Below are 72,089 nucleotides of genomic sequence, written 5' to 3' on the forward strand. Positions count from 1 at the left end.
CAAAACCAAAATGAAATAAAAAAAACAGAAGGGGATGTTGATGTTCTGATTGTGCAGTGTATTAATTGGTACTTTAGTTATAGGGAAAATCTTGCTGTAAATTTTAACCAACAGTTGATGGGAAAACAAATTTTACTTTTTTTCCTCTTAATATAATACATTATTATTTTTCAATGAGAGTAAATCCTGTTATTTTATATGTTTATTCGAAAAAATATACACTTTTGAATAAAGCGAATTATTATTATCATTAAGGTATGTCATTCATCTAAGGGTAATTTATAACGCCATCCCTGGAGAATGCCAATATTAGAGAGACACCCCCTCTCTTTCACCAAATTAGACTCAGACCTCCTGCCGTCAGTCACTGTTAAGGAATATACCTTATATGCTGATGTCAGCTACTATATTTTATTTTAAATACCAAAATACTCTTGATGTGAAGTACCTAAAATGCCCATGTAATAATTATCACCCCAAATCATCTACCCCTATAGTCATGTCACCACTGGCTTCTTCATCCAGCTCACATACCCTTAGGCAACCCACATTCGCCGCCTTCCAGGCGTACTCTCCACTATCACCGACAAGATCCACCATCTCCACACCACCCACACCCCTCACTTTCTCAGCCTATCCAATGCTTCTCTCTCTCTCCCCTCTGTTCGTCTCTGATGAAATACTAAATTATGTCTCTCCAATTCCAATGAATGGAGGTCGTAGTAGTTGCTTCTTTTCCAGTTGTTTTCTTCAACGGAGAACTTGGGATCGAGTTAGGTAATGTTGAGATCCATCCTTCCTTAGGTTTCAAGAAACTACAATCGATGATTTGTCAAATGATCGGAATCTCTCCTCATCAGGCCTCCACATCGTTAATCCATGAGAAGGTTTCAAGATTGTCAGATAAACGCTGCAGATTAGCAATTACGGAGAAGAACACCAAAAGCAATTGCATGCGTGTATGAGATTCATTAAGCTTACTCTTGTCTCTTTCTGAATCCCCACAAATGCATCTTTAGTTTCCTCTTTCGAGTCTCTTTCTAACCCCTTCACCTTCTTTGGCAGCTCTCTTTTAAGTTCCTATTTTCGATTATCCTTTTTCTTTGATGTATATCTTTGCTTTTAATTGAAAGAAGTGTTTCCTAAGTTGAATGAAAGCTATTGTGTTGTGTGCCTTCTTCATGGTTGATGAGTTGGTGGTATGTTTCGGATTCTGGTTTATTCTGGTTTATTCTGGTTTATTCTAATCTCTGTTGGACCTTGTTATCCTTTTTGTTTTGGACTTCGTAAAAATCAATTTTTGTGTCTGTGAGTTCATTGGATTTTTCTTAAAATTTTCCTTACTCCTCCCATTGTCTACTCCATCTCTGGGTTTTGGTTTTTGGAGTTCTCCATTAATATGCAACTCTGTTATTGTTTCAAGATCGTCGGATAAATGTCATTTCTTCTTGTCCTGTTGTTTTCTTCAACGAAAAACGTGAGATCGAGTTAGGTAATGTTGAGATCCATCATTCCTTAGGTTTCAAGAAACTGCAATCAGTGATTTGTGAGATGATCGGAATCTCTCCTCATCAGATCTCATCCTATCGTTGAAAAAATGGATATCCAAAGAAAATACTCCGATGGGATCCTGGGACTAAACCACCGCAATACGGATTGGTTTCGCCGTATTTCATTCAACTTCGGCAAGGCATCTCTCCTGATTCCCAAATTTCTGCTGCTACCACCTACTCAACCTCCTAACCGACCATGAAAGTGTTCGGCAATTCCCAGAGAGCAGGGGATTTCAGTGATTGTGCAGGCCCTCTTTGATTTCTCCATGAAGGTTTAGACAGGGAGAATGAGAATCCAAAGGTGAAGCTCCACTGCTTGTCACGATTTGGCTATGAAGACGATGGAGGTTCTTTTTCCGGCGCTGGGGTGGCTTGATATCCAAAGCATTGGGCGGTGGGTGGCGGATAATGAAAAAGAAGAAGTGTTTTACTCAAAAGGGATAAAGTGTCATTTCATAGCATCATTTAACAGACAATGACGACAGGGGTCCGAATCTAATTTGGTGAAAAAGAGGGGGTGCCCTCTAATATTGGCATTCTTCAGGGGGTGGCGTTGTAAATTACCCTCATCTTAATGTCAAAAAACATCTATTTTGCTAAGTGGAGAAAGGATAAGTTCATTCTCATCATTGATAGGAACAATAACATGGCTTAGATTAGTCAAATGTCAAATTTCAAGTCTAATTTAATTAAGGAAAAAGAAAGCCTGAAAGACAACGTGACCCCTAGCCTAGACATAGAAGAGGTAAAATGACCACCCTGCGCCCTTCATGAAAAGTGGAAATTTCTCCCCTATTGATGCTTCTACGTGTCCTCCCACCAGTGCGGGGCCACGCTACCTCCCATGTGGGAAGATTGGCCACAAATGGTGGTATTGAAACTGGGACATCGACTCATAACAGGGAGAACGGAATGTCACTTCGAGACCAGGTAACTATACTCTGCATATTTCATCCGTGTTCTATTTTTCTTTCAGTTTTCTTCTGTGTGTCTCTTAGCATTATTCTTTCCCGGTATCATTTTAGCCAATGCTACTTAAGAAGATAGTTCATACCTAGGTAGCTGTCATTCCTTTCTCCCTAGCACTTGGTCTTTAATTGGTTAATTTATGAGCTTCGGTTTTGGCGACCATTTCCTATGATACGTTCTTTTCTATGCATAGTTTGTTTGAATGCGGTTTTTTCTGTATAGAATTCATAAATTCTGAAGTCTGGTTGTACAATGTTTGTTTGGTTAACACTTATCCATCTTTCTATCTTTTCGGTCTCGTTTGTTTGTTCGTCTTTACAATGCTAATACTCAGCTGGAATGCTAGGGGGCTCCATTCATCTTTAACTAAGAAAACACTTTCTTCCCATCTCAAAAAGTATAAACCTGATATTGTATTTTTATGTGAAACCAAAGTGATGGACCACTCTTGTTTTTTACCTTTCTCAACGCCCCACTCTTACAACACATCTTTCTTTATTAATAGTATGGGTTCTTCTGGGAGAAAAGGCGGACTCTGGACCCTTATTTCCCATGATATTACAACACATTCGGTTGTCTATAGGTCATTTTTTATATTCATCCACTTTACCCCATTTTCTTCCTTTCCATTTTCTTGGGGTTTAGTATATTTATATGGCTCCCATCAAAGCATCACTCGAAGAGAAGGCTGGTATGAATTGTTCTCTTTTATCTTCCTTCTCCGATCCTATTTTGATGATGGGGAGACTTTAATGAGATTACTTCTCAGTCCCAAAAATCGGGAGGAATACCCTTTACACACTCACCCTCTTCCACTGTGTTCTCAGACTTTATCTCAACTTTTCACTTTGAGGAAATCCTTCTGTTTGGAAATCCATTCACTTGGTCTAACAAACAAAGACCATCGAACCTTGTCAAAGAATCCCTCGATCGGGCTTATGCCAATCCGGAATGGTTGTCAATGTGCCCCAATGCTCAATTGTCCAAATTACCATCTGTTGGCTCTGACCATAATCCAATCCTTCTTACCAATCATCCATCCATACGACGTTTCAAAAAACTCTTTCATTACCAGCATGCATGGTTGAATCATCCTGAGTTCATCCCTTTCTATTCCCAACTTTGGCCTTCACTCGACAATGCCTCTTTACCCACTAAATTAGCTGATTTCAGTAGAATGTTACTCAAATGGAATGTGGAGGTGTTCGGACGTATTAATCAACTCAAGGACCATATTTTATCAAGGCTTTTGGCTCTTGAAAACTCATACAGTGTTGAACCATCTGAGTTCTCAACTCTATCTTCTAGATTTCAATGGAACCTTGATGCTGAGGAATGCTTCTGGCTCCAAAAATCTCGACAGTCCTATTTCTCTGAAGAAGACAGAAATACGAGGTTCTTTCACACCATGACTAAAGTTTATCAACATCGAAGGAAAATTGATTCTGTCATCACACCTGCTGGAACTTGTTTAATGAACCCTCCTCTAATTGCAGCTGAATTTGCTTCTTTCTTATCTGAGCTCTTCACAACCTCTAATCCATTGGACCCATCTTTTATTGAATGCCTCTTCAACCCTCTCCCATCTCTTGACCCCTCTCCACTCACTGCTCCCCCATCTGACACTGAAATTAAAAATATTGTTTTCTCTTTTGGAGCCTTTAAGGCCCCTGACCCAGATGGTTTTTAGGCGGTCTTCTTTCAAAAGTTTTGGAATCTAGTTGGATCTGATGTTTGTCGCTTTGTACAACAATTCTTCTCTACAGGCCTCCTTCCATCTGGAACCAACCATACCCTTATTTTCCTGATCCCCAAGACTGAATCTGCCAGTAAGGTTACTGATTTTAGACCCATCAGCTTGTGCAATGTGTCCTATAAGATAATTGCAAAGATTCTTGCCTCAAGAATTAAACCTCTTTTGGACCATTTTATCTCCCCATGCTAGTCTGCATTTGTCCCAGGGCGACAGATTACTGATAATGTGTTCACTGCTCGGGAAATCTTTCACTTTCTTAAAAAGAAAAAAGATAAATCAGATTTTGTGGCTATTAAACTTGACATGGCCAAAGCTTATGATAAGCTAGAATGGAATTTCCTGTTGGCTATTTTTAACTTTTTAGGTTTAGGCCCAAGGTGGGAAAACCTCATAAAAACCCTCATTTCTTCGCCAACGTTTTCTATTAAACTCAATGGTTCTGTTTTTAATTTTTTTAAATCATCTAGGGGCATCAGGCAGGGTTGTCATTTGAGCCCTTTTTTGTTCATTGTTGCCATGGAAGGCCTATCTCGTTTGCTTTGTACTTTTAGGGATCTTAATCTCTTTAGAGGTATTAAGATTTCTAGACAGGCCCTTGAGATCTCTCATTTATTCTTTGCTGATGACACATTTATTTTTTGCAGAGCCACTCATGAGGATTTATCCACTATTAAGTGTATTCTTGATCTTTTTAATGACTTATCTGGTCTTTCGATAAATTTCTCGAAAAGTGGCTTGGCCTTTAGCGCTAATGTGTCACCAGCAGAAAAAAAGGTGTTGTGTCAATCTATGAGAATCCAGGAAATGCCTCTTGATACAGGTTATTTGGGTACACCCTTGTATCACCACAGGGCTAGATCGACCAATTTCAATAATTTGGTTCGTAGAGTGGAACAAAAACTGAGCACTTGGAAGGCTAAATTGTTAACCTTTGAGGGTAGATCCACTCTTATCCAATCAGTTTTATCTTCTACTCTATCATATTTAATGTCTTGCTTTGCACTACCTAAAGTTACTTGCAGGAAGCTTGATTCGATTTACTCACATTTTTGGAATGGTTCCCCTTCAAAAAAAGGGGCACACTTGATTGGGTGGAAGAAGATTTGCCTACCTAAAAGGATGGGAGGTTTGGGATTACGTGAAACTCAGAACAAATCCCTCCTTCTCAAACAAGGATAGCAACTTCTTACCAACCCTCAAAGTCTATAGGCCCGCATGCTCAAGGCTAAGTATTTCCACAACAGATCCATTTTTGACCCTCATACTCTTAAATCTAGGGGATCCACTTGTTGGAATGCCATTGTAAGTATTCTCCCTACCTTAAAGCACATGTTTTATCGAAAAGTGGGTAATGGGACTAATACTTTCGTATGGCATGATCCTTGGATTTTTAATTCTGAAACTAATCGTGTCTTAACTCTAACACACCAGGAAAATTCTTCTCAAATTGAAAATGTTAGTGCCTTGTTGGTAGGTCATCAATGGAATACATCCTTATTATCTTCTATTTTGCCTATCCATATAGCAAGGTTGATTTCCAAGCTTCCTATAACTCCTAATACTAATAAATGGTGGTGTCATGTATCAAAGAAAGGGGTACTAACTACAAAGATAGCTGCTCAATTCCTTACAAATTGTTTGCATACTAATACACATGGGTGTTCTAACAGGTGTTCTTGTTTGTCTCTATGCTCTCAATGGTGGCGATTTTTTTGGAAACTCAAGATTCACCCCAAATTTAAGCTATTCTTTTGGAGATTGGCTATGGAAAGACTCCCCTCTAAAGAGACTTTGCACAAATGGATGGATTTAGACACCACTTGTGACCTTTGTCATAGGGAACAGGAAAACACTCAACATGTTTTCCTTACCTGTGATCTCACGAAAAGGATCTGGGCAATGGGTCCCTTGGGTTTAAGAGTAGAGTTCTTCCGATTTTCATCTTTCAATGCTTTAATAATGTATCTATTTAATTCGGGTACAATTCCTAAGGCTGACTTAGTCAGGTTCTTTACCGGTTTTATCATAACTTGTTATTTTCTATGGAAGCATAGGAACATGGTTTTTATAACTTCAAAATCCACAGATCCTATTCTTGTAATAAACCAAGTACACAAATGGTTTTCTTTACATTTGGGACTGCCATCTACTGCCCATTCAATGATTATTAGGGAACCAATACCTCCCAATTAATCTCAACAATTTTTTTTAAATGAACATGTTCTGGTCGTAACTGCAATGTCAAACTGGTCTCTTAACATCTCAGGATGGGCAACTGCCCTTTGTACTCAAAATATTTGCTTATTTTTAATTGCAAATTTTACAATGACAGGAAAGGCTTTTGAGGGAGCAGCCCAGGGAGTACTACATGGCATAGGAGAATCTATAAAGCAAGGAAGAGACGTGGACAAAATTTGGACTGATCTGGAAGAACTTGAACATCTAATGAAGCCGAACCATTTTTTGAAGTGGCCATAGACCACATTATCGAGTAGAATTGAACTGGACAGTTACCTCTCTAAACCTACCTTTTGTGTAAAAAATGATAACCTTGTCCAACTTGTTAAGAGGTTTGCATATAAGGCTATGGATCGTAGAACTAGGATCTCATATGAGAACTTATCTATTAGCAGTTTGATTAATATGTAACGTTCTTGGTTTTCTTCGAATAAAAAAAAAAATCCCTCATTTTTTATTAACGCACATCCCGTGTATGTCCATATATTTGTACTGATACTCTAGACATTATTGTGCACTCCCCCAACTACTGAAGAACAGATGATTTAAATTTTAAAAGTTGTGAAAAATGAATAACTCTAATATATTGTAATTTTTTAAAACATCACCTTCAATTATTAGATGGATAATTATCATCATAATGACAAATAATTTTCCTAGTATTTAAAAAACCTTTTTTTTTTTTTTTTTTTAATATTTACATCAAAAAACTTTTGAAAATAAGACAAGAAGTAATCAAAATAAGGTTACAACTATTGACATGTATAAAATTACAAAATTAGAAGGAGGACTTCAGCATAAGAATGTCCTGGACAATACACAAGATAGAAGGGGGGGAGATGCCGAGCCATCGAGCATGGGACAGACCCATTTGAACTATTAAAACCTAACCCACCACCGCAGGAGCAAGGGCTAGGTGATCCGAAGTAATCAGCTTAAGATGACCATCAGAATCAAGAATGGTGCACCTGACACCAAGAGCCCTAGGCAGCACACTTGGTGCCACATTCGAGATGATGGAAAAAATGCTCATCAGGGGTGGAGGTGTAGTCTCACCCAGAGGGTCCGACTCTTCGTAGCCCTAGAAGAGGCATAGATAATCAAGGTAACCTCATCAACCGACCTCACTTCCCTATTTTGGTTACAACAAGATTCACCTTTAAAATTTTTATTTTGATAAATATATCTCTTATTAGCAATTAATGGGACTGTCATGCAAGTTTTCTAACAAAAAAAAAAAAAATTCATGCAAGTTTCTTTTAGACATTATTTGAAATATGATTTCCTTCCAATTGTTGGCCTTTTTTTTTAAAGTTTGTACTCTAATGCTATAATCAGAAGAAGGGAAAAATATCTCAACATGCATGAGAAAGAAGTGAGCCGTGAGCAACCAAATTTTTTATCTTGATTAATCTTATGATTCTAGAAGATATCTGCAGATTTGTTCCATTAATATTTTAAAGGGTAGGGGGCGGCCGAACTATATTTCATGTGACAAAATATATTTTTTTTGTACACATGTGACAAAATATTTGGTGTTCAAATTCTAGTTTCAGGTAGGCATAGTTCATTAACCCTTATATCATATACAGAAGAATGTTGGATATACCGCTAGTTTTCTCGGAGCTAGTGGTTCAGCCAATGGAGGGATAAGATGGAAAAAGTATGAGAGTCATTCGAAAGGGAGGGAGAGAGTGTGACACAAGTTGAACATCTTAGCAGTATGCCTAGTCTTTTTTTATATATATAAAATATTAGTCTAAATGAACTCTTCCATGTTAGGAGATCTTGGTGAAAATTGGATTAATAAGTTAAAATAAGATGGAATTAATTTTTGCAGTATAGTTAAAATAAGAAGGGGAAAAAAAAATCATAGTTCAATTATTTAAAAGGTGAAAGAACCCTATGGATATGGCACAGGAAATGCCAAATGTGCGGACCAATGAAGCACAAGCAAGAGCATCTTCAGTGTACACAGGGATGAAGGCAACGTGATCATTTCACACCTGCTATGTCTGAACATTTCTTGTGCCAGATTAATAAGATTCTTTTTCTCTTATTTGAAATATATATAAAATATCTAAGGAAAAATGGAGCTATGGCTAAATGACCAATTGCTTGTCAATTACAACTGGCCATGTAAACTACCCCAGCTGAATGAGGGTTTTTTGATACTTTAGCTATTTTAAAATAGAGAGAAATTATTACAAATACTTGAATAAATACATAATTAAATAATAATATCCTATATAATTAAATAATATCCAATATCACATGGTCGTTCTTATTAAAAGGCAATGGGACAACCTGTTTATCTCAATCGCAGAATTCTTCTTAGCTTTGCCGTGTGTTTGGTTGGCCATGTTACCAAACGTTGACTAATATTATTAGTTTAAAATTATTTATTTATTTTACACTGTTAGCTTACAAGAGTTTTGTTATGTACCAAGGAAGGAGGAACCACGGTTCCCATTAGGGTTGACTTTGTAGTCATTTGGCTCATGTGGTTAGTATTTGGGAATTCTATTTTTTATTTTATTTTTTTTTAGGGAAAATGGTATCTGTGGCCTGTGAGGAGTGGTCATGAACCTAGACAATTGTAGGGCGAAATGATAACTTGGCTTATATGAATGAAAAATGATATCTTTATTTGTTTTCTCATATGTTTTCATTAGTTCTCGCATAAACATAGGAACAAACAAGTTTTCCTTCACCTCTTTATTTTCATTTGATAATACTTTCACCTGTTCTCTATTCATTGTATTTCATTTTGGAAGTTCAACAAATTAAAAAGTGAATAATTATGATTGGACCAAGTTCTCCAACACTCATAGTCGAAAGACTGTTCGGATGGTATCCATAGGATATCGCACAATAGTGGAGTGGGGAGGAGCGAGGTAATATTTTCTAGCATTCGTAAATAAGCGGTAAAGAAGTCTAGTCCTTGGTGGTTGTTCAATGGTTCCTTGATAATGCAGTGAAGGAAAACTTGAGGAAAAGTTTTCTGTCATCGTGTGTGAAAGAAAAGTAAATGGCTGTACTTCTCTATCCCTTATAAACGAAATGTTGAAACTACTCTCCTACGTTGCATGATGCCCTATGGATGCCATTGGAACCCATCAGTCAAGAGATTGAATTTGGGTGTAGAAAAAATGGGTCAATAAAATTTGCACCATTCTCTTTCAAAGAAGTCAACTTTATACAAGTCTGTAACTTAAAAAAAAAGTTTTATAATCTACCTCAAGGCATTAAAAAAAAGTCAGGACTCATAATATCTCTCCATTAAAGCCTTGTAAACCTTGGGATACATTACAGCTTTCAGAGCTATTGATCTTCAGAACCATATTGTAGTAGTATATCCGACTTATTTTTTGTTTAATGAAATATAAATTACATAGAAAAACTACAACAAAGGAAAAATCCTAGAAACCACTAGCCTCTTCTCTCTCTCTCTCTCTCTCTTTCTTGTATCAATCACATAAACCTTATGTGGGCTTTTGAAATATTAAAAAAAGTGACCAGAGCAGATCTGCCAAAGGCTTCTTTTCTTTCCTTTGAAGCCTTCATTTTTTGGAAAGTTGAAAGTTGAGTTGCCCTAGGCAACTTCATTGTTCAGAAGTTAGAACCAAAGCAAACAAGATAGGGTTTATTCCTTCAGGCATGGATCGGCCCATGTGGCTCACCAAATCTGTCAACTGGATTGGCGTGTGGATCGGACCTGTTGGGTAGCCTACTTACTAGCCTATGTTTTTGTTTCACAAAAAAGAGAGTAGGGTAATTGATATTAGAGGTACTAATGGGCTTTTTCTTTTTAGTTCATCTTATTTTCCTGCTAACCTACAGCTAAGGGATATTCTCGACAAACTCAATCTACATTGTTTGGTTATAAAAGTCCAATCTGTTTCAAGTCAATTATGACATTTATTCTTACCAAGCATGAAAACCTTAAATATTCAATGGTATCCTATTGTGACATCGTGTGCATCTCTGAGTAGGGGTGTAAATGGATAGCTGAAAATTCGAATTTGATTTGTATTTCTATCTGTTTAGGGGTATTCAAATCCAAATTCAAATTGTCCAGAAAATAATTATCCGATCAAATTAGATAATCAATTAATAATTTTGAGGGTTCTTAAAGTTTAGACAGAGGATGAGGAAAAGAACTAAGACAACTTCGAAAGATGGATTGAGAAAAAGTTGTATTCATTGGGGGGAGGAGGAAGGTCCAGATTACACAAGTCAAAGATGTAAACAGATAGTAAAAAATCCAAATCTGATTCGTAAACATATTTGTGTAGAAGAATCCATATCCGATCAGGGAATATTTTGATCCATTTACATCCCTAACTCATGTTTAGAATCAAGAGGCTTTATGGTAAATAGAACGAAGATTGAATATTTGATGTGTCCCTTCAGCCAAACTGGTGGATGGGATGGAGTTGTGAAGCTTGGAGAACAAAAACTACCTTAGAGTGACTATTTTAAATAACCAGGATCCATCAATAGCAAAGAGAGTAATATAGAGGACGGTGTTGTCCACACAAAATTAAAGTGGGATGGACGAGATGGAGAGGTGCATTGGAAGTGTTATGTGACAAAAACGTGTCTATCAAACTCACGGGAAAATTCTTCCAGACAGTTATATGATCAGCTATGACCTATGGAGCGAAGTGTTGGGCAGTCAAGAAGAGTTATTTGAACAAACTGAGTGTAGCGGAGATGAGAATGATGAGGATGCTGTGCAAAAATACCAAAAGAGATAGAGTAAGGAATCATCACATTAGAAGCAATGTAAGAGTCGCCCCAATCCAAGTCAAGTTCCGTGAGAACTGGTTGAGGTGGTATGGTCATGTCCAACGGAGACCTATGGATGCCCCAATAAGGAAGAGTGACCAGATTCAATTGGATAGAGTTAGAAGAAGTAGGGGTAGGTTCAAAATGACTATTGATGAAGTGGTAAGAAAAGATATGCATATGGTAGGGTTAGATGTAGTATGACCACGGATAGAGTTTTGTGGAGGACAAAGATTCGAGTTGCCGACCCCTTGTAGGTAAGGATGTGAATTTGAAACTGAAACCGTTTACCAAAACCGAACCAATCCGTTTACACTGAAACCGCAAAACCGTTTAGTAAATGGTTTGATTCTGGTTTCAAGTTTAAAACCAATTAGTTTAATGGGCTCGGTTAATTTTAACCGTTTAAACCGTTGGTTTCAAACCGAATTAACACCGTGAAAATTGAACCGTTTAATCCGTCAAACCTGATTCGACTAACCCGTATAACAATTAAATATTTGGTTGTTTTAATAAAATATAATGGTTTAATTTAGGGAAAAATTAAGGACCATAGAGGTTGTCCAACATTATATTCAATAATTTACTCGTATTATGTAGTTATGTAGTTAAATTCTTGCGTGTTCAATGCCTCATTTAATTTGATACAAGATTGAAGTGTTTATCAACAAAAGCAAAATTTAGTAAACATGCGAATAAACTAGCAAACCGATTGCCAACCGTTTAGAAACTGTATGGAATAAATCGAGGTCAAAACCGTAAAATTGACACCATTTAGAAACCGTGGAACTGAAACCGTTTACTAAACGGTTGCTGTTTCAGAAAGTGCAACAGTTTAGTATATGGTGAGGTTTTGGTTTCAGCCAAATAAATGTGAACCAAATCGAACCGCACCATATGCATTGAAATCGAACCGATTAACACCCTTACTTGTAGAGGATGTTCCTATGATGCTTTTACTTTTTACGTCTACCTACTATGTACCTCATCTTATCTTACCTATGTTGTCTCTTTATATCCCTATTTCTATTTTGGATCCATGTAGCCAAATCAAAGAAGAGGTTGTTTCCAAATTTCGAACTTGTGATCAACAAGTTACAATAATGTAATTTAACAGTTACGCTACATGCTAGAGCGTAGAGAAAAAACTATTAAAATGAAAAAAATAAATAAATAAAAAGAGACAAAAATCAAGAAACAGGATTGAGATTACTTCATCATTTGACAACCAAGTGTGAAGACTGGAAGCTAATCAAGAGACTGCCTCTCATTGACATAAAATAGCTAAGGTATAGACACTTTAGAGAGATGATGAGGGAGAAGGTTTCTGCCTTTTGTTTGGAACCTGAGAAGAGAAAGAGAAGACCCGATCCATGGAAACCTCCCAATGTCTTCGGCTTCACATGTGATAGTGATTTCTATCTTTGCTGTCATTCGATCAACTAACTATGTATAACTCTCTTCCTTAATTTCTTCAATTCAGTTCCCATTGGTATACATATTATATGCTTCTAAATGTGTTCTTATTTTATCATCAATCTCATAATTATTCTCATTAATGGCTGATCCGTTCTCCGCTCCGGCCTTCTCGGCCTCGTTATATCTGATCTCAACTCTCAACTCTCAACTCGCAGCTCATCTCTGTGATCTCACCATCACCTACTAATATAATAATAAAAAAATAATTAAACTCTAGTCAAATGGGATCGACCCCACCATTCGAATTTCAGTTATGGTGGGACCAGAACTAGCCTGGAAGAGTTCCATAGAAGAGATACGTAATGGTTCATAACTCTTGACTCATGACTCATGACCATGAAGTGCGCCGCAAATGAGCTTTCAGCCTTTAGTTTCGTCGGCGTCGTTGAACTTCGAGTCTTCCAGACTTCCACCCTGTTCATCTCCATTTTTATTTTCATTTTTTAATAAATTAATTTCTCTCTTCTTTCTTCTCTCTTCTTTCTTCTCTCTTCTTGTAACTTATTTAAGGTTTCGTAAACTTTCTTTAAGCCGCGTCCAGTTTCAACCTCACCTTACTTTCCTTCTCGCCCACTTCACTCAGCTGGTTCTAAGGTTTCTGTATAAGTAAAAAGACTCCTTTTCTTCTTCTTAATTTGGGTCTTGAGAGAGACAGGCAATGGCGGCTCTGCATTTATTTCTGGGAGCTTTGGCTTGTTTCAGTGTTGTTCTTGTGAGAGCAGAAGATCCTTACAGATTCTTCACTTGGGAGGTTACCTATGGAACCATATCTCCTCTTGGCGTTTCTCAAGAGGTTGGTTAATTTCCATGACAACAAGTCTCAAACCCTTTTTTGATTTTGGAAACCCACTAATGGATTTTTTTTTTTTTTTAAATTTATGTTGCAGGGAATACTCATCAATGGGCAGTTTCCAGGTCCACAAATTGATTGTATCACTAATGATAACCTTGTCATTAACGTTTTTAACAAGCTTGATCAGCCTATCCTCTTTACGTGGTTTGATGTTTTGCAGCTCTTTCCATATTTTCTTTTCTTTTCTGGTTTTCACAATTCACAATTCTTTCAAACTAAATCATGGAGATGCATCCATTGATAGAAGATCTCCCTTACCGTTGAATGTTGATGATGGCTGCTGAATCCCAAGCATGTGCTTTACCAATGTGTATAGCTACCTAATTAGAACCTGAAAGAAGCATTCATGGAGTCTGGGTCCTTCCCACATGGGATTCTACTTGTCACTTGTCATGGGGTATCCTTTGTGCGAGACCCATTTTTGGGTGAGGATGATCCCCATGTGGGAATAAGATCCATATTCCAAAGCAATTGTGCATTAAATGCTCTAATTAGTTGTTTTCGTCTAGATAAAGTTAATTAAAACCTTAAAAGGCTCTCGGAATATTGGCCCTCTTTCTTGTGGTGGTTTTTTCACATGGGATTTCATCGTTCGTTCATGAGATATTAGATCAAAAGTCAATGAGTCAAGATTTTCTTCTCATGTACTTCTGGGCGGGGATGATCCCACTGGGGAGAGAATCTAGCTTCTAAGTCAATGGTGCATTTAATGCCCTTAATTAGTGACTTGGATAACCCTTAAGCAGGGAGTTCCACATCTGGAAGTAAGGGTTCGTTTGATATCGTTTCTGTTTTAGAAACATCATTTTATGTCAAAAACAAAAATTTCAGTTTCTATGTAAAAACACAGTTTTTAAACGAAAAAATTGTGTTTCAAAATTTCAGATTTTTATTGGAAATTTTTTTTTTTTGGTAAAATGGAACGAAACTGGGAAGACGGAACTCCATGTCCAATCTCATTTTTTCAGTTTTTTTTTTCACTTTTTGTTCCAAAAAAATAGAAACAGATCATAAGTGCACCAAACAGAAGATTCTGTTTTTTCGTTCCAATAGAACAAAAAAACTTCAGAAACGTTTTTTTAAAACGATACCAAACGGAGCCTAACTCCTCATGGGACTTGGCTTTGACTAGTGGTTTGGATACCCTTAAAATAATGGGATCCCACATGGGGAGATCACTCCTCTCGGGACTTGTAGTTATGGGCCTAAATAATATTAACTGAAGCCCAATAAAACATTACTACTTTTCCTCTCCCAATTTGTTTGAACTCACTGTGAATGATGTCTTAATTTGAAACTAGGCATGGAGTCAAGCAAAGGAAAAATTCATGGCAAGATGGAGTGCTTGGAACCAATTGCCCCATCCCTTCGAATTCGAACTTCACCTACCATTTCCAGGCAAAAGATCAGATTGGGACCTTCTCGTATTACCCATCAACTTTGATGCACAAAGCCGCCGGCGGCTTTGGGGGATTGAACATCTACAATAGGTCCGTGATAACAGTCCCATATCCCAACCCTGCTGCAGAGTATACTCTGCTTATAGGTGACTGGTACAATACCAGCCATAAGGTTAGTGATGCATATGATCACAATTTGGTTTCTCTTCTTTGTCCCTTGAATTCAAATGGGCTTGGTCTTGGGCTTGGGCTTGGGCTGGGGCTGGGCTGGGGGAAGCACATTTAGAGAAAAAAAAAAATTAGTATAAATTTGCCAGCCTAAATGTGGATCATTTTTATCATGCTCTGCAGGTGCTACAACAAACTTTAGACTCAGGGAAGACTCTTTCTCTTCCTAATGCTATTCTTATAAATGGTCAGAAGAGTTCTTCTTCCTTTACTGGTGATCAAGGTAAATAAGAAAGTGATTTGTAAAAATTAGTTTGAAAATGAAATGTTGTGATATGGTAAAAACATTTATGCATCTGCATTAAATTGATGTTTTTTCTTGATTTTGTTCAGGAAAGACTTACATGTTCAGGGTCTCAAATGTGGGTTTATCAACCTCATTCAACTTCAGGATTCAAGGCCATAAGTTGAAGTTGGTTGAATGTGAGAATTCTCATACTGCGCAAGAAATCTATGAATCTCTTGATGTGCATGTGGGGCAATCTGTGGCTGTCCTGGTAACCTTGGATCAGCCATCGAAGGACTATTTTATTGTCGCTTCATCCCGATTCACAAAGCCTATTTTTACTGCAACTGCAGTACTTCACTACTCTGACTCTAAGACTAAAGCTACAGGACCTTTGCCTGTTGGTCCTACTTATCATATTCACTGGTCTATGAAGCAAGCTAGGACTATTAGGTACATTATGTTAAGATTGCTACAAAACCAAACAGTTGCTTTTATCATCCTTTACCTCTAACTTTCATATTAGTAAGGTGGTCTAATTATTCTCTTCTTTTCATTCTTTAAAGGTGGAATTTGACAGCAAATGCAGCCAGGCCTAACCCTCAAGGATCATACCATTATGGAACAATCTCAATTTCAAGGACAATCATATTGGCAAACTCAGCAACTAAGTTGAATGGAAAGCTACGATATGCCGTAAACAGGGTGTCCTATGTTAACCCAGATACTCCTTTGAAGCTCGCTGACTATTACAACATTTCGGGTGTCTATGATTTGAATACCATCCAGGACAAACCTACATCTGGCCCTACATACTTTGGCACCTCTGTCATAGGAACAACTCTCCATGATTTTGCCGAAATCGTCTTCCAAAACAATGAGAATACCATCCAATCTTGGCATCTTGATGGTTATGACTTCTGGACAGTTGGGTAAGCCTTTCTACCTGTTTCTTCTTTCTTATTACTTTTCTTTTCCCTCTGTTTTTTGCTGGTACCATAACTAGTAACTACTCTGTATACATGTCAAGAAGTGTGTACAGCTAGGAAGTCTTGCTTATAATTCATCAAAGGAAGTTCAACATTACTAAAACATCCCTTTAGGATTTCTTTTAAGTCTTACTATCTTCCCCTGAATTATATAGCTTTGGGTCAAAGCAATGGACACCGGCCATGAGGAAACGCTACAATCTATATGATGCTGTGGCCAGATACACTGTTCAGGTAACTGAAAGGGACTATTTATATTGAGCTTATGAACATATTCTTCCAAGCCCTATGTGTTAAGCAGGGTTTACCTTTTGCATTTGTTGAGCAACATTGTACAATCTTACACAAATGTTTGTACAGTGATTACATTAGCTTGACTGATATCTGTATTTATTTTCCTATAGGTGTATCCAAATTCTTGGAGTGCAATTCTGGTGTCTTTGGATAACAAGGGTATGTGGAACTTAAGATCTCAAATTTGGGCTAGACAGTATCTTGGACAACAATTGTATATCAGAGTCTGGAACAATGAACAAAGCTATTATACAGAGTATGATATCCCTCAAAATGCAATCCTTTGCGGCAGAGCTACAGGTCGACGAATATAGAAAGCCCATCCTATGTAATTTGTGGGTTCCCCCCCCCCCCCCCCTTTTCAAAATTGAAATCTTTGTAGTTACATAGTCACGAGGGTGTGACTATTAGAAAAGAAATGAAGAGTAAGATCAGAGGAGATGCCTTTAGTTATCCATTGTATTGAGATTTCTTCTTAGTAGTAATCACAATAACCATTTTCATAATTGTTCTCTCCAATGGTTCTTCTGTAATCTACTTCAAACCTTAAAGGACTTCTGATAAGCACAGTCAGACAAGATAGTTTATATACACAAGCAATGCCAGTGTTTAGGCACTGAATGGCAGTGGGATATGAATGGGCTTTGGAGGTGCATCCTATACTAGATTTTGGGTCTTTCCTTAAGAAAATGTAGGTGATATTGAAGATGTAATTTGCTATTTGTTACCAAGAAATCACATTGTTCTATGTTACAAGGACAAGAAAAATGGGAGGTGCAACTCAGAACAGAGGAGGGAAAACAATATAAACAATGCCCCTACTAACTGGAAAAATGTTTTCTCTGCTCTTTTTCTGTTGCTTGATGCCTGGCATTGTACTATTGTTTCCTACATGCATACCCGTTAGCATTTCATTTGTGTTGAAAATAATCAATGTGTAATTTCATCTTTCTGAGCTGATACTTGATAAGAGGCAATGGTTCAATATGTGCATGGGCAAAGAGTGAGGGGAGGGTGCAACATGGGACCCAAAAATCTTGAGCCCGCCCAAAAAATTTTGGGCTTGACCTGGGTGTTTCAACCCGTGGGCTGGCTTGGGCTAGAAACACTAGCCTGGTCAGACTGGGCTGGTTTTCGGATTAAGGTCTCGAGCCAGGTATAGCCCCAACCTAGCCCAGCTTGACTCTAAGCTACACACACACACAAGCCCCTGTGAAATACAAAATACCTGCCCCTGTGCTAGTGCAGGGCCACGTGACCAGGTAGTATTCTTCTTCCCTATGTACAAATGCCAATGTAGCCCACGAGATGTATGAAATTGTACGAGATTGTTCTAATACGTGACCTATTGAGCCATATTGAGTGGTACTTTAGATAGATTTCTTATTTCCTTAAGTTAAATATAGGTTTTCCCTTGACTCTGGGTGAAGGAAAACCCGGTCCTTAAAATTATATAGGATGTTTCAGCTTTATTCAAAGCCCAAACCTGGTTCAGCCTGTCCCCCTTAATATTGGGCTGCAGACATTCAAGGATAAGTTACTTGGGCTGGGCTTGGGCCGTCAAAGCCTGGCCCAGTTGTACCCCTAGCATAAAGGGCTAGCTCTCTCTCTCTCTCTCTCTCTCTCTCTCTCTCTAAATCCATGTAGCTAATCAGGAGATAACACAAGTCTGGCTTAAAGCTCAAGTTAAGGTTGATACTAGACATCCTAAATCATAATGATATGGCTTTGGGTTCAACCTAAATATCATGAGCATTGCCTCCTAGAGTCCTAACAACCACCAAACATCAGTACCGTTTCCCAATCATTGGGCGTATAAAAGAATCTGAATTGCATTATTGAGACTATAGTGGTGCACTAAAAGCACTGGAAATCAATATATTTAACAAAAAACCCTTCACCCTAACATGCTTTTTCATTCCAATTATTGCATAAAAGGTGGGTGGTGGATCCAGGTCCCCTACGCCCCAGTGATGGCAACGTTGCTGTAAAGTGGGTTCACTTGGGGGACTTAGCAAATGGCTAGTGTTATCATGTGAGATCACCATTCAATCATTTTGACAACGTTGACAGATCGATCAAATATGCCCATGCACTTAAAGTGTGATTCAGAAAGCAGTGGGGCAGGTGATACTGACCCTTAATACTGGGGCATTTATGTCAAATCAGTGTTGGGATTCCCACTTATTAGGGTTTGGGTAAAACTCATCTTAAAAAAAATGTTAACCATTAAAGAGATAATGCCCAAATCCTTTTCAGCCTTGCATCGAGTTATTCATATTTGATGTGAAATTGATTATATTTTTCACAAAATCCAATAACCTATTGTGACTTGGATTGTATGAATCAAATGTATGGAGTATAAATAGTTGAACCTTAGCTATCTGTAGGTAGGGCAACTTGGTGGGTTGAACCTAGGCACTAGTTCATCTTACCCTGATTAATGAATGGGAGATGGTATGACCTTTATTGGTATGGTTCGAAGACTCACTGAAATTTCGATATTTTTGACATTTCACCGAAATAAAATTATAGGTGAAACATAAAACAGACTATTTCTGGCACCAAGATCCTTTCCAATGCATCCAAAGCCTCATCACACATCTGATGGTTGGGTAGACTTAGGGTGCATGTCTGGGTCTTCTCAGTCGTTCGATGCACACTAGGGCAACGTTGGAGAGGATCTATACTCCATTTTTGGTCTAAAAAATGCATTATTTAATTGAAATTTCAATCATTTTGTTTCGCTCATTTAGATCATTTCAGCCACCATCCCCCTAAAATGGCAAAGCGAAAAACATGAAAAAAAAAATACAAATGAAGCGAAAAAAATTTAATATTTCTATCATATTTTTTAATCAATCAAAACGACAAAACAAAATGAATTTTTGAACCTTGCTTATGAAACAAGGTCAGGCTGGGAGTTTGGAAAACCTGGCCCAGCTTTTAACTTTGGAAATCTATTGAGTTTCCATGCTTCATGCATGAACAAACAACTAAAGTATGGGTTTGGTTTTGGTACAACTCCACCTCTTTTGTTCTTTTGTTCATGTATCATCACAGAGTAGTCCAAGGACTGTTATTTGATTTATCCCCTCAACTAACAAAAGGGAAGTCTTACCATATAAAGTGACTAAAAGAGAGGGTGACCATATAAACCTCAGTTCTCAAGAAAATAAACATTATTTTCATTTCTGATAACCAAACAACAAATCTTTTAGTGGGCCAAAAAAAAAAGAAAAAAAGAGATTCTTATCTAAGATCTGCATACAAAGTTTCTCACTCTACATTTTTTTTATGCTGATCTCATTCCATATGTTGGTGGGAACAGGGAGGTACCTAATGCTCAAAAGTTAAAGAGAAATCTTACCATATAAAGTGACAAATAGAGGGACCATATAAGCTTCAGTTCTAAAGAAAATACACATTTCCTTTTTTCTGATAACCCAAACAACACATCTTTTAGTGGGCCAAAAAAGTGCTCCATATCTTAGATGTTCATACAAAGTTTCTCACTCTACAAGTTGGTGGGAACTGGGAAGTACCTAATACTCAAAAAAGTTAAAGTAGAAAGCACTAAAGCAACTCATAAAAAAAGAAAATCATTAAAAAGAATTATTAAAGCAAATTTTCCATTCTTATGATTCTGCTCCACCCCTCCCCCTCCCCACCCATAAAAAAAAAAAAAAAAAAAAAAAGAAATCCATTTCTTTTGCTGAATTCCATCATTTTAATGGATCCTTTGAACTTCTTGATCAAACAAATACCAATATTCAATTGTGTCTGATTTAAACTCAGCCCTGATCAAAATGAACCATCTTTGGAGGGTGTGAGGGTTTGTGTTCATGGTTTTAAGTATCGTTTTGATGTCATCCATATTGATATCGATTGATGCGTATCATCATCGGCCAACACTGTTTCCAATCCAATACTAGTTACTAATATAGTACAAAAATCCAGAAATACCCTTTGTCGAAAAGGGTATGCCAGTATGATATTGGCCTCTTTAAGGGCAAAATCGTCTAATACATCGATACCAAACCAAAAATGATACCTAAAATCACGGTTGTGTGAACTAATTCCCCCCCCCCCAACCCAACATTCATGGCTAGTAGTTTGGCTGGCAGATGGTATTCTAGTTTTAGAAAGACTGGCTCTAATCATGGACCAATCTCTCTCTCTCTCTCTCTCTGTCTCACTCTCTCACACATTCATGATGGAATTATTAACTGAACACCTTACTTCTTCCTCCTAGCAGGGGGGCAGTTATTAAAGTTAAATTAGTTGCATAATTGTTAGTTCATAAAATTGCACCACTGTCAGCAAACACTCTAAAATCTTAATTATGAGTGAGTGAATCTAACTGAATCATTTGGGTTTCTTTCCAGTTATATTACTGCAGTTGTTGCCATGGCCATGGAAGCAAAAATTCTATATTGGGTATTTGATGATTGTGAAAATGGTCCATGAGGAATGGACATCAGGCTTTTATATGATAATTTATTGTTACATTAATTATTCTTCTCTTTTCTCTTGTCTATATTTCGGCAATTTATCTGTATTATTGAGAATTATGATCAAAATTAAAATTTATTTAATTTATTACTATTTAGTATTCAATAAAATTAAAAAAAAAAATAATATTTTAAGGAGAGGGTAGTTGATTATTTTATTCACAGAATTCTTTGGATTCATTTTATCAGATGATGAGAATAAGATGAGAAGTCGTCGAGATATCCAATTACATAACGAGGTAAACAATTCCATATCCTCATCACCATCGTTCCTGTTTTTCCCCTCATCCCTTCTCTCTCTCTTCTGCGAAAACTACTGTTCTCAATAGAGAGAGTGAGAGAGATTTGGGATATTCATGCTGGTGTTTGGCTGCATTTGAAGATGAATGTGGTGAGCGTGAAGGGGTAGAAGCTCCCAAGGGGATCGGCAGCCTGATCAGTGATGTGGGAAGTGTTGAATGGGCTGTGATTTATGATTTATTGTCGAAGATGATTAGTGTTGGGAACGGAGAAGAAGGGGTTACATCTCCTCTCGAGTGGAAATTCTCTCAGGTTTTTGGAGAACGAGCGGCTGGGGAGGAAGTTCAGGAAGGTGCGTATGGGCATTTATCTTGTTTCCATGTGAATTGGCTAATTGGTTCTGTTTGTTAGCTAAACTTTGATGTTCAAGAAATGGGTTTTCGTTATTTTTGAGATTTAAGTGTTGCATCTTCTTTCATTTGATTAATCTGTTCCTTTGGGTTCGTTTTTATCCTCAGTGCTCAAGATATCTCTGAACTGAGCTTCTGCTTCCAGGCTTTTTTGTGTGTAATACCATATAATTCCCTACTGAAAATTCCTTTTTTTTTCCCCCATGGGTTGGAGAGAGGGGGAGGGGGGGGGTTAACTGGAGTTTTTGCGGCTTTTATTTATGTATATCTGATAGTTCATATAAGTTTCGAATTGCTGAATTATGCAGCCGAGGAGCTTCTTATCGGAGTCATTTATTTTTTTAATTGATTTCATATGGGAAGTGGGAACTATAGATTTCACTGTAAGTAGTCTTTTAATTTCAGGCAATCTTTAAAGTAAATCAGATCAGCAACTCTACTTCTTTAAATCGTGTCATTTTCTGAATCTTTAGATTGTCTAGTCATTTCTGAGAATTGTAGTTTTTTGCATTATCTCTGGCATCTGACAACTGGGAAGTTGCTCTAATAATGGAAGTTACTTTTGAATATTTCTTTCTTTCTGAGCTGGACTAAACATAAACATGATGAAGGATAGGGGTTAGGCAGCTTACAACTTGTACTAAGTGTTATCCCTTCCATCAGGGATTGGCTGTACAAATCTTATTCTGCCATTACTCTTTTTTTTGGAATTAAAATTTTCCTTTTGACACGTCCAATTTTGTTATCTGGTACTTCTCTTTGCCAATGCGTTTATTAGTTTTTTGTTGCACAATGTGAACATGAAAATATGCGTGTAAGAACTGGAAGTTTTGCTGAATCTTAAATTTCTCGCTACTGCTAAGAGCAAAAGAAGTGTACGATCTTTTAACTTATGGTAATGTTCAATGTCACTAGTGACTAAGATATGTAGAAAGGCGTAAAATCATGATAGGAACTATTTACATAACTTATTGTGTTATTTAAAGGTTTGTTCATCCTTATGATGGCCTACTTTGGTTTAAAATTTAGGTTAACGGGGAAATGTTACCTATATTAGTTATGCATTGCTGCTTTCTTGTATCTGAGGTCATTAATGCTATATGAGACTGCAGGCCACATTGATCAGTAGAGTTCTTCTGTTGACTTTCTATTCCATTTACAGTTGACATTATCTCTGCCATTGAATTTGACAAAAGTGGTGAACATCTTGCTACTGGTGACCGTGGAGGAAGGGTTGTGCTATTTGAAAGGATAGATGGGAAAGACGTAAGCATGTCCTCTCCTGTAACAACATATTCCCCATTACCATAGATAATGGTAACTGTTCATCGCTAAAAGTTTGCTACATGCAGCATACCTTGCGGAAGGATCGGGAGAAAATGGATTATCCTGCTTCCAGGCATCCTGAATTTCGCTACAAGACAGAATTCCAAAGTCACGAACCAGAGGTATTGCTATAATTTGATTATTATTAAAAGCAATGTCCATAACACTGTTGCATGTGGCCATGTACTGAACTTAAAATCACCTTTCTGTAGTTTGACTATCTAAAAAGCTTGGAAATAGAGGAGAAAATTAATAAAGTGCGATGGTGTCAGACAGCCAATGGTGCACTTTTCCTTCTATCAACCAATGATAAAACAGTGAAGTATTGGAAGGTGAGTGAACTCTTCATATGTATATCCTAAAGTAGTCTGTTTCATAAGAAAATATGTGCGTTCCCTAATATCTCTTAAATCAGAAAAGTTTCTGATTGTGGAATTTCGAAATTTCACACTTTTTTTTTTTTGGACTGGGATATCATCTGAAATTGAATTGTTAAGTTGCTGTAAATAAGATTTTTCTACTTTAATTTCTTATGAAATCCTGAAATTCATTGAGTTATTACTCTTAAGGTTAAACCTAGCTTCTTTATGTCCTCCTTACTAGCGGACAGCGTTATCTATTAAGACTAGAACTAGTTTATTTAATATATGGATTTATTAATTTTGCCCCAAATGACCCGTATCGACCCAGGGACTTGTTCTTCTACATGTAGCAGTCTATTTGATGGTTTGGTTTGAGACATCCTCATCCAATCAGTTTTGCTTCCCTATTTAGTCAACTGTCAATGAACTAAGAATAGGACTAAAAGAAATTTCCATGTATGTGAATTTGGGTTGGCACAAATAAGTGGCAGGATGAGAGAAAGTTGACTGCAAAGTTCAACAGGTATGGGCTGTTATGGTGAGAAAATACCTGTAAAATAAAAGACATAAGATATTGCTCCTGATAGTGTAGAATGGCAAACTCGTGTCGTTAACAACAGGACGTTTTGTTTGGTTGATTTGAACTAAATTTGTGTGCCTGGTCGGTTTGTTATTCTCAAACAATGAATGGCATAGTTTTCTGGAAAACTATTGCTTATGGAAGTATTTAAACCGTACTATATCATACCTTTCATAAATAGTATGTCAATCCTTGTGCTTGTAGAGAACATTGGCTTCTTGTATTTATTTAATTTTTTTTTGGTGGGTTATTTCAGAAACTTTTCAGTGTAGTTACGCTTGTGCATATTTATGGTACTAATCCTGCTTATGATACTTATCTTGTGCTTGTGCAATTGTTGGACAGGTCCAAGAGAAGAAAATAAAGAAGATATGTGACATGAATTTAGATTCTTCAGCGTCAGCAAGAAATGGAAAACTTTCTGGTCTGGTTGGAGCAGAAACTGACTTTGTATTCCCCCCTGGAGGGTGCCCGTCTCTTCATCTACCAGTGGTAGTTGTAATTAACACTGGCCTACTGATTTGGGAATTTTTTTTTCTCATTTTCCATTCTTTTGATCAAATCACAAATTTAGTATAAAGACTAAAAGAATTCAACCTCCAAAGAGGGAAATGATGGACAACACCACCCCCAGGACTACAGCATCAATACAATCTAGAAAACTAAGTAACTCAAAGTTACATTAAATATTATGTCTCATAATGGAATGCATCCTCAAAACAGATCCGAGGCATTGGATGCTTTACTAAATTTTTGCTGTCTCAAAGTTCATCCAGGATGCGATTGTTATAATTAGTCAAATGAGATGAGAAGCTTACAGTAGAGACAAACTATATGTTTATTAGTATTCAATCTTCTTAATATTATTCCTTCATGACCTATTTGATTCTGTATTCTTCTTCCTTTCAAAGTTGAATTGTCATTCTCCTTCCCAAGAAAAGCTTTTCCTTTTTTCTTTTTTCTCTTTTTTTTTTTTTTGGGGGGTAGGGGTGGGGGTTGGTTTGGGTGGGGGGGGGGGGCTTATCCTTCTCTAAATTTTCTGTGGACAACAAACTGAGTTTCAGGTTTTGCATAATTTATATATAAAAAGTTTCCTATTTTGGGAACAATAAGTTAGAGACTTTTTTCTTTCTAAAGGACAGGAAGATAAAAGATCCATTCAACATCCTTCCAAGCTTGAGAGGAGGCCCCAAAAGGAAAATGCAAATTGAAAACCAAACATAGTTTCGTAACTCCACCTCCAAAAACTAAAGAACAGAAGTACAAACATGGCCAGTTCCAGGATGCCCTAGTCCAGCAGCCCTGACACCTTGCCACTACTGGCAACAGGCTCAAAGAGCAGAACACCTACCGTCCACCTTATGCAGCATAAAGCAGCATAAAGTATGGCCCTCGGATGAAAAAAACACCAGTTACATGTTGGACAACCCTCAAATAGTTTGTAAAGTGAACTGCTCCTTCAAAAAGAAAAATAAAAGAAGAAAGAAAGAAAAAAATTTCAACATTTTGAGGGCAGCTAACCCGAAAATCTAGCCTTCAACCTCTAATTCCTGTCATGTAACTCCTGCTTGCATATTACATTTGTAAAGTGAACTGTTCCCTCTTCACCAGCACATGAATCTTCATTAGGGCTTGAACTCCAAACGGTTTGTTGGCTAATCGAGAAATGAGACTGCAGAAGTTGATGTGGTTCTGAATCATAAGTTGATAGGACACAGTTCTTGTTTATTCTGAATGATTTGTTGACTAAAATAGCGTCTAGAACTTGCTTATGCTCTCTCTATATTGTCTACTTTGTTAATGTACTTGATTTTTATTATAAATTTTATTGTAACCTGAAAGGCCATTAAGATATATTAATTTTTTTTTTGGGACTTTCCTTGGACCTAGATTTTTAAGTTTGTATGAAACAATGTTTGAGAAATAAATTGTTCCCTATGACATATTCCTGGACTAGTGTTTGTTTTATAATATGTCATTTGGCATCATACACAGTTTTAATTCTTTTGGTATCATCGCAGGCAATTTGCGTTTTCCTCCCATGAATTTATTTGAATTTTGAATTGTGAATTGTTTGTAAATCCTCCTTTCCTTCCTTCATTTTGATCTCTGTTCTGTCTATTGCTTGTTTAAGATTGTCTGAACTTTTGCCAAATTGCCAGTCTATCACTTTTTTTTCTTCTTCTTCTTCTTTTTTTTTTTTTTCGAGGTGGGGGGGGGGTGTGTTGGGGAGGGGGAGGGAATAAGAACTTTAAATTGTTCAGTTCATTGGACATACCCTTTGATGTAAGAGGAACTCGAAACTTAAAACCTAATTTTGCACTGTTTTCTTCTATGCAGATTGTTGGCCATGAGACAAACCTTGTTCCTAGATGTCGAAGAATATATGCTCATGCACATGACTACCACATTAACTCCATTTCAAATAACAGGTGTGATTGAGACTCTTTAAATATATATATATATATCATGGTGGTTTGACTTAATATTATTGCTTTTTTTTTTTTTTTTTGTGAATAATATTATTTACGTTTTCTATGTGCTTATCAGTGGTCTGAATGGGGATGCATGCCATTGTGAACATATATGCCTGGAATATAATAAGGACTAGTGCTGTTATATATCTTAGATAACAAATTATTATATTATTGCATTGTACTGTTTGAGGAACTATCCAGGTCTTCTCCTAGAATCGATGTTGTTGTTGGAGAGTATTTTGATAATTAAGGCTCTTGCTAAGAGCTATTCAGGTGGTGTTAGTGTATCTGCTTTCAAATCCAACTGGTCATCTGTTTTTTGATAACCAACTGGTTATCTGTTAGGGAAGAGTAGAATAATTGGGTACAGCTGGGTTATTGGTATACATGTAAATGACATATACCATCATGTGAGGGATGGAAATCAGTGTGTATTACTCAACAAATGTGATGAAATGAATTTGTTTTGGTTGCCAATGAAAAAAGGGAAAATAAAAAATTTAGTGGATTTTTATTAATGTGCAGATTAACTTTATCTTTAGAAATGGGGTCCTTCTAGGTGTCCTAACGCTTCACTGTTTGCCATTTGGCAGTACTTGGGTAGTCCATGCGATAGAGGACCCCCCGACTCCTATATCAGTGGCCAAATTTTGCCCAAAATAAGTAAGGAATGTGGCTCAAACTCTGATTGAAGGTTTTGGTAAGATTATGAAAATTCCATCGGATGGAAATGAATATAAAATATAGAATGGTATCTTTTGTAATTTTAGCCCATTCCTTCACTCATTTTAAGCTGAAATTATACGAATAAGATGCTTGCCTGGTCCTCACACACAAGGGCTTACCCATGAACTGCCGTGTGGCAAATAGTGAAGCTTATACTTCACTGGGCGTGGTAACATCTAGATTTTCCCATGGAAGTATAACCTCTTTTGATGTTGGTCAGTAACAATATACTTCTTTTTTTTTTTTTAAATATTCAATTTTTTTTTGTTGTCAATAATTTTATTTTGGATACGTAAGCAATCTTCAACTATACACCTATTCTTTCAATAAGTAAACAAGCATTTGTTATTCACAGATTCACTTTTAACTGACATTTTTAGATTTATTATTCTTTCAGTTACTTATGAAAAGGTTATGTTACCAGAAATCTAAAAGATGATGATTGATCCATGAACTTGATGATCTGAACTTAGTCCATGTGTTTATAGGAATTTAGTAAAGAAAATAAAACTACGAAAAGCAAACAGGCTAGCACAAGTAGAACTCATAAATTAATTTCCCCTCCATTGATTCTAAAGACTTGTTTTGATTGAAACAATTGTGAGATTCAGAGGTAGTGTCCTAGTCAACCTTGAAGACAGTTTTTATGCTGTTTTGTGATATCTAATGACTACTGGAGGGATACCACGTAGCAATGGATGATGATAAAACTGAGCCTCTGCTTTCTATTTCACATGGTATGATGTCGTAGGATACACACTGATATTTTAAGCTAGAGTTGTAATTTATTGGCTGATTTAGATTTCTATGCACTGGTAGACTGAGTGAGATTGATATGGATTAAGAAATCTGGTCACTCAACTCTACTAGGCCTTAACCTAATTATTTAAGGTATCTCTAATTCCTCTTTTTATCATACTGCTTTCCTTCAATAAGAATATGTATTGTTAAGATCCGAATTGATATTATGTTTATCTTATTGTATTATTTATTATTATTTGGTTGTGTTTACCGTTGAATGTTACTGAATAAAACATAACAAGATATAAATGGTGCAGACAGAATATCCTTTCCCCATCCCCCCCACCCCCAATTTTCTTTTCCTTTGCATTGATTCATTAGTTCTGGTGCCCTTAAGGAAGTGCATTATGTACAAATTGGAGGCGGATAAGTAATTGACATTTAATATGTAGTCCTTCAAACATACTGTTTGAAAAGTGATCTAGTGTTGTGGGTTCAAGTCGGGAAACAGCCTCTCTGTGCAGTCGGGGTAAGACTATGTATATTGTGACCCTCCCCAGACCTCGCAGTGGCGGAACCTCGTGCACTCGGTACGCCCTTTATGTAGTCCTTCAAACAAAAACTTGACTAATATACTATGAGAAAATTTTGACGATAAATTTCTATTTCTCCTGATAATTTTTTTGATAAATTAACCTTTGTTGTGATGTCGATGAAAAGGATCACTTTGAAATTGATTTGAAAATGACACAGGTTCTCAAACATTGATTAGCATTAAATATTATATAGATGTTGATAATGGTTATTGAGCTCTGAGTAAATATGGAAGATGGAAAGTTGATAATGGTTATCGAGCTTTAAGTAGATATGAAAGATAGAACTTGGTGCTATTGTTATTCATAGATACACCAATTACTGTTATTATTGTTAAAAAGTTATAGGGTTTTCTTCTTCTGATGGTGGAGTACTAACAAAGTGCATCTAGGAAGTTCATTATTATTTATTTGACATGGGAGAAAAAAAACTGGCTTGACACGGTTGATTAAAGGTAGTAGGAACTTATTTAAGGTAGAAAACACTACTTTGTCCTTTGTACTTCTCAGAGGGGATTGTAAAACACTGCTTCATATCTGCTATCATGTTCATGCAGCTTTGTTTTGGTTTGGTTATTCACTCCCCTTTTCTTTTTTCCTTCTCTTGAAATAAACTATTCTCAGTGATGGCGAGACATTTATATCAGCAGATGATTTGCGAATAAATTTGTGGAACCTAGAGATAAGTAATCAAAGTTTCAACATTGTTGATGTGAAGCCTGTGAACATGGAGGATCTCACTGGTATGTTCTGCTACTCCAGTTCTAATGTATGATCTTATGCTGCTATTTTTCTTTCGGTATAGACAGGTTATGCAGTATCCTCCCCTCTTCTTTTCAGGCATATATGATGACCAACCTCAAAAGGTTGTTTATGTATATATTGGTAAATTACACCTGAGGTACCCAGTGTTTAAGGAAACTACGTTTAAGTTACCTAATGTGTTAAAGACCACATTTGGGGTACCAATGCACAAACGATGTTAAGGAGGTGTTATAATGTGATGATGAAATGACCAGTTGGAAGGATATGGTTCAACATCATGTTTTTACATTATTTAACCTTTAATTTGGATCTTGGCCATTCATATGGCATTTTAAATCTGGCAAAACATGACGGTGCACTCTGATTTAAGATCACACCATCAATAGCTTAAAAATATTTTTAAGGATAGGATTCCATAGTAATGTTTTAATATTTTTAAATGTTTTATTTGGATTGTGATTGTTCAATTAGTATTTTAAATCATGACAAGCATAATGCTACAACCTAATCTGAGACCAAACTGTTATAGATTGTAAAAGATTCAAAATTCAAGGAGACAATTCAACCATTATATTTTGTCATTTTTAGACCTTGGATTTGTATCATGATAGTTCATTTAGCATTTTAAATCATGACAAATACCATGATAAAGAATGGCCATGATCCAAATTAAAGGTTAAAAAAAATGTAGAAAGTGATGTTTATTTATAACCTGCCAATTGGAATCTTTTTGATAGATATAGGGTCTTGGGGCTTTTTGGTCATTTCATCATCACATGGTAACACCTCCTTAACACCATTTGTGCTTGGGTACAATGTCTGACAAGGTTTTTGCTGAAGTGTAAGACCTTTAAAATTCCATGAACTTTAAGTCAAACTGTCTCTTAACACAGGTGATTTTTTGAACTTGTTGAGAGCAAAGATCCGAAACATCTTACCCCTCAGATGAGATTTGAGTATCATGAGCTTAAGTAGGAGCAATTTCTAAGATATATCTAAGCGGTGCTTATATTGTGGCCGACCTGTCCATTTCTCAAATCAACTTACCTACAGCTTCTACCAACTAAATGAAGTAAGCTGCATGAATTCTGTTTCGCAATTCAACCTGTTTGAAACCATATTTATTGTCAAAACTAAAACATCCATATCTTCTTTCACCACTTCTCCCCAGGAAATCTTTGGCATACCCCTTGCTCTCTTAGCTGCTCTAATGTGCAAACTACCACTACTGGTGCATTCAGTGGTTTGATAAACAAGAAGTTTCACGACTAGAGTCAGTAAAGAAATATTAGAAATTACTGCATATTTTTTTTTTTGGGGGGGGGGGTGATCATAGCTAGTATTCAAAGTTTGCCTCAATTTGGTACCGATTTTGCGGCCACACCAAAACAGCATTTACCCCTACCTGTACAGTCAACTACTGTGCCTCGACAAATTTCCGGGAGAACCAGCTAGCTCGGGGTTTGAGTGGCATTTCACCCCTAACCACATCTCTGTGATTGTAAGCCAAAGTTTACGATGTTTTGGAGTAATGTGGCTTCTGGGTTTGCTATTTCCTGCAATCCATAACTGATGCTATCTTGTTAGTCAATATCCAGGTAAAATATATGAGAAAATATTACTGGAAAAGTTAACAAGCTGACCTTTGTCTACAGTTGGGATAATGATTTTATTTTAAAATATTCTGCTTGTCTACCATCAATTTTCAAATTGCTTATAATTCTTTGTTATCTCAGTTATGTTATATATTTATTTGCAGAGGTTATAACGTCTGCAGAGTTTCATCCTACCCAATGCAACACATTAGCTTACAGCAGCTCAAAGGGCACAATACGCCTTATTGACATGAGACAATCAGCTTTATGTGACACACATGCCAAACTGTAAGGCCATGTCAGAACAGTAATTTCTCAGGCCTATGAATTGACTGGGGTATCTGTATTTCATTTAGCTGGACTTGTCAGTTGTTTACTGAGAAAGAAATTTTAGAACTCCTAATTACCTTTTCAGATTCGAGGAGCATGACACACCTGGTTCACGGTCATTTTTTACGGAGATAATTGCCTCGATATCAGATATTAAGTTTGGAAAGGATGGAAGACACATATTGAGTCGTGATTACATGACCCTGAAGGTTTCCTCTCTCATTAAATTGTCATGGAAAATAATCCAAAATTTTCCTTTCTTATTTTCTTTCTATATCTGACAATTTTGTTCAGGAATGAATTGTTATAATCTGGTGTGTACCAGGGTTTATTATGTACTTTTGAATGTTGAAGTTATGGTGATTTTTAGTGTTTATGGTGGTGTTTTATTAGTTATGATAATGTTTATAATTTGTGGTAGTGTTTAAATATGTGTTGGAGTCATGGTGATATTTAAGTTGGTAAGCTAAGTAGTTCTGCAGACGGGGGTTTCTTATTTCTGTTGTAATTGATAATGACTTCTATGAGTCATAGATATTATAAATACACTGCCAAGACGCACGTTTGCATATACACACAAACCAGAGCTAGTTTTTCTTCTACTTTTCTCCTTGTCTTCTCTTCTTCTCATCTGATCTTTATTTTGAAGCATAGTTGTCGCGGCATTTAGGTGACCCAATGCGCTGGACAGGGTCCAAAAATCAAGGTGATAACAACGACAACTGTGATTTGAAGATTATCTGCCCGTGTATATCTGCCCATGTCCTCTTGTTTGAAGATTTTCCTGTCTCCGTATTGGAGATTATTTATGTCTCCTTCGTGGAGATTATTGCATGTCTTCCTAGTGAAGGTTACTTGTTTCCTTTATTTTATGAATAGTATTGCCAGTGTCAATTTACTGGCAATTATTTGCCTCATCTTCTCATTGAAGTTCTTAGCCTGCAGCAATGATTTATGCATCTTCCCCTGCTGCTATCTTCTAGGCTTTTGTACCTGCTATTGCTATTGTTGTTGAAGTGTTCAGGCCTGTAACGATGATTAATTCATCTTCCCGTGCTGTATTTTCTGGGCTTCTACTGTTGCTGTTGCCATTGTCTGGCCTGTGAATGGTGTTTCCTACTGTTGATATTGATATCTGGGTTTCTTCTTCATGAAGAACTTGCTTTGTTGCTGTGTTGGTGGCTGCTATGTTTCGTTGATGCTGCGACTTGTAGGAAGTTCTTTTGTGGCTACTGGATTCTACAACCGATATGTATGTTCCAGTATGCTTTTGCTGGTTGTGTCTGTTCTCCTTGTTCCAAGCTGCAGCCTAAGAGCATAGTTGGTAAAGCGTTGCCTAGGCAACCTGGCGGTTTTGGAGATGGATAGGCGGCCATTTCTGTTTTTAATACACAAAAGCCGGGGTAACCTTGGTGTGCTGGGCGTTTCCTAGGTGACGCCTTAGGAGCTGGGCAACCGCCATTATCACATAGGTTTTTTCTTTTTAACACTTAGAATTATGTAGTTTTTTGTGATTCTATTTCTTCTAATTTTGTCATTGGCATATATGGAGAATAATATGCACTGGATCAAAGGATATAAATGTGTGTTAAAAACATTGGTCTCTCACAATCTCACTCCCTGCAAACCCCAAGTCCCAACCCTCGACATAGTGAAAGGGTTTATTGTCTTTACTCTTCAACCCACGACTGTGTGATTGTAAGACAAAAATCTGCAGCCCGATGTCTGCTATTCCAGCATCTCCAATGGTAAGTTTGTGTTTTTTCTTCTTCTCCTTCCTGTGACGCAGTGACACACTGTTTTCTACTTTTCCTCCTCTTCTTCTTTGTCATTGCGTGATGCAGTGACACGGTTTTCTACTCCCCCTCCCCCCTCGATTTCTCTGTATTCTGTAACTAGTAACTGTAATTGATCCCCCCCCCCCCCTCTTTCTTCTTCTCCTTCCTCAAGTTCCAGCTCCTAAGACATTCACTATTGGTAAATTCCAGAGTTTCACTGTTTCAGTTCTGAACCTACAGGGATCGCTAATTCAGATATCAGGAGTTTTTGGTTGATCAAAGACCTAATTTCTGGAGTTTCTCTTGGTCATTCTTAAGAGGCCTAGACGTACCAATCTATACCTAAAATCTAAGACTAAACAAAGCTCTATAGAGTGAGCCCTCTCATTTAATAGCAGGCTGGGCAACCCCTGGCTTAAGGTTCTATTTATTGTGGGTTGAAGAAAAAGAAGGTACTGTTTGTTAATTATTTACACCCCTTCTGCCTATATATATATATATATATATAAATTAATCCCACTTCAATTTAAATTTCAAATTTATATTTTTTCTATAGTTAGCTATTATTTCTGGTGGATTATTATTGTTGAATTTTCCAAGGTTTTATTGGTGTGTATTGTAACGGTGTTCTTTTTTGCTTTTCTAAGTAGTCTATTGTTAGCTATTATCTATGAGACTGACTAATATATACTGGAAGTATTATCTGTTGTTAGCTATTTCTTAATAATATTATGTTGCAGGTGTTTTAACAGTCCCTTTTTTATTTATATTTATAATTCTGTTAGATTTTTACCAATGTAATATGGTATAATATGCTAGCAAAGACCTAGTCTGAGAAAACCAACAAATAATGAACAAAGTATAGGACATAAAGCATAATGACATATAATTAAGAAACCATACTAGGACGCCTAGGCAGCCGCCTTGTCGCCTAAGTGCGTAGGGGGTCCTCCAATGCCTGGGTTGCGTAGCACTTTGACAACTATGCCTAATATATATAAATATATGATTGCTCCAGCTTGACGGGGAGTGTTGAAGTTATGATGTTTATAATTTGTGGTAGAGTTTAGATATGTGTTATGAGTCATGGTGAGGTTTATCATTTTTGCTGATGCTTAAGTTATTAAATAGTTCTACCAATGGGAGTTTCTTATTCTTGGTTGTAATTGATAATGACTTATAAGTCATAGATATTATAAATACACTGACAAGACTCACGGTTTACATATACACAATGACAAACCGTGAAGTAGTTTTTCTTCCCTATTCTCTCTTCTACTTTTCTTCTTGTGTTCAGATGTGTTAGACTTCATTCTGTTAAATTGGTCTACAAAGTTGGGATGTATTAGTTTTTATTTTTATTTTTTTGGGGGTGGGGGTGTTTATTTAATCTGTGCCAGTATCATGGCTCGTTAGTTCAAATCCGAGCATTGTGCTTAACAAGTTACCATGTACACCCTTAGCAGGGTTGGCATTTGGACTCTGATTAAATAAGGTTAATTTGGAGTTGATCCCTTAGCTGGCCAGTGTCAATTGTGACAGACCATTGGATCCAGGCCCATACTGGTCTCTGTAGTTGCTCCTGCCACTTTATTTAGGATCTGATTAGGCATGTTAAATCTTCACACCTTTAAATTAGGAAAATAAATTGTGTCATCAGCCTCTAAGATTGTACTCATGGTCTCATGCCTTCCCTCACGGTTTGAGGCAACCAGGACTGTTTTCACTTTACCTTCCGTTACCTTTATCGAAGATTTGAGTGGATTCTCTTGAAAGGTAGATGCAGGGGGTTTGTTGGAGGCATTTGGTCAGTGATCATCTGGATCTCAGAACTCAAGGCCAAGGTCATAGATGATACTTGTTTTGTAGAGCCTTGCCATGCCAAAAATAAATCTTCTCATATGTGACCTTGTTGCTTTAAGGTTCTATCCGTTTTTAAGGTCAACTGCCATTAATATTTGGTGTCCAAGGTTGGTGAAGTTTTAGACATTTAATGTCTTGCCTAACTTCTTGGCCGTAGGTTTGGGAAGCATCCTTTCTACTTGGATCTGCTAGAGGGTGCAAATCACAGACCTTTTTTGTGATGGATCCAAATAGAAGTTCTGAATGTGGCTTAAATGCGCTTTTTAGAACATGTAAGTCTAGGTATAGTAACCAACAATTAATGCTTCAAGATAAAGGAACCAGAATTTGGAGAAATCAGAGTACAGGAAATCAACAGATCAGGGCTTAATTGGCGCAAGGGAATGAGATACTAAACTTTCAGGACAATCCAACAGTCTGATGAGGAGATAGGGAAATATCCTACTAAAACAAGGAATCTGTAATTGCAGATCAAGAACAGAATTCGATGGTAGGAATTTTTGGGTTCTAACAGTCACCAAATAGTGATCTGGTTTAATAGATACCAATGGTCTGAAACTGTAACAGCAGTCAGGAAAACAGAATGCAAAATCAGATCTCGAAATGGAAGAACAAAATAAGAAAAGAAGATAAAGAAAGGGATATGGATCAGGGATCACACCTGATCCATGATTGTAATAACTACAATCAACCTACTGATTCACCACAAAACCAAAGGGAAAAAGCCAACTTCATTCATTAAATTCGTGCATAAGACATAGCCTTCACATATGTTTAAATAGAAACTCAAAACAAGAATTGAAGTAGGCCTAAAACTCCTCCAGCCAATAGCTTACTATGGAGGTAGTCTACTGCTACTAAAACTCCGCCTAAAATTATAGAAAACATCTTAAAACAAGGCTGGACATAGAGACTTAATCCAACATAATTAAAACACTTTAATATGGATTTAAAAAAAAAAAAAAAAAGATTCTAGTTGAATTAATAAAGTAAATCCCGTATTCCTATCTCCTATCCATATTTTTAGGCTCACTAAAGTGGCACATTACAATGAAAACCCATTGGACCAAAGGCCAACATGTATAGAACCCAACCCAAAGCTTACACTAAAATAAGCCCGCATTTTCTGATTTATAGCCCATATTTTCTGATTTATCTGCATCAAAACTGCATCAGGTTTCCACATGGAGTACAAATGTAAAAAGGATTGCTTCTTCTCCAGTGTGTCTTTTCTGAATACTGGTATCCATTTCTCAATGAAAAATTAAAAGGAAACTTCATATTCAGAGGGCCAGATATTGCTTTCAAACTCCAACATGTACCTTATGATAAAAAATTGCTTCTCAATGTAGCTGGTGCCATGGTGGGTATGGGCAGCAAAGTAATCCCCATTATGAATAAGTGACCTGCTTCATTGTCAGTATTTAGGTATGAAGTTTGAAAGATAATGGAGAGTTGTTAGCAGCAACCATTGGGATTTTCAGCAAGTGAATCTCTCTTAGAGAAACGGTGTGCAGAAAAGGAACCTTACAGAAATCATGATGATTGGGTGAGTCATCCCACTCATATGGCCTTCTCCTTGCAGCTTTGTAGATAATCAGTCACAGCCCACTGAGATGGGTAGGAGTTGATCAGTCAACCATGATGTATTTTCTTGGGTGAATATGTAAGTTTTGTTGGTTCTTTCTCAGGTTCTAGTGGTGTCACCTTTTTGTTTGGAGTGAATTGCCTGATAAGGTTCTTTCTCTAAGGGGTATTGTCAGAGCTACTTAAATTGTTTTGGGATTTCTATGATTGAAGCTGGGATGAAACCTGGGCCAGGCTAGCCTGTGACCCGAACAGCCCTGCCCTGGATTTTGCCTGAACAGCTGGCCCTACTTAGGCCTGAAAATTTTTGGGCCAGGCTGAGGGACATCAGCCCAGCCCAGCCCAGCCCAGCCCAGCTCAGCCCAGCCCAGCTCAGCTCAGCCTGAGCCCAAACTATTATAGCGTAGGCCCTACATATATATAGTGCACGAGGCTCGTGCTACTGCAGGGTCTGGGGAGGGGCATATATGTTGAAGGCTTACCCCCACTTCATGAAGAGGCTGTTTCCAGAGTCAAATCTGCTACCACCAGGTTGCAATAGAGCAATCTTAGGGTTGGGGTATTTTATACCCTGAGCTCAGCTCCAGCTTGATGTGCATAACCGTGGGCTGGGTTGGGCCACCCTCAGCCCAGGTCTTGCTCTTTGTTGGAGGATGCAGGATCTGAGAAAATGGGGCAGAATTTTTAGGATGACCCAACTCACCTCTGGTTGAATCCTGAGGACAAATAGAAATTGTAGAATCATGGATGATGAATTCGCCATGGCACCAGTTATGCATTGAGCTTTTCACATTTTGTCCTATTGGTATGCATAATAGGTCATTTATGGAGTTGGAATGACTTTTCAGCTAACTGGCAATCTTTAGTTAAAAAAGAGATGCAAATAACCGCAGGATTCTTTCATATGGCAAGTTGGGTGGTGACTGGTTGGCTTACCTCTCCTTCAGTGAGGATCTCTTTTTTCCGCATTTTTTCGGAAATTAGGAGTTGCCATTAATAAAAATGAATTTCGATCCAAGTTGAACATTTACTAAGTTGTTAGTGTTTTAGAATTACCTCATTTATCTAGTGTACAAATTATTCTAAATATAGATCTGCATAGATCTAAATGGCAAAACAGGATTAATGTGAGCAGCCACATTTAGTTGGGATAAGGCTTTGTTGTGTTAAATTGTACATTTTAATACACATTCTCCCTTCTGTGATGTCCCTTAAGGGTTACATGACTGCACCTTGAGTTCCTTCCTATTTTTGAATATCAGCTTTGATAGCTTTTGGTTGTCTTTTCAGCTATGGGATTTAAACATGGAATCGGGCCCTGTTGCAACCTTCCAGGTCCATGAGTATCTAAGACCCAAGGTATGTCTCTGTCTGCTTTTGGGCTTTTGAACCTAATGGGACTCGATCTAATCATTGTTCAAGGGGCGCTCTTGTGCAGCTATGTGACCTGTATGAAAATGACTGCATCTTTGATAAATTTGAGTGCTGTTTAAGTGGAGACGGTCTCCGTGTTGCCACTGGTTCCTATAGGTTTGGTTTACCTCTGTCCCAGTTGGTATTGTAGTTGATTACCTGATTGTCAGACTTTTTTTAAGAAAATCATTCATCACTGCAGCAACCTTTTTCGCGTTTTTGGCTGTGGTACCGGCAGTAATGAGGCAACAACACTAGAAGCCAGCAAAAATCCTACAAGGTACTAGGAAGTTTTGAGTTTCAGTGCTAATTTCAAGGCTGACTTTGCATTGACATTCTTACGTACTTGTTCTGCTATTTGCTCAATCTGTGTTGAGAAACCTCTTTTGGGCTCATCCTGTGATGGGAAGGTGCTGAAACGATTTGCAGTAGCAGAATAACTGCTTTAATAGAGCTCAATTCGTTTGCCGACTAATGCAACCTTCAAACCAATATGAATTTCAATAAGCAATTGACTTTTGTTTTACAAATGAACTTGGATGGGTACATGCCTGAAATTAGTTAAGCAAGAATTTATCTAGAAGCGCTTATTGGTCTGCTGCTACCCAAGGCTGACTGCACCCTAATCTTGTATTTGGAAAATTTATTTTCCCCTCACTGATTTATTACTTGTCTGTTTACAGACGTCAGACTCCAACACCTTCGAAGCCCGTAAGATCCCTCACCAGCCTAGCACGTTCTCGTAGACGAGGTTTGTATTTGTTGCTTCCCAAACAGTTTGAGTGCTTAAATGCTCCCATTAATTGTATTCATCTCAACTTGGCTCTCCTCAGTTGAGCTAAATACTTTCGGAGAGAGCTGAGATGACAGGAAAGATTAAAATGGAGTAAATATTGACAATACTGTTCTTTATGTTGCGATGTTTCAAAGTTGCACCTCTCTGAATTCTTGTGTTCTCTATATATGGCATAGACATGCACATGGCATTGTTTGGTGATTTTGTAGACTGTTCTTTGAACCCACTTTAACAGAGCACCTGCACTAAGTAGCGAACGATATAGTTTCTCTGGATCCTCCTCAGATATTCTGACTGCAACTAGGATTTATTTACAAGTTCTGATTATTCTGTCCTTTGTGGATGAAAAACTATATGTGAAATGCATCAAACAAAGCCTTCTGAAAATTTCTTCCCCAGGGTGATCCCATATAGTCGAGGTCATGGACTTCTCCTGTAGAAGTCTAAGGTGTCAGTTCATTATGTTATAGAACAAGGATTTAGTATCTACTAATAGTATGCATCGGTAGGAATGGTGATGGGGTGTGGTAAAGGAACTCACCACAAAGCAGGTCTTACCTAGGTAACTGCATAATGCCAGCACTTGATCATTCACAAATGTGAGTATCTTTTGGGTTATGAGAGAGATATGGCAAACTATCGAGTAAACCATCTATTGGATATCCTACGTGAGATCAATTACATGATTAGGCATCTACTCGCCCCCTCCCCTGGCTTCAAATTTCATTTTTAATGTAGGATAAGTGGGTACACCGCATACATGTTGTAGTTGCCATCTGTTACAACCGAACTTTTATATTTTTTCACATGAAACGGGCTATGAATAGGGTGGTGCTATTTTCAGTTGCTTTCTTATGATTAGTTCTTAAATTTCTCAACTCCGGTTAAGAATCAGAAACAAAAACTAGCCTTGAACATCTCCTTACAAGCAGCGTGCATTCAGGACACTTAACTAATCCTTGTATGCCCAGTTTTTGTCATTTTGAGTTGTGCTCCAGTTGTCATTTCTGAATGGTCTCTCCTTATTCTTGATACACTCTTTTGTCCTCCCATCTGCTTCCCTGACTAAAAACTGAATCTCCACCAGGAGCAGAGAATCTGAACGTAGATGCAAATGGAGTAGCATACGATTTTTCAGCTAAGTTGCTCCACCTAGCATGGCATCCAACATCCAATGCTCTTGCCTGTGCGGCTGCAAATAGCCTATACATGTATTATGCAGAAGATATTCCTCAAAATGAAGCTGCCTCGAATCAGTAGTGAAAGGCCATGCTCGCTATCAGTCACACTGCTAGAAGTCAGACAAGGTCTATTAACTCATGCAACCATTATTATGTTTTTCCACAAGCTGCCCACTTTGTTCAATTCTTTTGTAGAAACGATGCAAATTCTTTTCTTATATTCCTTTTTATCTGCCCGGAATGGGGTTGGGTATTTGGATTGCATGTCACAAAATAGGAAATGGGCACAAGCATTGCTTTTTCTGTGGAAGGAGACAGGAGAGCATGTTCTGGGAGTAAAACCTTTTTTAAGGAATCATAATCTCGAGTAAGTTGAGATTGTATTTTTTGTTTAGATGATCAATACAGTTGGTAGTCGGCGGATGTCTTGAGTGGTTAACTTTGTAAATGAAGCCGGGGAACAGGAGTTAACTGATTCTTTGTAACATTCATCTCATACATTTCATATAATATATACTTTTTATTTCCTTAAAGTAGAGATTTAGAACATATGGTAGTGTCCCTTCTTTTACTTGTACTTTTGTTAGGTGAAGATAGAGCAACTACTTGTTCTATTTTAATTGCAACAGGCTTCTTTTCTCCCCTGAAACAAAAGTTAAATCTTCCATTTAATTCAGCCTTGTGGTACCATATTTGTTGTTCAAATTATAGCCTCAGGTAGGGTCCAGCAAACGCCTTCCATGAGTAAAAATTTTCATCTAAATGAATTCTTATATGTGGTAAAAATCATGGTCGAAGTTTTGGATAAAAATCAAAATAGGAATGAGAAGAAACATGAGAGTGTAATGGTTTAAAATACACAGGGAAAGTCTAATACAGGGTGTGCCATTGGACCATATGGTTGAGTTGTACATTGAAATTTGACATATCACCAATTAAGAGGGTAATCTATCAAACCAATTGTTTGGCTTAGCCATAGGATCTTCCATGTGGCTGAAGTAAAACTGTATCTGTAGCTTACCATGGTGGAATGGGCATTTTGTGATGCTTTTGGGATTCTGCGGAAATTTCAATGACCTTACTAATGAACTGATTGTATGAATAATATTGTATTATTCGATTTCTCTTTCTCGTTGCTGGAATGAAGTTTTATTTCCAAATAAAAAAAAAAATTAATAATAATAATAATAATAATACTGAAAAAATACAAAATTACTCGAATTTTTCCAGTTTGGAAAGGCAAAAGAAAATTTTGAATTAGTTGTAATCCTTATGGTTTAACAAGGCCTAAAATTCTTATAAATTTTATTTATGTGAAATTGAGAATTTTTCTTTTTGTTTTACAAATTCAACATAGGAGTTACAACCAATAACAAAGATGATTGATAATTAACAACAAAGATGATGAAGAGGGTAAAAAATGATGTTTTTTGCATGTAGATGTAGTAGGATGGAGTTGTTCACTCTGTGCTTCGAGCGTATTCCGCTGTGAAAGATAATTTTCCTTGACCGGGTCTTTGAATTGACATATTCCTTTCTTGGAGAGCTAGTTTGAATGACTTGAGTTGAAGAAAACTTTTAAACCTAGTCTTCATTCAACTCTTAGAGAGATTTCAATTGTGTGATATGAAAAATGATGGAAAGAGTGAGTCTTTTGTGATGGGGAAAATTTCCTTTTTGATAGGCCAATCCAAGTTTTGATTTTATTTTATTTTTGGTAAGATCCAATCCAAGTAACTACCTCCTTGTAACCACACCATGTGATGGTGGGCCAACCATTACCTGGTCCATATGCTTGTGGGCCTGCCTAATTAGTTGGGTTCATTATATTTTTGTGGCCACCACAAATTACTTAAAATGGGATAAGTGTCTCTGAACCACTAGCATTTCCTACGTCCATTCACATTGGATTTTTTATTCATTTTTTCTCTCCCATAAAAAATGAACAGAAAAAAATCTCATGTGAGGAGGTGTAGTAGAAAATGCTGGTGGTTCAGAGAACCCATCCACTTAATATAGAGGGACTCACCTAATGAATGAAGGTATTTTGGCCATCTAAGGACCCTAAAAGTATTGGTCATTCATAGATCCAAATTTAAGTTTTATGGATGTGGGCCCAATTTAGTGCGTGGGATGTACATTCAATGGTTGTGGGACCCATAGTGCCAATGGCTATAGCCATTTTGAGTGAGTAGTCCTTCTCCCTTCCTAGTTCCTCCTGCTTCAATCTTTGCCCCAAGTGATAATGTCATCTTTGTCCTCTAAGCTGTTGAGAAAGCTTTCTTAAGTTGTTGCACAAGAGAAACCAGGCAGGCAGTCGGTGGGGTCCATAGTGTGTAGCCTGCATTTATATAAAAATGAACCCCATATGCCTCACTGGCCTTTCCAAGGAGCATCAGCCAGCAAATTCACTGCAACAAGTCAAGATCATGGCAAGCCTCATTGTGAGTAACAAATAAGGGTTTGGGTAGAGTGTGCAACCGGACTGGATTGGGTTGAACCCTATGACCCCTTATTTCGGCTCAAACGGAGGTCAAGTTGGTATATCTCAACCTAAGCCCAGATTATCCAGGCTAAAACCAGCCCACCAGCCTGGTGTGACCCAGGCCTGAAAATCCTAATACTAGCTCAAGCCAAAGTCCACCCTAGACCTTGTTGGGCTTAGAGTGGGCAAAGGTTTGTCGGGTCAAACTTGCACCCCTAGGTCAAGGTAGGCGATGCATTGGGGATCCTCTCTTTCATTTTTCCCCCTTGGTAAATTGGGGCTATGTTTGGTTGCAAGGGATATTGAAGGAAAAATAAGTGAAATTTTTTCAAATCAACATGATTATATAAACTATTTAAATTTCTTATCATATTTAGTATAATACGTTTTAGATGTAATTTTTATTGTACTTTTTAAATTCAGAGGATTTATATGCATAGTAAAATATATTTAGTAGTGATTATATATAAATTTATTTGAAATTAATGGCATAACCATATGGAAAAATGATTACAAAGGTAACCACGGCAGACGAGGTGGCTTTTCTCTTTCTTAATCCAAACAAGAGATGGTGAGTTGGGTTGTTCTCAGGTAGGAAGGATTCTAGAGTTTGTGGCTTTATAGTAGGTTCATTTTAAACCAAAAATTTCCATAATGACCAAAAGAAAGTACAATGCAAGTACAAGCTGTACATTGAGCTTCAGCAATGTACAAACTATACCATAAGACTATCAATCACTACAACAAATGTTATTTTTGGCGATGGTTATTTTTCGTCGATAAAAATCATATTTCTGTCGCCAAAAACATTGACGATCGTACTTATGTCCATCATTAATCCATTGCCAAAAAATGCTGTCGCAACGGACACAAGTAATGCTTGGTGCGAATTCATTCTTATTCTTACCATAGTCTAGTGCAAATCTTTCATATCAGGAATTTCCCTCTTTCTTTTCTTTTTTAATAGTTACTAAACCAAACAATTAGTGGCCTTTCATAGCATTAAAATGATGTATGGAAAAATCAAATTGGACTATAAATAGATACTTGATTAGATGATGAACAAATTTTGATATTTGAAATTTGAAAATCTCATGAGAAAAATGAATTGGTTCTTCTTTTTTTTTTTTTTTTTTTTTTTTTTTTTGACCTGCCTTTGAATAGAATCTAACTACCATCACCCCAACACCCCTCGCCGTACCATCCATAGAAAATAGAAGGAGAGAAAATTAAAATCTGAGGACAACTCTAGGGTTTTAATTGAAGTTCTTACCCTGGTTCCCAATGCAAGGTGATCAAAAGGTGTTCTAGATCATCAAAATGGGAAAAATAAAGAAAGAAGAAAAATCACATTGCGCTACATTAAGATTCACTAAGAAATGAAAAATAAGAGAAGGCGTACCTCAGTGTAATAGTAAGGTTGCTTTATGGTAACCTAGTGGTGGCACAACCTCTCAACAAAATGGATGTAAAACTACCTACAATATGATCCTCCCAGTGGCCGGAGCCCGGTGCACTATATACGCCATTTATGAAATAAACCATCTCTTCAGTTCTACTTCTTTCTGGGTGAATTTGTTTTCAATATTTCTATGCAAAATAAATAAATAAATAAATAAATCCGAAGAAGAAAGAGATGCCAAATAATTACTGGAAAAAAAAAAATTCAGAGGGGCCAGAACCTCTGATGATCTTACTGAGGACCATCAATTATTAGTATAGTACCATGGACTTACACCACATTCAGAAAAGTTCCAGTCGAGAAAACAGTAGTGGACCTCCTAAGGCATTTTCCCATTTTTAAGCCAGGGCAATTGCTTCCAAGGGAGTTCCCACACTAGTGTGTGCCTTTGGACAACAACCCATCAGAACGAGCCCCAGCACGAGGCGCCCCCCCCCCCCCCCCCCCGCCCCCCGGATGTAAACCCATAAGTTTTAGACATCAGCTTAACAATTCTTACTTAATTGGGGAAAGTGAAGTTACAATTTTAAGTGCAACTTTGGGTTTTAAATTTGATTGCTCTAATCCAAGATTTTGGTTTGCAATGCATTGAGCTGTATCTAGAATCCAGCAACTATGTAACAGAATGCGACAAATAGCTAGTAGCTGATTAGTTGTTTCACGAAGTGTGGATAAGATTGTGTACATTTTGATCCTCCTGTACCTCACAGTGATAGGAGTGCAATAGATATGTCATTTTTTTTTTTAATAGAATGCATCCAAGAAGCCAAGAATTGCATTATTTTGCATTGGAAAAGCTACAGGTACCTGTGCATCATGCATGGGAACTATATCTTCTACCTAATGTTACAACTCCCTTGTCCAATATATGGATCAATATGTTCACCTAAAATAGCCGAATTGATTTGTACTGAGATGCTAGAATTTTTTTGTTCTATTGGGAATATAATTTGCCGGATAGACTATTACTTCTTTCCAATCAATATAAGTAAATCCAAACCCTTACAAAATTTCTAGCTGTTTTGGACCCTCATGATCCAAACTGAGCCTTATTGTTTACGGCCTCATTTTGTTATAAAATGATCAGTACATGAGGTAAGTTTTGTTTATGTGCCTCAAGATTGAAATGATTTTTTTCCCAAAAAGGGTTTAATTTATCTTTCTGCATTTTGCTTGATTGCTTGGATATTCAAGGCAAGACATCTCCCCATATATTTTTATTTGGATTTTCAGGAAAAAAAAAATCTAGATAGGTTTTTGAGGATGTTGGAATTCAAAGGTTAAATAATAATAATAATATAATAAAAGGGGCTCCTTTTTCCTACTTTCATTCCATGTTATAAGGGACCCCACATACATCTCAATAGCCAAATTTTAGTCCAAAATAAGCAAAGAAGGTTGCTCACTCAAACTTTGATCCAAAGTTTTAGTAAAATTACAAAAATACCATCAAATGGAGTTGAATATAAAATAAAAGAGTATCTTTGTAACTTTAGCTACTTACTCTTCGTGTTTTAAGGTGAAATTGTAGTAATGATATGCTTACTAACCCATGTACTGCTAGCTGCCATGTTGTTAACCCAAATGGGGTTACTCAGTTGGCAAACACGAACACCTCAAAATCAAGAGGTCGTGAGTTCAACACTCATTGGGGACAAAATATCAAAAATAAAAAATTATTGCTATGTTGTGAATCGTTATTCTTCACTAGGCATAGTGACAGGAAATAAAACCCTAATAATAATAATAATAGTAAAAAAAATTATGTTGAAATTGAAAATAAAGAGTTTGATTTTCAATTGAGTGTAGCATTTCCATTTCATTTTAAGGCCATTTTAAAAAAATAAAAATAATAATAGAAAGATAACCCCCAGAAGAATGATTCAAGAAATTAATCATGTATATCAACTTTGCATTCTAATGTCAAGAAGAATCTCTAATTGGGAAGGTGATGCACAAGGAGGAGACAAATGATGTATGACATTCTAATACTAGGTAGACCTAGAGGAAATGATCACGCAAATATCTAGAGCCTTTAAATAAGGGAATTATTATAGCGTACCTAATGCATGAAGTTCTCACCATTGCTCAAACTCGCAACCACTAAGTCGCAATAGAACAAGTGACCGTAGCACCCATGTCCACCCTCTAATTGTAGGAAATAGAAGGCCTCTAAATTGGTGATAGAACATAAAATGTTTTCAGAATGCTATTAAAATATTTGTTTGGATCAAGTCATCCATACCCATTTTTAACTTGATTTCTAGCAGTATTCCTTCCCCTTCTTATATGAAAGCAGCTGGTAAATTAATTTCAAGCTAAGCTACTGTTATCTAACAGAGTCCACTTGTTCCTAAGGGTAGGAGTAGATTAAAATCAATTGATTAACACCTAAAAAAAGTACTGTTCTTTTTTTTTCCCTTCTAAGAAACCCTAAACAAATTTGTTGGTTTTTTTTTTCAAATGGCAGAAATTAGATTGGCATGGACAAGAATTATGGTATGTGAAGAGGGAGGAGACCATCAGTAAAGTCAACCTTATCTTGTTTCATGTTCACCCTACAGTTAAACCAGAGAGAGAAAGAGAGAATGATGTAATCTAATTTCAAGTAAACAAACAGAGAGAGAAAGAGAGAGAGAGAGAGAGAGAGAGAGAGAGAGATCCTCTAGATATTCGAGCTTGTGACACATTTTTTATCAATATTAAACCCAAATATAATGTAAATAAATTGCTTTTTTGTGTGTGTTTCAGAACTGAAAGGAATATATCTGCAAGTTTCCATGTAACCCTCCTTGTATGAGTGCATAAGGCTGCAACAGAACCCTTCCTAGCTACTGTAAAAATCGAATCAAGTTGATGTTTTTGGCAGTGCTAGCTTTCTAAAGGCTGCTTTCACTACTTACATTCACCATTTTATTCTTATAACCATGAAAGAATCTCCTTTTACTATTACCCACCCACCGCCATTACATATCTTCTTCTATGTTAAACCAACCCTAGAAGCTTCAGAGGAACTAACTCACTTCTTCTTCTTCTTCTTCTTCTTCTTATTCATACCTAAACAAAAGCACAAATGAAACAGAAGAAAGTACTACAAGCTTATATTCCCAAAACCTGACTCAGCACTTTGCCACCGAAAGGTTTTTGAAAAAGGAAAAAGAAAAGAACTTTAAAGAGGGTATGAGAGTTTCAAATTAGAAGAGACTTGAATGTGTGACTCAACATTTTTTTTTTTTTTTTTTTTTTTGGTTTTTGGGTTTACTTGGTACATACTAACAAGCTAAGCACACATACACACAAACACATCTAGCTAGAAGCAAGAACATAAAAGAGATCTGAACCTAAATCTAAAACCATATCTGGATATACCATAACCCCAAACAGGCAATAACAACAACAACAAAGATTAGTTTGTCAAGGAAGAGTTGAGATATAATTAGATTCTTAAGGGAATGCACCATTGGTGGTGGGTAGATCAGACCATGAGAATGCAGGAGTGCTCCAGTAACCCAATTCCCCACCAGCAACAACAGGAGCTGCTGGTTCCAAGATTGTTGAAGAAGATGATGTGGAACCCACATTGGTGAAGCCCATCTGGGGATGATCTGTGTAGTAATTTGTAGATGATCTTAGCCTCTGGTAAAGCTCCTGAACCCCAGAGTTTTGAACCTCACCAAGTAACAATCCCTGCTGATGCTGATGATGATGATGTTGCTGTGGTTGATGATGCTGATTGTTTCTCCAGAAAGAGCTGCAGAGACCCATAGGAATCTGACTCAAAGGATCTAAGCTTAGGGTTCTCACATTTAATGCACCTGTCGCCGCTTCTGACTGTTGATCCGACGTCATGGGTGATCCCATCGGATTAGGGTTCTGGGAGGATTTCAGTAAGGCCAACAGTTGAGAATTCTGTGGAGAAGCCCATAGAATAGGGTTTGAGTGAGGATCATGATCAAAACTACATCCGATGTTCGCTTTTACTACATCTGATACTGTCTTCACTTTAGCGGTGCTAGATTTTCCGGCAGAGGTTGACACGCAAGTGTTCTTGTTCTTTCGGCAGCCGCCACCGATGGGTACGTTACGGAGTGCACCGCCTTTAGTCCAGTACCGCCGGCAGGTCTTGCAGAAGTGGCGAGGCTGGGTGAGATTGTAATTGTTGTAGTAACAGAATTTAGTGTTGGAAGAATCACATCTTGGGCACCTCAAATTTTGGTGATCTGAAGATTGTGAGGTTGATGATGATGTAGCAGTAGCAGTAGTAGTAGTAGTAGTAGTAGTAGTAGTTGCTGTTGTAGCTGCAGCAGTGGCTGTTTTGTTTGCAGAAGAAGAAGAAGAAGGAGAAGGTGAATGATGACCTTCTAAAATTCCATTAATGGAGATTTTCCTCTCTCTTACGAGTGTTGCACTTCCTCCTAACAGCTCTTGAATCATCTTTCTCTTCTTTGCAAGATCTACAAAAAATCCAAAACAAGAAAAGCAAAGATGCTGAGTACTCTTTTGATTTTTGAATGGAAGGGCTAACATCAAAAAGAAAAAAAGAAAAAAAAAAAAAAAAAAAAAAAAAAAAAAAAAAAAAAAAAAGGGGTAAAGAAAAGTTTTGTTGTCACGCATGAAGAGGTGGAAAGAAATTAAAACTCCTCCTTGCCTTTGTAAGTTTCAGTTTTTGTTTGGAACTTTGGAAGGATTCTTTAGGCCAAATTTTCTTGAGAGCAAAAGAATAGAAGAAATGGAGGTTTGGAGCTTTAATATAGAGATATGGGATGAAGAGAAAGAAACCACTTTATCTGTCCCTTAAAGTGGTTTTGAGGTTTTTTGCTGTAAGCGGTTTTTGTGGAGAAGTTTCTGAGTACTACAGATCATAAGTAGGTGATATTACATATTAGCCAACCCCAATTCCCTGTTTCCCAAATCTATCCCCCCTTCTGATCATACTTTATTATTTTTTTTTTCTATTATGATCATATTTACTATTGTAAGAGGAAGACCACACTATTATCCTCATGATTTCAAATGATAACAACCGGAAATATTAACGAATTAATCATTTAAACACTTTCTACCTTTTTTCTATTCTTGGGTCAAAAACTATGGAAGTAAAACAAGAGTTTTCTTTTCATTTATTTACATTATAGGGCATTTCATTCTCTTGTTTTAATATTAAAGAAGAAAGGGAGTTAGACAGGGACTCCTCCAGCATCTCGAGAAAGGGTGAAGGGTGTTCTTGTCAATCCTTGCATGTATCTCTAATTTACATATTTGGATTTGTTATTATTTTTTTTATGAGAAGTTTTTTGGATTTGTTGTTTCTATGAAAAGATGAACTCTCAGTAATACTGAATTTTATCCAAAGACAATTTAGTTAGGAATTCTTATAAAAAAAAATTGGGTTGGATCTGGGTGTGTGTGTGTGTGTTGGGGGGGGGGGGGGAGAAGTGGGAGCAGTATATTTTAAGTGAATTAAAATAAGAAGAGAATTGGTTTCCTACTATGGCATGAGGGAAATCTCTCGCAATAATATACTATTGGCAGCATAATAAATGGTATCATTCACATAATTTCACATTATCGAAAGAATAAGGTGAGAGAAAAAAACGTGAGAGGACATATATGTGGGTTACCTAGGAAATTTTCTCCTATTAAAATAATAATAATTTTTTATTATTTTTTTTTTTTAATTTGGGGATGGAGAGAATTCTTAAAGCAACCTATTGTAACATGTTGATCACAGGTTCAAAACTTGAAAAAATCCTCTTCTATAAAGTAAAGGGTAAGATTGCGAACGTTTACATCTCCCAAATTCTACTGTAAAGCCGGAGCCTCATGCACGGGATTGTTATTGTGAGAAAGAGAATAAGAAATTGAAAATTTGAAAACCAGGTGATAGTATTGGTGAGGGTTTGTAAGTTTGGTACAAGGTTTTAGTATTACCCAAAAATATAGGGGTGTCCCAAAAAATATATTATGTTAAGAGGGTTTGTGTACTTAGGATGAATGTGGCCGTTCAAAGACAATGATTACAAGTTCAAAGAGAAGAAGAGCTTATCATGTGGAAATACGTGTAAAGTTGATCTCCCAAGTGGAAAGCAACTGCCCGAAACTTATGGCTTCAATTTAGCCCTTTCAATATCTTCACATCTACCAGCAAATTTACAAAGATCCATGATTGCTCCCGTGTGGTGGTGGTGGCCGGTGGTAGTGGTTTGTGGTACAATTAAAAGACTTTCCGGTGTCCTTAAAGCCCCAAACTTAATTGATCACACGTGTAGTGTGTTATATTGACTTGTTACTTATGATGATCCTTTGCACGGGGGGCATTTCATTTCAATTTCCAAATTTTTAACTTGGCTGAAATTTCGGCCACCAACCCAATTACATATAAAAAGTTAAGCTCAAGGTTCATGTGGCACAACATTGGCCATGAATGTGTTGGATCACATAATGCTATGTGCAATACTATACAAAATGCTTTTGATTATTCCAACTTGAAATTTGATATAGCATAAGAGGAAAATGTAGGATTCTAAATTTTATAATCAAAAACAAAATATTTATACTAAAAAATAGGTATTTAATAGTAATAAATATATATAAATTATTGAAGTATAAAAAGTCTCATTGGAGATAGATTGGGAAATTTTTCAAAGCATGCACAAAGATACCGAACAAGAACATCTCCAATGGCGAATGCATCCAGTCGCTTAGTGCACATCCATTGGTTGGAAATATTCAGGATCCATGCTCAAATGATGCCAGACGTAGATGTGCGCCAAGTGCACTGGTGTGCTGGAGAGGACCCAAGTCCCAAGAGATACATATTTTTTCTATTCATGTATATTATGATTTCAAGGAGATTCAATATCCTAATTTCCAGTTTTTCATTGGATATAAGTGAATCATGGTATAGCTACAAGAGAAGGGAAATAATCCCTTGGGGGTGCTCAATTGGCAAAGTGTAGTAACACCTCATGATTAAAAGATCATTAGCTCACAACTAGTACCTCATGATTAATAAGTCATTAATTCAACTCTCCTTGAGACCTACTATCCCTCCAAAAAAAAAAAAAAAAAAAGAAATACCTCAAATCTTTCATAAAGAAAAGACTTGGTTACATGAAAATTGATCGCTTAAAATCCTTAGTTGTACTAAATGTAGCATCATAATATTGCTAAAATAATTTTATTTGTAATGAAATATGAAAATAGTAATAGTAATAATAACAAAATGAACTTTTTTAACTAGGACTAACTAATCAAATATAATTATGCCTAATTTCTGCCATGTACGTGGCATATTGGCTGGAAGTCTCCCTTCATCTTCTTTATCACTATGGAGGCCTTTCAAGAAGTCTTTAGTATATGATAGATCAAAATCTTCTAAAGCCCTTGGGCTTCTTAAGCTCACTCATCTAATTTTCGTTGATGATGTCATGATCTTCTCCTAGGTCTTATTGATTATATGAATGTTGCAATTGAGGCCTTTATTTTTATTTAATATATTATTTATTTAAAAAAAAAAAAAGTGGTCAGAATACTAGAGGCTAGCAGGAACATACATGAGGAATATTTAATTGAATGCTAGATCAAAATTTCATATAACATCATAAAAATGGCCAATTTGATAAGCTTACCAAAATGTACCATGAGAAAGTTTTTTTCTATTATTATTATTATTATTATTATTATTATTATTATTATTATTATTATTATTATTATGATTATTATTATTATTATTATTATTATTATTATTATTATTATTATTATTATTATTATTATTATCTAGAAAAAATTTAATAGTCAATTAATTCCATCATACATAACCACCATCATCTTTATCTGATCAACATTTTTTTATCGATAACTTACAAAATACTAGTTAAATATTGGCCACGTAACTCACAAATAGGTTATATAATAGGGGCAAAAATGAAAATAAAACTGCGAATGGTGAGGATTTAATAATTTGATATGGAACCCTAGCAATGTGGTAACATATGAACACACCGTGGGGCAGACATTCCGTTCCGGCAAAATAGAGAGAGAGAGAGAGACCTAACAACAAGGATATGTACATGGTAACAACAAACAACTTATGAGAAATTGATGTTGAAATCAAAACGTCCATTCAATGAAGTAAATAAAAAAGAATGTATGGACCATGGAAGAGAAAGGAAGAAAGAGGGTTCCACTTCCACCCTTCTGTCTTCCACACCTGATTCCACTAAGGTCTAATTACATTGCTCTATTTCAAGGAAGTTAGGGTTTATTCATTGTACATTAATATCAACGGAGGCCCTTGGCCTTGGTATTAGAGAGAGAGAGAGAGAGAGTGAAGGGATGAGAAAAGGAAACCCATGTTTGATAAGAAAAGGAGAGGGAAACGTGGACAGGGGAGTGGGGAGAGTGGGGGTAGGGGAATCTGAAAGTCTGAAAGACCTCCCCGACCTCCCCGGCCTCCCGGCGCCGCTTCCTTTTCATTTTCAGATCTTTTAATTTTCTCCGTCTAATTGTCCTTACTCCTTACTTAGTTACGGTTCCCTACAGTAGTCTGACGAGGCCTGAGACCGCGCGTGCCGTCCGGAACGCAAGACACGTTCAGATTCAGATCCTAAACAACTTTTTACTTGTACAGAAGAGAAGAAGAAGAAGAAGAAGAATAGAGATGATGATGATGATGAACAACAACAACTGAAGAATCCGACACCATATGTATAATGCATGTATAAGTGGCCGACTTTTTCCGGAACAGTGGACAGCGGAAAACGACGGAAGAGAGATCCAGTCTCTCTGAATCGTCTCTGCTGGACTCTGTGCACTTTGCCTGCAGTAGTACCAGTATTCTGTGCTTCAGCTTCACATCGCCTCATCACCATGTTCAATGCTCATTGTTCAGGCACAATGGAATGGGTGGACGCATGATAGAATGAAAGTCACAGTCAGACTCAGACAGCTACTACTCCTCCACTCCTCCACTCCTCACTTCTCAGTGGAAGGAAAGAAGGAATGACGATGACCCAAGGATGAGTGAGAGATCAGTGAATTATGAATAGTGAGGGTCCCGCTATACGTACCCTGAGAAGGACGGACTCAGGAGCTACCGACCCCCTCGACTAGCTACGCGACAGAGAGAGAGAGAGAGAGAGAGAGAGAGAGTACGGTTCACATGGACCAAACCAGACCAGAGCCAGACCAGTAGACCACCCCCTTCGGCCAGTCGCTGTCAGCCGCTTTATCTTTCATGCTCATCATGCATACGCTGTCCCACAACCCATTCATTTACAGTCAAACAGTCAAGATTCGCTTCCCTCTCTCTCTCTTCTCTCTCTCTCTCTCTCTAGCAAGTAAGCAAGAGAAAACCAAAATAGAAAAGAAAAAGTACTCTGAGAGATGAGTGATTAATGAATGTGAGAAACTGAATAAAAGATAGAGAACTTACAAAGCAGTGGGAAGGAACAGTGACGGAACGACATATCACTATTCTTCAGTAACCGCGCCCCCCCCTATACAACATATATGTAATTATGTACAAAGATTGTACATGCATGGGTTGGTATCCCGTATCCCCATGCATTTACCATGTCCACATGAGATGACATGACATGATATAACAACCCCATATTTGTTTTTGGTGTGTGCATGATGGATGTGATGATGTACAGAGAAACTCTTCCCCCCACATTCTCCATGGGCCCTTCCTTCTCTTTGTCCCCTCTTTCCCGGCATCTCAGCTTTTATGGGGTTTCGCACCCTCCTCTCCAGAGTCCAGAGAGACTCCAGACCCTTCAAGTGCGATTGGTACCTTCTCTCGTCTTCTCTTCTCTTTATTATACCACACTTTTGCCTTTTCCTTACTCCATAATAAATACATACATACAGTACTGTAACAGTATTATGACAAACCATTTATTAATGAACTATTGAAGGAGTGAACTATTAAGTGTAGAACAAAACAACGCCTATTAATGGGAGAATGGAAGTTTAAGTTTCAGTCAAGATTCTCTATCCACATGGTAGTTACCATTTACCAATGAAATAGAATCTTCATCTTAACCCACACGTATATAAATAAGAGAGATTCTGTTTCATTGATTACTAATCCAAATCCAGTTTCAGGGAGAGTGAATTGAATTGAGGTGGGTGGTGGTAGGCTAATAGGGGAACAAAGAAGAATTTGGGCATGCTTTCCCATGGAGCCCACCTTGAAGGCTCCAAGGTGAATAGGTTAATCCATTATGAGAACTCCTATGAAGGGAAGAAGAAGAAGTTATGTATTCATCACTGGGCCCCCTGACAAAAGCAATTTTAGGATATATGGACAAGATCCCATTTCAGGGATACTATAGATATCATGTCTTTAGCTGGCCCCCCCAAAATCACTCATGTGGGTAAGCTCCCATTGGAGCAGGAGGAGGAGTGGGATAAGATATATAAGAGCCAGCCTCTCCCCTTTGGCTGCACAGGGAATTTCTCAGTTCTCATTGACACTTATAAATATTCTAAGGAGGAAAATCTCATTCATGCCCCCCCAAGGTAACCTTCATATGTCTATACTTTTGATGCCTGCACTAACTAATAAACAAACACAAACCAGCACTCTCTTCTAATTCTGTATATGTACAGAATTTTACACTATTACCTCTACATCAAATTACAGTTCTAAAGCATCAAATGATTTGGTTTCTCCTCTGATGAACATGGCACACACTTAAAACCTTTCATGGACTGAATCAGAAACCCCTCAAAAGGGTCTATTTTGGAGGAAAACAAGAAAAGAAAAGGGATTGGAAGTATGGAACTTGGAAGGAGAACTTTATATATAATGAAGTGTTGTACCCAAAAGTTAGTTTGTGTCAATCTCTTCTCTTGTCCATATTGTGTGACATAATAATAATCTTCATATCCCACAGACAGGAAGAAGGAGAGGAGATGAGATTGATGAGATTTCAAAGGCATGCATGCAATACGTGTCAGAGTTCAACAGGGGAGGACATGAATTCATGTTACAAGTAATAAAGCTCATTATTATTATCAAGTTGTAGTAGGTCACATTCCAAAAGGAATATAATTTGGACCCACTCTGTGTTGACGAGAAAACGACAAGATGACCGAATCCCATGAAGGACAAGGAATACCACTCTTCGTTCCCCCACTATATGAATCCAGAAATTTTCAAAAAAAGTTTGATTTAGGTGATTTAACTTTGCTTAACCTTATTGGAACCCTATTCATGAATCTACTTTATGGACTAGATCAGGTGGAAATAAAAAGAAAAAATTTTAATTATAATCTACCTTAATCTCTCCTTTCACATGGCAATCGAGATCTTTCTTCCGAGAGATTTTTTCATCTTCATAGCTACATCAAAGTTGTCACGTCTCAGTTCTGATAGCACTTGCTAGAAATGTAGGTAGAATTCATTTTCAAAGCTAACGGTTAAAAAAAGAGTGCACAAATACCTATAAATTTTCACATCAAACTATTCACTTGCGATGTAAAATTATTACTTCTGATATACCTGATAATCTATAGAAATATTTTATTGACTAATGGGGAATTAATACTAAACGTGTGGCACAAACTTAGGAGTCAAAATTAAAGATCCACCATTCCCATCTACCATTCTAATCCAATCAATCAATCGATATAGCACGTATATATTATGCTGAATTAGCTAGCTATTAGATTTAAAGGTTAAAAGATAGTGGGAGGAGAAGTAAAAAGTAAAAACTCGAGTGGTTATAATCAACAGATGAGATTGAAACCTAGTTCTTGTGTTCAATATGAACCAGACCAGACACCAACAAGACCACCCTCTTCAAGCCTTTTTAAAGATTGAGATGGTGAGGACCCATGGACCACTGAGAGGGTTTAGCTACCAAGCCATCATTAGAGTGGAAAATAATTGAATCGGATGTGGTCCTTGTTTCGCTTAAGATATGTTTATGAGAGAGAGAGAGAGAGAGTATATAATTAGTAGTACTGATGGGGAATATAAAAGAAGAGATGGAGATTAAGATAAGGGAGATGAGGGGGTGGGTTTTGGTGGGATGGTGGTTGAGTGTTATCACTGGTGAGGTTATGAAGGGAGGAAGGATTAATATTGAAGACTTGACTACTAAAAAGGAGCCTTCACAAGTGATTAACATGAATGGTTGTTGGTTATGATTTAGATTGATTGATACACAAATACGACTATGAAGGGTAGTGTTTTGTCGCTTTTATGTTTTCTTTGGCACCTGTTTGAAGACTAAATACAAACCTTCGTTGCCACTCATGAAAAGGGTTGTCTCCTTGATCTTTATGGATTCTTTAGATTGCATGTATGTCAAGAAAAGAGAAAAACATAATAAAACAAAATTCATGATGATACAAATGAGATTTATTTGTCTATCTCTCTCCTTAAATTCAAAAAAAATTGAATTTTTTATGTTCTTGACGTCCAAACATAGCATTATTAGGAGAAACCTTTTAATTCGTAGAGAAATTATTAAAGATGTTATTTGATTACCCAGCAAAGGTAAAGACTTGTGGGCTTCGCTAGCCATTCCATGCACGAAATTTCTAATGACTATCATAGTTACTGTGTTCATATTTGATGGTGGATATCTAAGCCATTTGTATCGCAGTTTTATACTTACGCTTGTATCGTCCTTAGTATTTTTCGAATTGGGTATCTATTTACTTTCCCTTTTTTTGAGACCGATTGGGAAAAGGCTGGCTATGCTATCGGTATATACCCTCTTTACCAAAAAAATGTATATACCTAAATATGTGTCTATCTCTCTCCTCCTCCCCTTAGAAAAGTCTCTTGCGCTCTTCCCATACTAGCCCTACTATTGGTTGAGCCGCTAACTCCAAGAAAGCTGGCGGCATACCTAAGCTTCTCCCATAATAATAGGGAGAAAGAAATTGTTAGTTTGATGTTGCCTACGCTTAGACACAAGTGGGTACAAAAAAAACCACGCTACCCCCCACCCTGTGCACTGAAGATGCATCTGCATGCCCTCCCATTGGCCTCACGTATTGGTGTTAACTACACCAGACACGCAATGACATCCCATAATAATATTCTAAACCAAAGCTATGACGACAAGGTTCTCCCACTCAAACGCTTAGAGTTGAAGAGGTTCCTTTCTTTTCTTTTTCTTTGGGACAAGGCTGGGGTTGGAGGTGGCCTGGTGGGAGTGTGGGACTGGCGATTAATACTCAATGTTCCATGCTATTGCAATATGCTCAAATAACAAACATTTGGAGGACCGTTCGGTGGGCCTCACTAAAAAGGTCACTTAGCAGACAATGAATTCACCTGGCCCGGCCCGGCCCAGGCCCAGGAGATTAGCTAGTATGGATCTCTCTATCTCACACAGCCATATCACTCAAGGCCAGCCTGGCCCAACGTCCCTTGGGCTATTCAAGACCAGGCTGGGGTGAGTGGGGCAAATGGATGCAGAATCTACCATCCAAATGCATTGTTGCCCACTACAGATGTGAGGAACTATGTTTGAATGACGGTATCTACGTTGCAACCATCCCAAGCCCAGCCCAAATTCGACTAGACCTACAAATCTAAGCCATACCAGACCAGCTCTTTAAGCCCTGTGAGCCTCAATGCCAGTCCGGGGCACCAAATTCTGCCCTATTGAAATATCAATTCCCGTGGACAAAAGATTTTTAAATGCTAATTTCTCCATGCATTCTCACAAAGTTTTGTTCCCCACGTCTCTTAAACCTCTTTAGAAAATTCCTTATATATCAAATTCCTATTAAAGCTATGTCTGGATGGCAAGAAAAGGGGGAAAAAAAGAAAACATTATAAGACAATAACCATTAAATCATGATCACAATGGTTTTTTTCTGTGTATCTTTCTCTTCAAATTCTTTTTTTTTTCTTTTTGTTTCTTTTCTTGACATCCAAAGAGTGTCAATTGATACACGAGAATCTGATATAATTTTGGTTCGATGAAAGAGTAAAAAAAGATAAGTCATAACCATGTCATACCGGGAACATGAATGTTTTTCCAATACCAAAATTGTAATGAGCCAATTCGATTTTGGTACCATTTTTATTCAATTTGAAAATCCAAATAGTAAGATACATATGTAATAATGAGATATATCATGTATAATTATTACATATGTGTATTCTTATTAAATTAACTATCTAAATCTAGATATTGAGATACTTAGTGAGATAATGCCACCAAACCCTTAATTAGATTCTCATTGAAGAAAACATGAGGCACATTGGAGCTTTAGTCCTCTCTAGGGGTGTCAATTCTTAAATCGAACCGGTAAAACCGGTCGAACCGAACCGATAACAATACGGGCCAAACCGAACCGAAGCCTTATTGGGTCGGTTCGGTTTGGAGTATTGCAACCCCAAAACCAAACCGAACCGAACCGCACCGGAAACCGGATGAACCCGAAACCAAACCGAAACCGGCTCAAAACCCTGACCGAAACCAAAACCAAACCGGTAAGAAACCGAAACACTCCAAAATTCATTAAAAAAATCAAAATTTGCATAGTTTTGTAAACATTTGTATGGAAAGTCGAATCCAAACTGGACCAAAAACCAAAACCAACCCAGTTACAAATCGATTTAAGAAACCGAAGACAAACCGAAACCAAACCGAAACCGGAATTTCCTTATTGGTTCGGTTTCGGTTTCAACTTTCCCACACCGAAACCAACTCAACCCAGACTGAAACCGAGCCAGACCGACCGATTGACACCCCTAGTCCTCTCCAAGTTCCTTTTCTTTAGCCGGGTTCGCATCGATGTTGATCTCAACGAATTTCAAATCATTTTTCTATGTAGAATGATTGAACTGTGCAATCTCTACAATTCAATATGGAGAAGAAGTTGATTCTTCTATTAAAATTAGTTTGTCTCTTCATCTAGACAATCAATCACTGTGAATCTTCGAAGATGGAATATCACTAATCATTGCTTAGGAAATGATTTGCTGGATTAGAGCAATTTTCTGAATTCACATGAGATTACATGTTCGATATTTTCCCTCATAGGCTTGCTTAAATTACACATTGAATGTTTTTCCTCGAAGACATTATACTTGTTTTTATAATCAATCACTCAACATGATTCCTCATATTTTATGTTGCATATCTTTTCTCACAACTCCTTTGCGAAATGTCAATTCGGAGCATGAAAAATTTAGTGATATCTATTCCATATTTATCCCTGCACTTAAACACTTAAGGGTGTGAAATGATCATTGCACCCCTTCGATGCTCAAGCATGCATTCCTATTGACGGGTGTTGGTGCAGAAACCACACTCCTAGATAGAAAATTTTTCTCCATATATTCACATGTTAAGACAAAAACATCCTCTGCAGTGAGTGCAGTGATGCAGTGAGCATCGGATGGCCAAGAGGACCTCGGGACGTGTGCCCAAATGCTATCAGCAATACGATGCTCACTACACCATGGCACTCACTCCGGAGAATAATCAATTTAGTGAGTGGGTCCCTTAACATAGAAACGTGTCAAATCATAAAAGATGGAAAACTGAAACCGAAACTGTTTGAAGTGAAGCTTACGAAGCATCTACAGTGCTGGCTTTGCCGTTAAGAATATTGGACCTCGAAGAGGCTTCTTCACTTGTACTGGAAAACTCCAAAGCTTCTTTATCGAAGGTATTTCCGATCGTCAAACTTGTGAACCCTTTTTTATTTCCATGTTTGTGTGTAAGCATATTCTCTGATTTTGCTCCGATTTACAGATAGTTTCCATACGCTAAGCATCCGACGCTTCTCTGTATTAGAACTACGAATTTCGTCTTCACAGATTTGAATTTTCATTTTCAAATGAGCTCTGCAACATTCAGCTCGATTTCTCTCGTTCCAGGATGCTTTCGGTTTCGGAAGGTCCGTATGCACTTTAGTTGTGGCAAAAGTTAGATATCTTCTCCCCGCCCCCTTCATTTGGTTGAATTTCTAAATAAATGTTTGAAGTTTCCAATCCCTCTTAATCAAAGGACAAAAGGAAGATTAGAAATCGAGATGGAAGAAGGTTTTGTATCGATGGTTTTGTGGCTTCATCCCCGCAAAGATTGCAGTTCACAAAGACAAAAACGCAGAAATCCGAGGAGATGGTTCGTATTGGCGTTCTTGGAGCAAGTGGGTATACCGGCTCAGAGGTAGCCTCTTCCATTTTCCTCCTCCGTACCAGTGGCATTTTTTTATTTAATTATTTTTTAAAATGATCAACGTTTGGCATTGGGGGGAAAATGAAGAAAAGAATACTCAAAATGTGACTGATTACCAAAAGGAAAGATACATTGTGTTCTTAGAGTGATCATATTCTTCAGTTGTTATCTCTAGGTGATATTTATTTCCAATTTTTTAATCTCTTTCAATATAAAATGCATCATCTTTATCAGCGGAAATTTATGCAAGCTTCTGGTGTTGTTTATTGTTCAAGGTGCACCTGCACCTCCACTACCAATGTTTCTGAAGCTCTATTAATCGTTATGTCTTACATTACCACGATTCATTTACTTTAACAATCTCGGAAGTACTATTGGAGGAACATCTCGTTAGACCTGAAGTATAAGGTCCAAATGTTCACAATGGCTAGCATAAGTCAATGGTTGAGTTCTGGTTCAGCTTTGCTATCAGATAATGATCCTTTCATTTAGAACATCCAAATGGAGAGAACCTAGACTCTCACTCCCCCCATTGGAGATGCATTAAGAAATCTCCTTTTGTGCCATTGGAAGTTAAGACTTGCTAACAGGTATGTAGATGAGCTTGGCAAACAAGAGTTTGTAGGATCTTAGAATCTATTTGTGTCTTACCTTATTCTGTATGTTTCACGATTATGGTACCATTTGGTTCAGTTTCGATGCAAAGCCTTTTTTTCCCCTTCTATGCATAGTCAATAAAATAATCTATTAAAAAAAAAAAACAACTCATTGTTAAGTGACTGCAGCATTTTCGATGCAAAGCCTTTGTATTTAGTTGTATTGGACTTTGGAGAATGTTAAACTCTTACAGGAAATACTCTGTAATTCAAATTTGGAAAAGCAGATTTACATAATGATTTAAATGGTAAAGCAATGCTTGAAGTCCCAGTTATATTGATGTAAACTGTGTGTGCTAGTGTCTCTGTGTTGGTTTGACCTGAGGTGATCACTCTTGACCTAGCTAGAAAATGATGTTTATGGTGCTTACCACTGAGCATATAGGATTTGTAAGTTTGGGGTTCAAGATTTGGGTGGAGAAGGCTCAATTTTATCTGTAGATTCATTGCTGCCAATTTGGCTTGGAGACTTGGGGTAGGAACTCAGTGAATTGATGCTTTATTCGTATTACATTTCTTCTCATTGTAACCTGATTGAAGGGGACATGGTGGGGTTTCACATAAGTTGCATAAATAGAAATTCTGAGAGCTTATAAAGCCAGAAGTTGCAAGAAAAGAATGTCTTGGCAGGGTATTTAGAAGCAGTTCCCTAGCCCAGGGTTATAAGTAGTTCCATGCTGTAGGTATATAGACAGTTTTCTAGTCTTTAAGAATGTCAAGTCAATCCTTAAATTGTAACCAGATACAAGTTGAAGATGGGATTCAGTTTCAGGACTAGGGTATGATTCCTACAGACTTCTACAGAGGAAGATGCTGGCATCTTTGGCTTATCACTCCTTTAATGCCTGGATCTTACATGCTCTGTTTCTTAACTGGGAAATTGCAGAAATTGATAGGAGTATACTGTTGTTATATAACTTGCCGTATATTTGTTGAAGGAATAGCTTCTAGAACTGTGCTAATATATTCTAATTCTGCCATTCTAGTGATTTGCAACTTTTTTTTTTTACTTACGCACTGATATATTGTTTGGCAGATTGTTCGACTCCTAGCAAGTCATCCAAACTTTGGGATCAAACTGATGACGGCTGATAGAAAAGCGGGTCAATCAATAGGATCAGTATTTCCTCATTTAGTCACTCAAGTATGAATCTTTAAAAATCTAGGGAGTCTTGTGTTTTTGAGTTTGAATGTGGACTTTTCTAGAAGCTTTACATCAAAAAATTTATGTGATTCTATGAGTGACTTGTAAACCTGTCTTCAATTTATACGCTTTAGTAGCGGCAAATATAATACAAATTTTATGAAATATGAATTGTTTGATGCCTTTGTGGGGTCAGTTTGGGCCTGCGGGACTAGTCAGTCTGAAGGCCTAGGTACCTGTAGTTAGCAACAAAAAAAAAAAAATTGTTTGATGCCTTTTTGTTAACAACATGAATGGGGAGAATGCTTGAATGATCTAACTGATCACACAAGCCCTTTATATATAATAAGCAAAGAACATAAAAAATTATAAGTATATCCCCCATCCAGCCACCTCACACTAAATAGGGTTGTTGGAAGAGGGAAAGGACTAATGTGCCCATGTGGCACTTAAACACATATTCTAACACTCCTCTTCAAGTTGGAACATAAATATCACACATGCCCAACTTGACTAAACAAGGATGAAACACCTTCCCGACTAACTCTTTAGTGAACATCTCAGCTAACTTATCACCAGATTTCACAAAGGGAATACAAATCAAACCAACATCTAACTTCTCTTTGATAAAGTGTCTGTCAGTCTCCAAATATTTGGTACGGATATGATGTACTAGATTATAAGCAATATTGATAGCAACCTTGTATCACAGTAGAGCATCATAAGAAGACAAACAGGTACACCAATATCATCTAATAACGTGCGTAACTACAACAACTCACAATCTCCTGTGCCATAGCACGAAACTATGCTTTAACACTGGACCTAGCCACCACATTTTGCTTCTTGCTGTGCTAGGTGACAAGATTCCCGCAAAGGTACAATAACCTGAGATGGACTTTCTATCAACATCTGTATAGGCTTCAAATCTAAAACGATCATGAGGAGATAAAAGGAGGATCACTTTTCCTGGAGTTGACTTCAAGTATCTCAAGATACATGTAACTACCTCCATGTGGGAGGAATAGGAATCATGCATAAATTGACTTACCAAATAATTGCCACAGAAATACCAGGCCATGTGTGGGAGAGATAGATCAGCTTTCCAACCAACCGTTGATGATGGCCTTTGTCCACTGGTTCACCCTCCTTTTCCTTAGGCCGAGTTTTAGCTTCGACAGGAATATCAGAAGGATGACAACCCAACAATCCAGTTTCAGATAACAGATCATGGATGTACTTCCTTTGAGAAAGAAAGATGCCTTTAAAAGACCGAGCAACTTCAATCCCAAGAAAGTACCTTAGTTTTCTAAGATCTTTTATCTCATAACTCTACCAAGAAAGCTCTTGAGACGATCAATCTCAACAGTATCATTTCCTGTTACCACAATGTCATCCACATAGACAATAAGCATAGAAACTGTATCACCAGATCTTTTTATGAACAATGTGTGGTCAGCATTACTTTGCTTGTATCCTACATAGATCATTGCCTTGTGAAACCTTCCATACCATGCCCAAGATGATTGTTTCAACCCATAGAGAGCAAGCTTCAATTTGGAGACCTTGCCCTTAGTTCTCTCACTAGAGAATCTTGGTGAAATATCCATGTACACTTCCTCATCGAGCTCTCTATGGAGGATAGCATTTTTAACATCAAGTTGTTGGAGATCCCATCCCAGATTTACAGAACACGAGAGTAAAACTCACACAAAAGTCAGCTTAGCAATCGATGCAAATGTCTCCTGACTCCTGGTAGTCGATTCCATATGTTTAAGTGAACCCTTTAGCCACAAGCCTAGCTTTCTACCTATCCACTGAGCCATCCAATTTTTGCTTTACCACGGACACCCATTTACACCCATTTGGTCTCTTTCCAGGGGGAAGATCACAAGTTCTCATGTATCATTCTTTTATAGGGCTCCCATTTCTTCCACCATTGCTGCCTTCCATTTTCCATCTGCAAATGCTTCCTGCCAATTTGAAGGAACATGAATAGAAGAAAGAGAGGACACGAATGCACGATAGGAAGTAAAAAATAAATCATAAAAAACAACATGGGATATAAGGTGTTGAGTATAAGTCTTAATACCTTTCTTAAGAGTAATAGGTTGGTCAGAAGGAGTTGTACCTGATGACGTGTTAAGTTCAATAGGCTCTGGATCTAGAGCTGGCGAAGGGATGTGCAAAGGTGATGTTGTAGTAGTGGTGGTCTGAAGTTGCTTATTTTTTGTGTGACCCCACGATACACCTGAAGAGTGGAATTATCGATCTGCCTTTGAAATTCTCCAATAGTACGTTGGACAGGAGTCATCTTCCCCTGAGTTGGAATAGTGATCTCCATTTCCCCCTGAGCTGGAATATTAATTTATGTTCCCTCACTCTCTTTAAAGGAGGATGGTAGATACACTGGTGGAACAAGTAGATTTGGCAGATCCAGAGCCACCTCTTCATTATCAATACCTGACTTCCCCTTGAAGAGGTGGCGAGTAGTAGCCAACAGACTCATGAAACACATCCATAGTGGCTACAGTACGTTGAGTAGGAGGATGGTAACATTTGTATCCTTTTTGTGTAGAGGAATAACCCAGAAAGATGCGCTTAATGCTATGAGGTTCCAATTTCCATGGTGAGTGATGATCTCGAGCATAGTAAGAGCATGTAAATTTTTTTGGAGGAAACAAGAAGGATGAATCCCCTTTTAGAACATCAAAAGGAGTCCGTGAATCAAGGACTCGAGTTGGCATGTGGTTGATCAAAAAGCAGCAGCGAGGATAGCATCACTCCAGTACTGAGATGGAACATGTCTGGAAAACATCATTGAGCGGGAAATGTCTAGTAAATTCCGGTTCTTGCGTTCAACCACTCCATTCTGAGTTAGGGTACCAACGCAGCTAGTCTAATGTATAATCCTTAATCCCATGATCAACAATGTACTTCTAAAACTAGCCCTCCATGTACTATGTTCCATTATCACTTTGAAGAATTTTTTAGTGTAGCATTGAACTATGTATGAATCATCTTATGGATGCGCTGAAAACAATTGAACACCTCACTCTTGTGTTGCATCATATACACCCACGTTGTGCGTGAGTAACAACAATCAATGAAAGACAAACCATCGTTTACCAGAGATAGATGTCCGGCGAGACGGACCCCAAATATTAGAGTGAACCAAATGGAAAATTGAAGAACTTTTATTTAATAAAAAATAATTGGAATGAGTTTGTTTAGCCAGACTACAACCTTCACAAAAAAAAAAAAAAAATCATTCCAGCGACATTGCTTAACTAATTGCGGAAATAAAAGAGAATGTCCCAAGTGGAGGTGTCCTAAACAACAATGTTATTGTTGCAGATCAGAGGAAACAAAGTGTAGTTGATGAGTAGTAGAAACTGCAGTTGTAGGGAGACAACCGTCATCAAGCAAATAGGGACCACCCTATACCTTATCACATCCAATCGTCTTCCCTATTACCATATCCTGAAAAATGCAGTGGGAAGGAAAAAAATGTTATTTTACAATTTAAGTCCCTAGTAAAGCTACTAATAGATAGCAGGTTAGTAGTAAAATTAGGGATATATAAAAACTGAATTTAATGTGATAGAAGAAAAACACTGAATAGAACCCCTTCTAGAGACAAAAAATAGGATGCCATCTGCGACCCTAACATTCTCTCTGCCTGAGGCGGGTAAATAATGGTGAAAAAGGTTGGAAGAACCGGTCATATGATCAATGGCACTGGAGTTAATGATCCAAGGACTTGAGAGTAAAGACGATCAATGCACAGGGACCACCAAACAAGATACCTGAATGGGAAAAGTTGGAACATGAAGGGATTGAATTGGTGGGAGCTAATGAATTGGAAGAATTAAGTATACGACTGAAAGCCTAGAGTTCCTCCTAGGAGAGACTAGTATCAATTGTAGATGGTGTGTCAACAGTTTCAGCCTGATTAGCCTTGTTCTTGGATTTACCATGAGCGAGCTTAGCTTCAAAATCAGCTTGTTTCCCATGAAGTTTCTAATATGTTGCTTTGGTATGGTATGGCTTGTTGAAGGGTCTACATTTCACCACCTCTTTGGTAGTGTCACTAGTACGGGTTGCTCCCTCAGAAGTAGTAGAACCAGTTTATAGGGCTGATTTTTTCAGTAGTAGGAGGATGAATCATAGAGAGGACACGAATCAAGGCAAAGGATTGTTCCAGAGTATGGAAGGGAGGTTTGATAAGTACCTGGACACAAATCTAATCATACTCAACATTCAAATCAGCCAAGATATCATACACCAATATTTTGTCTACATGTTTTGCATAGGGAGCAATCTCTTCAGCACTGGAAGGATAATAGTCTGCAAAGTGATCAAGCTCATAACACAGAGTTCGAAATACAGAATAGTACTTGGACATAGAGCGGTCTTGTTGAGTAGTGGTACGAACTTTCTTGTGAAGATTAAATACCTGAGCATCATTCCCTATTTGCCCATAGGTTTCCTTAGCATTAACCCAGATTTGAGAACCAGTTTCTAACAACAAGAATCCTCTAGAAATAGACTGATGAATAGAATTTATCAGAAAATACATTACCAAAGAGTCATTGGTGATCCATTTGTCCTGAGGGGTACCCACTTTAAAGGGTTTCTTTGATTTTCCTATGATATGTCCAATGTGACCTCTGTCAATAATTGTGAGATAGGTAGTTCTGGACCAGATGAGGTAATTAGTTCTCTCCAATTTCACAGAGTAAGCACCAAAAGCTATGTATTCATTGCGACCTTGCACATCAAATCCTGAAGTTGCAGTAGTTATTTAGACATGATGGTAGTCTGGAGAAATACCAAAACTTTAAAATCATCAGTCAGGAAGATCCCAAACTTGGATCGAATTTCCCTGTAAGGGTAATAAATCACTCCTCTAAAAAATTGTCTGATTCTGATCAAGAACTGGTGAGATAGGAAAATTAGGGTTTTGGGAGAAAGCCCTAAATTTTCAAAAAGATGAGGATCTCACACACACAGCCTTGGGAGATAGGGCCACATGGCTAGTCAATCTCCTATGTGGGGGTGAGGAAGGTCTCCTCCAAATATCAATTGATTCTGAGGGAGGGAACCCAAAAATCGATGGGATCAGGATTTTAGAAGAAAACCCTAATTCTTGGGAAATCGTAGGTGAAGATGGGCTTCAATCTTGCAACTAGTGATGAGTCCTTTCAGATTGCTGTACTTGATCTTCAATAGGTGGAGATTGTTCTTAAAAGTAGGAAGAAACAAACTCCAAGAAGGGAAGAATAAAAAATCACAGAGAGGGGAAGAACCCTAATCAATTCTTGCAAGGTTTTGGGTTTAAAACATTGAGGTGATGTGTAGGACAGCAACTAGATTCATATGAGTCACCTCATTAGTGCTGTCCAATGGGGAATTAGGGAGGCAAAGGTGGGAGAGGACGGAGGCTTGCGAATTTGGGAAGAAGAGAAAAAAAGGCTAAAAACCCTAGGTCAGAAAATTAGGCTTTGATACCATGTTAACAGCATAATGGGGAGAATGCTTGAATGATCTAACTGATCACACAAGCCCTTTATTTGTAATAAGTAAAGAATATAAAAAATTACAAGTATACCCCCCCATCCAGCTTCCCCACACTAAATGGGGTCGGTGGAAAGGGGAAAGGACTAATGTACCCTTGCGGCACTTAAACACATATTCTAACACTTTTGTTCAAAGTTTCAAGTTCTTGATCTTGAATCCTGGCATTACTGGAACATTCGACTCAAATAAGCTAATTAGCAAAGACTGATTCATGAGCACTTATAAATGGGATGACAACAGTTTTACTTGAACACTTACAAATTTATGAGCCCCACCTGTGTCTGACACTTAACGTAAAGCAGTATGAATGTTTGAAAATGGAATCTTTGCAGTATCTAAGTTGGACGCTTTGCTATGTCTAAATAAGATAGCAAACACATGCTTCTAAAAGGGGCAACATTTACTGAATTTAAAATTGAGTCAGATAAGAGATGGATGGACTAATTTTCTTTTCTCGTACTAGAAGGGTAAGATTACAAGTTATCCTGAGTTAAAGCATAACTACAGAAACAAAGGATAACAGTTTTGGAACTTTCTATAAAGGGATGAGTAATGGAGACAAGATGAAAACAACCAGCAACAGTGAGAAAGAGAAGAAGAACAGAGATATTAACCTACCATTCTGTATCCCTTTTTGTCCCTCTTTTCTTTCTAATGCATTTCTTAATGGTTAAAATTTAAATCAAAAAAGACACAGGAAATGCAACCTGGCTAAGAAGTCAAATACATCTCAAAATTAATCCCATCCATACAGAAAAGGTAAGAGTAAGCATGAATTACCCCAAAAGCAAGGCTTCCCTACTGTTGCATATATTTGATGAGACATTTCATTTCTAGAAAGCATCGTCATCTACATTCCTGATTTGCAAATCAGTTACTCCATCAATTGATGTTGGAAAGAAATTTTTATTTTATGGTAATTTTTTGAAACTTTATGAAGAAATATGATGCTTGAGTTCCTGTTGCTTTTGTAGAACTTGCCAGATATGGTTGCTATCAAGGATGCAGACTTTTCTAATGTTGATGCTGTGTTTTGCTGTTTGCCACATGGAACAACACAGGTTTTTCCACTTTCTTTTCTATTGTTTACTCAGTCTTGCAGCATTTAATCATCTATGATGGCAGATGAATTGATGAAACATACCTTTGACAAAAAGATGATTGGTACAAAAATCTGAACTGACACGAAGAATGCTGATTTCTGGTTGCAGGAAATAATCAAAGGCCTTCCCAAGCAGCTAAAGATTGTTGATCTTTCTGCAGTATGCTCTGGGTGCAATTTTTAGTACATTGTCAAATATCATGGCAGCATTACATTCATTTTTATGTTGTCTTGTATTAGAAGTGCTGCTGGAAATAAAAAGTAAAATGGGATGATTCTGCAGGACTTCCGGCTTCAGAATATTGATGAATATGAAGAATGGTATGGTCAGCCTCACAGAGCACCTGAGTTGCAGGTGAACTTTATTTGTTCCAGTCCTGCATTCTCTCTTAGCTCTGTCATATTTCTGATTTTCTGGTTGTCTACCTTCTCTTGTCCTTTTTTCCCCTTCTTTTTCTGAAAGTAATATAAACAAGTATCTTGTATAAAAAGAGAAAGCAAGCTGTACATTAAAAGTGAAAAAAATGATGCAATATATTCTCAGGTACCAAATAAATGAATTTTTCTTGTATTCTGATTAAAAATAAGTGTAATTCTTTCTTTTAGTTAATTTTAAGAGCCATGGAAATATTTTTATATTTTTATGTTAAATAATAACCGATCATAATCATGGGTTTAGGGATCGGGAAAGGATTGGCCTTATCGATCAAGTGGTATCAGAGTATCACAATTGACAGGGAACAATACCAAGTTAATGTGGCAATCCTCCAGAACTTGGTTGTAGCAGGCTTGGATAATCGCTGTTATGCCCAAACTCAGCTGATACAGGTGAGTATCATCCAAGTTGATGGGGATTGGCAGTGGGTGGTCTGAACCCCGAGTCCAAGTAGTAAATCCTTGACAATAACAGAACACAGGAAGAATGGGAATGAGATGCATGCACCCTCCATAATCACAGATAGGAGAAGCTTAAAATTAAACCTAAATCAATATTTAGACAAAAAGACCTTAAAATTATCAATCCACTCAATCATATATGAAAGCCAAATGCTGCACAAATAAATCAGGGGACACACTAAAAAGTCACTAAATAACCTCTTCACTGAAACATTGCTCACCTCATCAATCCAAACATTGCTCACAATGATCAAATTATTCAATTATAACCTCTCCTCAGACCATTGTTGTCAAGGCATCATCACCTAGGCGTCCAGGCCAGTGTTATCAATTCGGCCGAATAATTCGCGAATTATTCGGCCCAACCGAATTTTTCCGAATTTTATCAAAAATTCTGACCGAATCCGAATTAAAAATAAAATTCGGTAAAATTCGCGATTTTTTCAAAAGCAAATATAAAACGCGAATAATTCGGACCGAATCCGAATTAAACCGAATTATTCGGTCCACTTAAATAGTATTTTAAAAAAAAAAAACAAAAAAAAATAATTTAAAAAAAAAAAAAAACCCAATAAGCTTTTTTGACCGCTTTTTTGACCGAATCCTTAAATTAATCAACCGAATTATTCCGAATAATTCTCCGCCCGAATAATTCCCGAATCCGAATTTGCTAACTATGGTCCAGGCTCTTTCTTGGGTCCAAGGTGACAAGCACGCCTTGTCGACACTTAATGAGTTTACATTGATTTATGTTTTATTGTTCTGTTTTTGATGAATATGCTTATGTTATAATTATATCCTTTGCTTTGTTTATTCTATGTTGGTTTTTCCATATTAGGTCATTACTAGCATGATTATATCATATTGCATTGATATGGCTTTTATGCTGCATATAAGCATAGTTATATAAGATTCCATTGCTATATTACATATACTCATATGTTGCACGCCTAGGGTGCCTACTCGGGGACCTTATTGCCTATGTGCCCCTCCAGCGCCATGGGTTGCCCATATTCACTGTGACAACTGTGCCTCTTGACTACCAAAAGAAGAAACAATATTTAAGCAGTACTAGACTTCTACCTTTCCCCTTCCTGTTGTTGTAATTGGATAACTTCTCAAGGCTCTGCTGGTCTACCTCTAGGGCATATGAAGAGGTAGATAAAATCCTTATTATTATTACAACAAAGATACCACTTTCCAGCCTTCTTTTAGAGAGGTAGTATTTGAAAAGACTTCAAAAAACTAGCGACATTATCTAAAGGAGCTCAGAAACAGAAGGTTTGGGGAAAAAATAAATCCTTCCCAAGAGAAATAGCAGAACCCAAAACCACTGGATGGTTATGAAATTGCCATTGGTGGCTTTGTAAAGTTTCAATCTCAACGGATTTTTCTTGATATCTAAAAATATTTTTTTTTACTCATGATTATGAGATAACAGTTGCATGATGAGCAATCATGTTAGAGCCAGATCTTCAAGGAAACTCTTCTCACTGAAATAAAGCAGGATTCTTATTGAAAATGGTGTTCTTAAAGGTAACTTGGGCTGTTGATATCCCTTACACACTCTCCTTTTCAAGCTACATTTTCCCTGGTATGTCTCATTACATTATTGGTTGCCAAAAACTGTGGCATAATTTGTCTAACTATCATAGTTGGCAAGATGTTGGATATGCAATGCACTTGCCTAGGCAACGATGCACCAAAACCTGGTGATCTAGGCCTCCACACGGTTGTCATGGCGTCCTGGTGGCCCAAGCCATTGCAGAGGCACGTCAAGAGGACACCAAGAAGGCACCTGGGTGCCCAAGGCAATTGTCCAGCAAGGGGTGCCTGGATGCCTAGGCAACACCTTGACAACTATGCCCCCATATGTTAAAAAATTCAATCAGATCTCACCTCTACCCTTATGTGTTGCTATAATCCCTTTTATTTTTATATGTTGAGCTATATATAACTTAAGGCGCCTTGATGCACTTTCTGTGGGCACCTTGGCTTCACCCTGGCATAGAAGTGCTGGCCTCTATTGTGGCTTATATCGGCAAAACATGAGAATTATGCTAACTAGGGAAAATGTGAGAGGTCAGCCTTTGTGTATTTTGTTGCTCAACAATCATTAATTTGAGTTTTATTGACATCTTCTGCTCTGTTGCTTATTTGGATCCAGAAAGAAGCTATTTATGGTTTGACAGAGGTTTCAAGGGAAGAGATTCGGAATGCACGGCTTGTGGCTAATCCTGGTTGTTATCCTACATCTATCCAACTTCCTCTCATTCCCTTGCTTAAGGTGTGTACCTGAACTGTTATCTTATGGAATTTATTGCTATAGATACTTCTGATCAGTACACATTTTTATTAAAGCTACAATTCTTGTACATGTTTTTCTGTATTTCTAACGAGGAAAAAGCTTCCTTTTTTCCCATTACTTCATACTTTGTTTTTCAAATTATCCCCACCACTGTTTAAAATCTCCAGTATATCCCCTTCCTTTTAAGTTTTGTTTAACCCCTACACTTTCTGAAGTTACAGATT

General features: G+C 37.4%; 4 protein-coding genes across 9 annotated transcripts in view; 3 read left to right on the plus strand and 1 right to left on the minus strand.

Moving 5' to 3' along the window:
- Positions 1–13,336: 13,336 nt before the first annotated feature.
- Positions 13,337–17,210, plus strand: LOC122085082 (L-ascorbate oxidase homolog). Its single transcript, XM_042653523.1, has 8 exons — positions 13,337–13,582; positions 13,677–13,786; positions 14,944–15,214; positions 15,394–15,493; positions 15,604–15,949; positions 16,063–16,428; positions 16,641–16,719; positions 16,890–17,210. Exons 1-8 carry the CDS (start codon positions 13,448–13,450, stop codon positions 17,091–17,093), a joined length of 1,611 nt encoding a protein of 536 aa, XP_042509457.1. The 5' UTR covers positions 13,337–13,447; the 3' UTR covers positions 17,094–17,210.
- Positions 17,211–21,111: 3,901 nt separating this feature from the next.
- LOC122083310 (serine/threonine protein phosphatase 2A 55 kDa regulatory subunit B beta isoform-like) lies at positions 21,112–40,589 on the plus strand. Of its 3 annotated transcripts, XM_042651066.1 has the most exons (16): positions 21,112–21,128; positions 21,483–21,532; positions 21,676–21,885; positions 23,106–23,209; positions 23,296–23,391; positions 23,482–23,601; positions 24,557–24,706; positions 26,552–26,643; positions 29,373–29,491; positions 31,273–31,396; positions 31,524–31,647; positions 37,957–38,025; positions 38,105–38,196; positions 38,282–38,359; positions 38,763–38,830; positions 39,963–40,589. In XM_042651066.1, the coding sequence occupies exons 3-16, from the start codon at positions 21,783–21,785 to the stop codon at positions 40,133–40,135; spliced, it is 1,512 nt and encodes a 503-aa protein (XP_042507000.1). In that variant the 5' UTR covers positions 21,112–21,128; positions 21,483–21,532; positions 21,676–21,782; the 3' UTR covers positions 40,136–40,589. The 3 variants fall into 3 exon arrangements, with proteins under 3 accessions (XP_042507000.1, XP_042506999.1, XP_042507001.1); XM_042651065.1 differs by lacking the exons at positions 21,112–21,128; positions 21,483–21,532 and having other exon boundaries at positions 21,539–21,885; XM_042651067.1 differs by lacking the exons at positions 21,112–21,128; positions 21,483–21,532 and having other exon boundaries at positions 21,539–21,885; positions 24,557–24,703.
- A 6,626-nt stretch (positions 40,590–47,215) lies between these two features.
- Positions 47,216–48,800, minus strand: LOC122083514 (dof zinc finger protein DOF3.4-like). 2 transcript variants are annotated; one of them, XM_042651351.1, is made up of 2 exons: positions 48,652–48,800; positions 47,216–48,457 (listed from the first exon to the last, which is right to left on the minus strand). In XM_042651351.1, the coding sequence occupies exon 2, from the start codon at positions 48,435–48,437 to the stop codon at positions 47,448–47,450; it is 990 nt and encodes a 329-aa protein (XP_042507285.1). In that variant the 5' UTR covers positions 48,438–48,457; positions 48,652–48,800; the 3' UTR covers positions 47,216–47,447. The 2 variants fall into 2 exon arrangements, with proteins under 2 accessions (XP_042507285.1, XP_042507284.1); XM_042651350.1 differs by lacking the exon at positions 48,652–48,800 and adding an exon at positions 48,614–48,638.
- Positions 48,801–59,511: 10,711 nt separating this feature from the next.
- The window catches only part of LOC122083845 (probable N-acetyl-gamma-glutamyl-phosphate reductase, chloroplastic), a 21,026-nt gene continuing 8,448 nt past the window's right edge, over positions 59,512–72,089 (plus strand). For 2 of the 3 annotated variants that reach the window (XM_042651755.1, XM_042651756.1), the window contains exons 1-8: positions 59,512–59,663; positions 59,750–59,894; positions 60,005–60,166; positions 61,868–61,975; positions 68,533–68,619; positions 68,770–68,820; positions 68,944–69,015; positions 71,725–71,844. In XM_042651755.1, the coding sequence (XP_042507689.1) occupies positions 59,835–59,894; positions 60,005–60,166; positions 61,868–61,975; positions 68,533–68,619; positions 68,770–68,820; positions 68,944–69,015; positions 71,725–71,844 (660 nt within the window). In that variant the 5' untranslated portion in view covers positions 59,512–59,663; positions 59,750–59,834. Of the gene's footprint in view, positions 59,664–59,749; positions 59,895–60,004; positions 60,167–61,867; positions 61,976–68,532; positions 68,620–68,769; positions 68,821–68,943; positions 69,016–71,724; positions 71,845–72,089 lie in introns of those variants that run through there. The other variant, XM_042651757.1, reaches the window with a different exon arrangement.

The sequence above is a fragment of the Macadamia integrifolia genome, chromosome 7 (genome assembly GCF_013358625.1).
Source record: "Macadamia integrifolia cultivar HAES 741 chromosome 7, SCU_Mint_v3, whole genome shotgun sequence".
NCBI lineage: Eukaryota > Viridiplantae > Streptophyta > Magnoliopsida > Proteales > Proteaceae > Macadamia > Macadamia integrifolia.

Excerpts from the sequence above, each read along its gene's own strand:
- LOC122083310 (XM_042651066.1), top strand. The coding sequence starts at position 21,783 with ATGATTAGTGTTGGGAACGGAGAAGAAGGGGTTACATCTCCTCTCGAG. Across the intron at positions 26,644-29,372 it reads AACTCCATTTCAAATAACAG|TGATGGCGAGACATTTATAT; the intron begins GTGTGATTGAGA and ends AACTATTCTCAG. Across the intron at positions 31,397-31,523 it reads TGTGACACACATGCCAAACT|ATTCGAGGAGCATGACACAC; the intron begins GTAAGGCCATGT and ends TTACCTTTTCAG.
- LOC122085082 (XM_042653523.1), top strand. The coding sequence starts at position 13,448 with ATGGCGGCTCTGCATTTATTTCTGGGAGCTTTGGCTTGTTTCAGTGTT. Across the intron at positions 15,494-15,603 it reads TTCCTTTACTGGTGATCAAG|GAAAGACTTACATGTTCAGG; the intron begins GTAAATAAGAAA and ends GATTTTGTTCAG. Across the intron at positions 16,720-16,889 it reads TGGCCAGATACACTGTTCAG|GTGTATCCAAATTCTTGGAG; the intron begins GTAACTGAAAGG and ends ATTTTCCTATAG.